Raw genomic sequence first — 72,089 nt, forward strand, 5'->3', positions numbered from 1 at the left:
GTGAGCAGTAGCTTTACTACAGTGATCTAATGCGCAACTAGAGTGCTAACATTCAGAATTTATGGCAACTGTGTGACACATCTGAATGCCTTCTTGATGGAACCAAAGTAAAAAACTGAAAGTATTTCCTACTGAGGAGACTGCAGTAAATGAGGAAATTAGGAAACTTCATAACAAATAAATCTCCCAAGATGGTCACCAGAGACAAAAGAGCCCAAATGTAGCCCAAATATCACCCAGTTGTAACCCAAGTATAGCCCAATGACAGAATGTCCAAGAGTGTTCTTAAGAACAACTAGAGCGCTTACTGTCTTACTTATGACAAAAGTATGGCACACCTGAAGCCATCTTGATTGGAATAAACTGGTAACACTTAAAACATTTAATTTAAAAAGGAACACAATGAGGGGGTTCATTTTGCCATAGAAATTCTGATTAGTGCTGAAGAAAGAAAAATTAAGGCACATTTTGAGTGACTTCTCAAATCCTCTTCTATTTCATTATAAAATTCTGATATGCAGACTGAAACATGCACTTTTAATACCAGCAACAGATTTCCGTGGTGAGCAGTAGCTTTACTACAGTGATCTAATGAGCAACTAGAGTGCTAACATTCAGAATTTATGGCAGATGTGTGACATATCTGAATACCTTCTTGATGGAATCAAAGTAAAAAACTGAAAGCATTTCCTACTGAGGAGACTGCAGTAAATGAGGAAATTAGGAAACTTCATAACAAATAAATCTCCCAAGATGGCCACCAGAGACAAAAGAGCCCAAATGCAGCCCAAATATCACCCAGATGTAGCCCACATGTAGCCCAATGACAGAAGTGTGCAAAACACTTATTTTTTGTGAATTTGCAGTTTTATATAGTGCAGACTTGTCAGGTATTGCAGTGCTTTACATGAGCATTGGTTACATCACACAAGATCAAATTCATTTTGGTTGCAGACATGGGGAGATTAAGTGATTTGACCAGAATCACAGAATGTTGAGCTGAAGCAGAAACTCCAACCTGGTTCCCCAGTTGCAAAGTCTGCAGCTCTGGAAGTAACACAACATCCTCTCCCCTAAGTGCAACATTTAATCAAGTGGTCAACTGGACAAAAAAACATAAAGATTAGAAATAATTTAAAAGTTCTTTGTCGCTATTTGAAAACTCCGAAAATATGTCCTCATTTTAATTTTTTAGAGCACGAACCATAATTTTGATGCAAATAAGACCCTCTCATATATGTAATTTCTAAAGGAAATGCTCTAGGTATTACAGTTTTGATTACATCAAGATGACGTCAGGCGTTCCACACTTTTGTAATAAATATAGAATGTTAGCAATCTAGTTGTTCATTGGGATACTTTTGAGAGGCAGAGGCCAGAGGCATGGACTCTGAAAAATGAAGGCAGGTAGGAGAGTGCAGAGGCAACATCACTGGGCAGGCAGGAAGGGCAGTGGCAGCACAACAGACTATGGAGAGCAGTGGAAAGGGGGGCAGGGGCAACAAACCAACAATACAGAACTGGCAGGAGAGGCTGTGGCAATATAATAGACCATTGTGGGCAGAAGGAAGAGGCAGTGGTAGTACAACCATACATGCCAACAGACCCGTTTCAGCCAGGAAACGTCCAATGTTTTTAAGCTCAAATGGGCTTTATTTGATCTGTCTCCTGTCTACAATCTCCTCTTTTTCAATGTAACTCAAAGGGGAAAATCAATACTCCAGTTTTGTTTCAAAATCTCCCTCTTACCAAGTTCAAAATGTTTGCAAGTATGGTACATTGGATCATGGTAGGCAGGAGGAATTGGTGTAGGGACATGGACTTGGATAACAGAGGACAGGAGGGACATGGAGAGGTGCACCAAACTGACCCTACAGGGCAGGCATCAGGGTTTGCAGCAGCACAATACACCACACAGGGCATGCGGGACGGGAGTGCAGCACAATAATCCATAGAAAGCAATAGGGAGGGGACAGGACCATGCACATGGACAACAGAGAACAGAGGAGAAAGAGGCAATGGTAGCTAGCTGACCATAATGGACAGGCAGGAGAGAAAGCTGCAGCATAACAGCCCATAAAGGGGTCAGCACATGGAAGCAGAGGGCTGGGGGCATGGGGGAAGGGCAGGAGCAGCAAGATGACCATGGAGGTCAGCAGGATGGGTACTAGAAACAAGACACACCATGGAGAGCAACAGTGAGACTATGATGGCATACACACAGACCATGGAGGGAAGGTGGGAGGGGGTCAGGGGCAGCTAGCTGACCATACAGGGAAGGTGGGAGGGGCCATGGCAGCACAGAAGACTATGCACGGCAAGCGGGAGGGTTAGTGGCAGCACAAAGGCTATGATGGGCAAGACGGAGGGCGCAGGGGCATGCACAAAGGACCATGGAGGATAGAAGGGAGGGTCAGGACAAGGGCACAGACAAGAGAGTTCAGGGGAAGGGGCCTCACAACAGACCGCGTGGGGAAGACAGGAGGAGCAGTTGCAGCACAACAGACCAGGGAGGGCAGAAGGGTGTGGCAGTAAAATGGACCATGAAGGACAGGAGGAAGGGGATAGGTGCATGGCATGTGGACAGGCAGGGTGGAGGTGGCAGGGACAGGTTACAGTCATCTGACAATGCTAGGCAGGTGGGAGGGGAGTGGGAGCTCAACAGAACACTCAGAGTAGATAGGAGTGGCAGGTTCATGGAACATGGTGGGCAAAAAGGATGGAGCAGGGGCATGCACAAACACATTGGAGGGCAGGGGGAAGGAGAATAGGGTCAGCAAGCTAAGCACAGAGGCTAAGCAGGAGGTCAATGATGGGGCATAGAATTGGGCAATGGGGGCAGGAGGAGTGGACTGGTACATCATGCTAAATGGAGGGCAGTGGCAGCACATCAGACCATGCATGGGAGGAGGGAGGAGTCTAGTCCATGGATTCAGACAACAGAGGATAGGGAGGAGGTGGATGGGGCAGCAAGCTAACTGGTCAGAGAAGGCGGGTATTAGGAACTTTATTGTTTTTAAAATGTTTGTCTGTGCGAGCTACTTAAAATATGAATGAGTATGCAGCATAATCTCACTTTTATTCAGGAAGAAGAGGACGTTTGTGACTGTGACTCCGGTCTCACTTGGCAGAAACACCCCCTGACCCTCCACCCCCATCGCAAAATGTAATGCCAGTGAAAAGGGTAGGTGGACGCAGTGTTATATAGAACATAGTCCTGAGAGCACGATTGAAAGTGAAAACTAGATATAGTATATGGTATAAACTATGCGCCAAAAAGTGTGATATAAGATGAACCGGGCGTGAAATATAATATGCAATACATTGTGCGAAATGACAGATTCATTGGAGAGCGCGAGATAGCACAGGCACTAGCACGTGCTATGCAATATGCGCCTTGGAATGTAATATGCACAGGGTAGTGTTGTGTAACCTAACTAGTCTCTAAAGTTGTAATGTAAAATATGTGCTGGGGAGTGTAACGTTGCATATGCACTGTGACAAAGATATGGATCCCAGATTGTAATATGTATGGCATAGTGCTGAGCGTTATAGCATAGGCATCGAGGAAGGCACGTTAGATGGAGCAATATAACCTGTGCGAAGGCAAGTGTGGCATGACATATTCACGGGGTGGTGTTACAGTGCACATGGGCTAGAGAGTGTCATAGCATACGCACTAGCTGGTGGAATACAACACAGAGGTGTGTGACTCTCGGCGGGCACTGGTGGGTGTAACACAGCATTGGGCTCAGCCAGGAGCACGCTGTGACTCTCAAGTGAGGTTCGTCTCCTTTCCAGAGAGTAAAATAAAAAGTATTACACATCTGGCGGTGGATGTGTGTTATATTAACCGTGAAGGGGGTTTCTTGCATAGTTTGGTCGAGTTTTTGTCAAATCCCCTTTGAATGGCTTGGTGTACGTGCTTATTAAATGTGCCCGTCAAAAGCTACCCATGTTTGTATAAATAAACGACAACGGTGTCTACTTGGAGAGTACCCACCGGCGGGGGCACCGGGATTAGGCACGGTAGGGCGTCAGACACGTCAGAACTTCACTAGCGGTTTAAATACATTCCACGTGGATTCATTGTATGCATAGTCGCCTTTTAATGAATATCACGCAAATCGTCATGGTGATGGGTACATACGGTTTGTCCAGCATGTCCTAGGTGTTTCTATAAATATATATTTTTTTAACATAATAAAAAAACAAAGGCCGGCCCCGGGGCATGGGGTCCTCGGGGCCATAAGTGGCCTGAGGAGGGGGCAACGCAGCCCCCTCCTAAAGAATAAAAAAAAAAAAGGCCATGACCCGGGGGTTGGGGTCCCCGGGGCCGATTAAGGCCCTGGGAGGAGGGCCACGCGGCCCCCTTCCAAATTAATTTTTTTCAACAAAAAAAATTAGGGTGCAGGCCCTGCGGGATGGGGTCCCCAGGGCCAATAAATTAGAAAAAGAAGGGGGCCACACAGCCCTCCTTCTTAAAAAAATAAAAATAATAAAAGACAAGCATCCCGCCGGAGGCCATGCCCCCTCCTTGCAGCACTCTGCAAATGCGCCCCCTGGCCAGTTGTAAATTGAGGAATTAATTTCCCTTCAATACTGAGGGTCCCTGAGGGCCAACTAGCCCAACAGGTATCTCCAGTATGCGCCAGAGAGCTGCATTGCAGACAGGTGTTCTGAGGCCACGCCCCTTTTTACACCTCTATGCAACGCAGCTCTGTGGCGCTTACTGGAGGTACCTAGTGGGCTAGTTTGACCCTAGGGACCCTCAGGATTCAAGGGGACTTAATCTCCCAACTTAAAACGGCCACAGGGCGTGTTTACACAGTGGGGAAGGGAGGGGACGGGGACTGAGGTGACGTGTGCAAACACGCCCTGTGGCGCGTTTTAAGTTGGGGAAATAATTCCCCTTGAATCCTGAGGGACCCTGGGGGCCAACTAGCCAACCAGGTGCTTCCAGTAAGCGCCACTGCGCTGTGTTGCAGAGAGGTGGTCTAGGCTGTGCCACTTTTTACATCTCTCTGCAACGCAGCTCTGTTGCGCTTACTGGAGGTACCTAGTGGTCTAGTTGGACCCTAGGGACCCTCAGGATTCAAGGGGACTTAATCTCCCAACTTAAAACGGCCAAAGGGCGTGTTTACACTGTGGGGAAGGGAGGGGATGGGGCATGAGGTGACGTGTGCAAACACGCCCTGTGGTGCGTTTTTAGAGGTAGTTTTAATCCCCTGCCCTATTATATACTAGGGGCTTACAGAGGAGGTCATGCTAATCACAGGGGGACCCCAATGCATTGTGTTCCCTAGTGTATGTAGGAGTTTTCACAGTATTCTGAGTGTCTTTTAACATAGCACTGGCTCTAGGACTGGTTAGTCAGACTCAGTTACCACCAGTATCCGTCTGAAAAAGTTGAGGGTACAGGATGATTTTGCAACAAGGCTTCTTTCTGCTCTTCTGTTTGTTCTTTCTGCACGTTATCCTTCTTCCTGCACTTTTCTTCCTCTTTGAGGACTTCTGTTGCTTCTTTCTGCATTTCTTTATTTTCTTTCTGTGTGTTTTTCTTCTTTCTTCACATGTCCTATCTCTGTAGGCATAGTTAGAAATTAGCATTTAAAATTAACTGAAAAAACAATAGGTTTCAGGCACGTTATAGTTAGGAATTAGCATTTAAAAACCTTCGAAATTCACTGAAAAAACCATAGGTTTGAGGGGTGTTATAGTTAGCTGGACTTTTCGCTCATACAAAATCATTGAAATTCCCCGGTTATAGTTAGTTCAGCTAACTATACCTCACGCGCCCGCAATGCACTGCTGATGACGTCACTTATTACATCACTCATGACATGGTCAGTGACATCACTCATGACATCACTGATGACATCTCAAATAAGAGCGTCAGAATTTGTTCTTATTTTTATGAGTAAGTGAACTTGAGTGTGTTTAACTTTATAGGTGAGTAAATTGGACTGTGTTTAATTATTTGCATGACTGACTAGGTGTGTCAGTACTTCAATGGATGATTGGCGGTGTGTGAGTGTCTATAGAGGTGTATAAATGCATATGATAGTCTTGTACGGAGTGACTGTAAGTATGAGTGACTGTACAGGTGAGTGAGTGGAGATGTATGTAGACCTAAGAGTCAATGAGTGGGTATGTAGTTATTGGAATTGGAGTATCTATGGTTTTGAGAATGGCCGTCTGAAATTTTGAGTCGGTGTATCAAAGGCTATATTAGGGTGTGAGAAGATGCACTAATCTATCACGTGGATGATGTCATCAGTGATGTCATCACTGATGTTATTTGAGATGTCATCAGTGATGTCATCAGTGATGTCACTGACCAGGTCATGAGTGATGTAATATGTGACGTCATCAGCAGTGCATTGCGGGGGCGCGAGTTATAGTTAGCTGAACTAACTATACCAGGGGGATTTCTAGGGTTTTGTACGAGGGAAATTTCCAGCTAACTATAATGCCCCTGAAACCTATGTTTTTTTTTTGTGAATTTCTAAGGTTTTTTAAATGCCAATTCCTAACTATAACGCCCCTGAAACCTTTGGTTTTTTCAGTGAATTTCAAAGGTTTTTTGAATGCCAATTCCTAACTATAACGTGCATGAAACCTATGGTTTTTTCAGTGAATTTCAAAGGTTTTTTAAATGCTAATTCCTATCTATAACTTATCTCTAAAGATATCATGTTTAATGATTCTCATTGGATTTCAAATTTTTTTTTATTCAGTGTGTCAATTTCATTAAATATGTTTTTTTGAAATTCTTTTTTATCACCATTTTTTAAAATAATGTTTTTAATTAATTTTTTTTTTTAAATTAAAAAATATTATTTGTTTTTATTGGGTTTTTCAAACATATTTTTTATATTTTAAAAAATATTTCTTTAACTATTTAATTTAATTTTATATGTATTTTTTCCATGTTTTTGGATCCGCGCACCCTATGCGCACCGTTCTCGAACCCTACGCGGGAGCATCCGCACATGGTATGCGTTGGGTACGTGTTTAGTGCGCAATCGCAATGTGACAGGTACGCGACTCCCAGCCTATATGCGACACTTCGATGTACGTAACGCGACGTTTACTCGCTTCCGCGCTGCGTCATCTGCGTCTATGACGCGGTAGGTGCGCGGATCCCGTGAAATATTTAACATTTAAAAACACATATATATATGTATTTCATGTGAATATTAATTGAAGACAAACTCTAATCTAGTCTTAAAACTAATATATTTTTACATCTAATCCTATAATTTTTTTTAATTCAATTTCGCGGATGCGCGCTGGGTGCGTGCTGCGTATGCGCTGGGTGTGCGGATCCCATGTGACCTGCAAAAAAAGAGATTTGATTGGTTCATTACACTTCCTCTTCTAACTATTGGAAGACCCCACCCAATTCAATCATTCTTCTTTCACCTTCTTTGGAGGAGCATCTCTTTGCAGAGAAGAAGATTTTTTTACACTAAGTTTACACTTAGCTCTAACTTTTTTCAACTAAAAATGGCTTCAGGGCAGCAGGCATCACCTGCATCTCCTCATACATCTGAGGATGAATGTTTGGAGGAGGCACCACGCAAAGAATGTTTTTCTTCAGTGGTGTGGACATTTTTTACTTTTCCCGAGGGGCAAACAAAGACCAATGCCACCTTGGTCACGTGCAAGATTTGCAAAAGAGTTCTGTCGCGAGGGGATCCTAACAAGAAATACTCGTACGGCACTGCAAGTATGATGAAACACCTAAGGACCCTTCATCCAAACAATCTTTCACGAGAAGAGTGCAAGCGGATGAGAAACACTCCTGCTCCCGCGCCTGAGTTTCTTTTCTTTTTTTTTCTGGCATGATTTCTCTATTTTTACGTTGAAATACAGTATCTGTAAAAAAGAATCACTAATAAATGTATATTAATAACTTTCAAATTTATACTATTCTATTACTGTACAAACACATTTTATATAAAAACTGACTAAGAAACTATAGCCCTGAACCACAAGTGTGATGATGGTCAAAACACTACATGCATAGTGCATACTACTTTGAAGCAGTTCATGCCCTAAAGCCTACCTCACTAAAAGACTACATGCTAACTGACTGAATGATTACAGTACTATAAGGAGACACACTGGGTGAGTGACAGGGTGTTTGCTAGAAGTGTATGAATACTGATTGGGGAATTGAAGGTGTGAAAGACAACTGTGTAGGTGATTAGAGGACTGCATCCAGAGTGAAGAGGCATTTGAAGCAGTCTATGTGCTAAGGCCTGGCTCACTGCATGAGTACTTGGGTACTGACGGAATGATTAGAGTACAGCAAGGAGAGGGCCTGGGTGAATTTATAAGTGGTTGGCTTTTGACACAGTGAATGGCTTAGTACTTGGTACTGAATGGGTCACTAGAGGAGTGCAAAGGGAGTGACATGATGTTTGCTGGACTGTATCGATACTGACTAGGAAATTGAAGGTGTGAAAGACAAGTGTATAGTATGTTAGAAGACTGCATGCATGCTGCATAGACAATTGAAGCAGTCTATGTGGTAATGTATGGTTCACAACATGAGTACTTGGAAACTGGCTAAATCATCAGACTACTGCTAGGACAGTGCCTGGGTAAAACGTTTACATTTTCAGTTCTGGCACAGTGAAGAGAATAGTACATGGTACTGCACTTTAGTGTCAAACCCTGACTCATTTTATCAATGCATAAGCAAAGAATAGCTTCTAAAGCTACTAAAACTTGACAACATGGACGGTTTTAAAACAGTTATCTGTCAGCAAATATACGATGTTATCAAATGCTTCTATCACAATCCTTACCCAAATGCACACAGACTCACAGTGTGATTTTAGACAAGCAACACTATCCTAGGAGTTTACCAAAACTCATTCACTAGTCTAGAAGAGGTAAGGGTACTGCACACAATCTACATATTTAAGTACAGCACATTAGTGTCAAAGCATGACTCATTTAATCAACGCATAAGCAAAGACTGGCTTCTAATGCTACTAAAACTTGACAACATAACAGGTTTAAAAAAAGTTATCTGTCAGAAAATAGAAGAAAATTGGAGGTGGCACCAGGCATGAAGTCACAACTTCGTGAATACGAGTTAATTCAAAGTAATACTTTATTCTTCTTTGTATGCAACAGAAAAGCAACAGCCAACGCGTTTCGTTCCTTTTTAACGGATCTTCATCAGGGCAGAATGTTGTCAGAAATATTCGTTATGAGTGTTTTCTCTGTTAATATCCAAGGTAAGGGTCATCAAGTATGATATAGTTTATTTCAGAGCAGCGTTACGATTGACGCCTCTCGAGACGAGATTCCAAACCCATCAAATGCTTCTCTCACAGTGGTTCCCAAATGCACACAGACTCACAGTGTGATTCTAGACAAGCACCACTATCCCTAGGAGTTTACCAAAACTCATTCACTACAGTGGAAGTGATAAGGGAACTGCACACAATCTACATATTTCAGGATTGCACTTTTGTGTCAAAGCAAGTCTGACTCATTTAATCAAAGCATAAGCAAAAACTGCCTTCTAATGCTACTAAAACTTGACAACAAGACAGGTTTTAAAACAGTTATCTGTCAGCAAATACACGATGTTACCAAATACTTCTCTCACAGTGGTTCCCAAATGCACACAGACTCACAGTGTGATTCTAGACAAGCAAAACTATCCCTAGCAGCTTACAAAAACTCATTCACTACTGTGCAAGGGGTAAGGAGACTACACACAATCTACATATTAAAGTACAGCACATTAGTGTCAAAGCATGACTTATTTTATCAATGCATAAGCAAAAACTGGCTTCTAATGCTACTAAAACTTGACAACATGACAGGTGTTAAAACAGTTATCTGTCAGCAAATACACGATGTTACCAAATGCTTCTCTCACAGTGGTTCCCAAATGCACACATACTCACTGTGTGATTCTAGACAAACAACACTATCCCTTGCACTTTACCAAAACACATTTCTTCATCTAGAAGGAGTACTACATATTAGTATAGAAACATAACTCATTTCACAAATTCATAAACAATGACTGGTTTCTAATTCTACCAAAATATAAAAACAGCACAGTTAACTGTCTGTAAACACATGAAAAACACAAATGCTTATCACAGAATGGTTTCTACATGCACACACACTGTCAATAAGATTGTAGAGAAAAAAAGGACTCCCTACACTTTAGCAGGAGAAATACATTAGTCAGATTAAAATCAAAATAGTCTACATACATCCCCTCACAATTAAATAACTCACCTTTCGAGTTGTTTTGTAGATTAAGAAGTATATCAGTCACACACCAGATATCAGTCACACACCAGATTTTCTTATACAGAATCTCTGCACTGTGCACCTCTCAGCAAAAACAAAGAATGGCAAAGTTTCCCTTTCATTTTCCACACATATACATGTAAACATCAAATCACAATCCTTCGCACATAAATTCAAAAGCAAACACACATTTCTATTGGTTAAACATTTCAACCCTTTCCAAATGTAATACATTTCAACCCTTTCCCCAATCTGCCTTCTGCCTGTTACCATAGAAACAGGTCATGGAACACTGCACTGAGCACACAGGTCACAAGTTCAGCACACAATGTTGCTAAACAAGACAGCAAGTGTGCTTGACTTTTCAACATATCAGCTTATCATATATAATGTTCCTTACAATCAGTTTTTGTTAACCAATAAGAATCATGCATTTAAAAAACAGAAATATACACCCTACCTTTCAGCGTAGAAAGTTGTCATACAACCAATGATTTCTTGTCTTTTTTCAATTTTTTTTTCCTTGGATCCGCGCACCCAACGCGAGAGGATCCATGCACCAAACGCGATAGGATGCGCGCACCCTGTGCGCATTTCACCGTTTTTATTCTTTTTTAAAAGGGGGGCCCAGGGGGTCCTTCTGGGACCCCCTAAGCACCTCTAGAGGGTCAGAGTATTCCCACTCTGCCCCCTTTATATGTTTTACACACTAATTCCCCTTGCCTCTTCAGCCTCGCTTCTACCGAGGCAGAAAATGGCTGCCAACAGTTCCTGGTTTCGAATGTAGACAGACACTCGACAGCCAATTAGCATTCAGCGCGCGTCGGGAGGGTGTGCGCTCGATTCGGGGAGGGTGCGCTTACAGTGCGGGTAGGGTCCGCGGATCCTCCCTGGCCATAGATATCGCTAACTTTTTTACCCTAATTTTCTCAGGAACTAATGAACAGATTCACACCATTTATGCAAAAGGCACGAGTCTGAACTGAGGACTACCTCTTTGCCAAATTTGGTGTCATTCCGTTCAGCGGTTCGGGCTGTAGCTGCGACAATAGATCCTATGGGAAATTGCATGAGGAAAACGCGTTTTGGGACCCTCCTTTTTCCTCGGCCCCCGCTTTACGAATCACCACAAAACTTTCAGGGTAGAAGCGGAGCAGAGCTGGCCAAAAGTTTGGAAAATTTCGCGAAGATTCATCAACCGGCGCCAGACTTATTGGGAATAGAATGTTGCTGATTTCCTATGTAAAATAGGTCCTAACTATAACTATCTACTGGTGACCGCCAGTAGATAATGTATGTGTATGTGTGTGTGTGTATATATATATATATATTCACTGAAAAAACCATAGGTTTCAGACATGTTATAGTTAGCGGAAATTTTACTGATAAAAAACCAATGAAATTCCCCCGTTATAGTTAGTGCAGGCAACTATAACTCACGCGACCGCAATCCTCTGCTGATGCTAATACTGTATTTAGACACTTATTTGCCCATGTCTTCTTCCATAAATTTTTAGCTATACATATATTACAAATATTTTTTTTCATAAAGACACATATGTCATCAGCAGAAGATTGCGGTCGCGTGAGTTATAGTTGCCTGCACTAACTATAACGGGGGAATTTCATTGGTTTTTTATCAGTAAAATTTCCGCTAACTATAACATGTCTGAAACCTATGGTTTTTTCAGTGAATTTGCAAGGTTTTTTAAATGCTAATTCCTAACTATAACGTGTGTGAAACCTATGGTTTTTTCAGTGAATTTGTACGGTTTTTTAAATGCTAAGTTACTTTACGCCATTCGTGGCGTGCACGCCCACTTAACGCAGTTCGTTCCGTTAGCGCGCACGGTGCGCTTCGCGCACCGTGCGCGCACAGTGAGCACGCGGTGCGCTTCGCGCACCGCTCACCCACTTTACGCAGTTAGTGCCGTACACGCAAGGTGGGCACGCAGTGCGCTACGCGCACCGCGTGCCCACGTTACGCACCGTGCGCACATGGAGGACATATTATGCGCTTCCTTGTGATAGGTAATCTGTTAAATTTAATTTGTAAGTGATGACAATAATATGCCATGCACAGAGTGTTTTTTTTTTTTTATTAAAATTTTTAGCGTAAGCGCACCGTACGCGTACGGTAAGCGTAATCGGCGAAATTTTCAAAAAATAAAAATTTACCGTTTTTGGCCTTGGGGGATCTTTGAGGACTCAACTAACATGGCTATGTGCATGGGCGCTGTCTAAACAGCCCCTTTATATGTTTTTTGCCTTTGTTTACAGCACCCCCCCTCAGAGTGCGAGAGAGAAAATGGCGGCCGCCGCTTCCTGGTTTCGACCGATTCGAATGTTTACTTAGATGTAACAGCCAATCAGAATCGCGCTCGCGCACGCCACCGTACGCGTACGGTAAGTTTACGGTAAGCGTACCGTAAGCTGGCTCAGATATATATATTGATTTAAAGGCTATTTTCTCAGAATCTACTGAACAGATTTACACCAAACCTACAAAAGGCACTTCCTTGACCTGAGGACTACCTCTCTGCCAAATTTCTAGTAATTCTGTTCAGCCGTTCGGGCTGTAGCCCTGTCTAAAGGTCCTATGGAAAAATGCATGGGAAAAACGCGTTTTGGGACCCCCCTTTTATCTCAGCCCCCGCTTGACGAATCCCCCCGAGACTTTCAGGGTAGGAGCGGAGCGTAGCGCCCCACCTATTTTGAGAAATTCGCAAGGATTCGTCGACCGGCGCCAAAGTTATTCAAAATAGAATGTTGCGGATTTCCTATGGAAACAGGGTCCTAACTATAACTACCTACTGGCGACCGCCAGTAGGTAATATATATATATATATATATATATATATATATATATATATATTACCTACTGGCGGTCGCCAGTAGGTAGTTATAGTTAGGACCCCTTTTCCATAGGAAATCCGCAACATTCTATTTTGAATAACTTTGGCGCCGGTCGACGAATCCTCGCAAATGTCTCAAAATAGGTGGGGCGCTACGCTCCGCTCCTACCCTGAAAGTCTCGGGGGGATTCGTCAAGCGGGGGCTGAGATAAAAGTGGGGTCCCAAAACGCGTTTTTCCCATGCATTTTTCCATAGGACCTTTAGACAGGGCTACAGCCCGAACGGCTGAACAGAATTACTAGAAATTTGGCAGAGAGGTAGTCCTCAGGTCAAGGAAGTGCCTTTTGTAGGTTTGGTGTAAATCTGTTCAGTAGATTCTGAGAAAATAGCCTTTAAATCAATATATATATCTGAGCCAGCTTACGGTACGCTTACCGTAAGCTTACCGTACGCGTACGGTGGCGTGCGCGAGCGCGATTCTGATTGGCTCTTAGATCTTAGTAAACATTCCAAACAGCCAAAACCAGGAAGCGGCGGCCGCCATTTTCTCTCTCGCACTGAGACCTAGGTTGTTAAATAAAACCAATAAACATGTAAAGGGGCTGTTTAGACAGCTCCCACACACATAGCCATGTTGAGGGAGTCCCCAAAGACCCCCCAAGGCCAAAAATGCAATTTTTATTTTTTCGCTAATTTCGCCGATTACGCTTACCGTACGCGTACGGTAAAAAATGTAAAAAAAAAACACTATCCACACTCACACCCCCCCCTGTGCTTTTGGTGGCCGCAGGCCACCAAATGTGCAGGGCATATCAATGGTGTGAAAAACCACAATATTTTAAACAAAAATAATAAAAGAAAAAATTAACAACACTCTCTCCACCCCACTTATAAAAATTACGAAAAATTAAAATATTACCTTTCAAAACGAAGTGCATCATATGTCCTCCATGTGCGCACGGTGCGCGAAGCGCATCGTGCGTACATGGCCCATCTAGCGTAACGTGGGCACGCGGTGCGCGTAGCGCACCGCGTGCCCACCGTGCGTGCACTGCACTAACTGCGTAAAGTGGGCGCGCGGTGCGCGAAGCGCACCGCGTGCTTACTGTGCGCGCACGGTGCGCGAAGCGCACCGTGCGCGCACGGAACGAACTGCGTTAAGTGGGCGCGCACGCCACGAATGGCGTAAAGTAACTTAGCATTTAAAAAACCGTACAAATTCACTGAAAAAACCATAGGTTTCACACACGTTATAGTTAGGAATTAGCATTTAAAAAACCTTGCAAATTCACTGAAAAAACCATAGGTTTCACACATGTTATAGTTAGCGGAAATTTTACTGATAAAAAACCAGTGAAATTCCCCCGTTATAGTTAGTGTAGGCAACTATAACTCACGTGACCGCAATCTTCTGCTGATGACATATGTGTCTTTATGAAAAAAAATATTTGAAATATATGTATAGCTAAAAATGTATGGAAGAAGACATGGGCAAATAAGTGTCTAAATACAGTATTAGCATCAGCAGAGGATTGCGGTCGCGTGAGTTATAGTTGCCTACACTAACTATAACGGGGGAATTTCACTGGTTTTTTATCAGTAAAATTTCCGCTAACTATAACATGTGTGAAACCTATGGTTTTTTCAGTGAATATATATATACATATATCTTTTCAAGTTCGTCCAAAAAACGAAAGCGCACTCCAACAACAGATCACTTTCCAGTGCTTTTATTGGTTGCAGGAGCAAAACTGAGCATTTGCTGTCAGGATAATTTCTTTGCCTTACGCATTTCAAGCCTCCTGGCTCTTGTTCACAGGCATCGCAGGTAACGGAAGCACTAACAAACAGCGGCGATATCTTTCCCTCCAGTGGGATTCTCTCAGGTGAGTTCACTTTCACGCCGTGCACATTGGGTCTTGTAGTGCTATTTCAATTATTTCTACCCTCCAGTGGGCGTGCTCCGTTAGCTGCTAAATATGATTATTATGAAAGCCCTCCAGTGGGCCCCCAACATTATAACACAGTCTCTTTACCATCTGTTGTGGCCGCGGTGAGGCAGCGATAAGTTCTGTGCCTCTGCAGCACCACTAATAAAAAAATTTAATACGTAGTTTATTGTAAAATAAATATATAAAAAAAATAATAATACATAAATAAATTAGCATTTAAAAAACCGTACAAATTCACTGAAAAAACCATAGGTTTCACACAAGTTATAGTTAGGAATTAGCATTTAAAAAACCTTGCAAATTCACTTAAAAAATTCACTTAAAAAAACGCGATTTAAAAAAAAAAAAAAAGTTTGTTTTTTGGGGGGGTTTTCACCGTGCGCGCACCCCCGCGATTTAAAAAAATAAAAAAATTAATTTCTGCCTTCGGGGTCCTTCAGGGACCCCCTGACAAAGGCTAGGGGGTCAGGAACTCTCTACCCTGCCCCCTTTTCACGTTCGCCACCTTCCTTTTTCACTCTCGCACTGAAAACAAACAAAATGGCGGCCGACACTTCCTGATTTCGACCGATTCGAACGTTGACTAACATGTAACCACCAATCAGAATTACGCTCGCGCACGTTAGGGTGCTCGCACGGTGCACCCTGCGCGCGTATAGATATTGATATGCTTTTAAATGCTATTTTCTCAGGAAATACTGAACAGATTTACACCAGACCTGCAAAAGGCACTTCCTTGACCTTATGGCTACCTCTCTGCCATCTGCAAATTTCAAGTAATTCTGTTCAGCCGTTCGGGCTGTAGCTGTGTCTAAAGGTCCTATGGAAAAATGCATGGGGAAAACGCGTTTTGGGACCCCCTTTTTATTCTCGGCCCCCGCTTGACGAATCACCCCGAGACTTTCAGGGTAGGAGCTGAACGGAGCGCCCCATTAGTTTTGAAAATTTCGCGAGGATTCGTCAACCGGGGCCAAAGTTATTCAAAATAGAATTTTGAGATTTCCTATGGAAACACGGTCCTAACTATAACTATCTACTGGCGACCGCCAGTAGATAATATATATATATATATATATATATATATATATATATATATATATATATATATATATATATATATATATATATATATATATATATATATATATATATATATATATATATATATATATATATCATCATCGAAGTTGCCCTGCATATAAGCTCGCACTCCAAAGACAGGTAAGTTGCAACAACAACTTTATTTAGAGATGAAGCAGGCGTTTCAGTCTGGTGGAGAATACTGGTATATCAATCATGTAGCAATCCTCAATAAGCACGCTCTCAGAAACACCGACTCCGTATAGTTGAAGATACCGCTGTTTTTTCACAATGCGTTTCACTTTAGAAAAAGCTTGATCACGTGAAATTTGTGCAACAAATGACAGCCAAACTTATAGTAGTCATGGTAATCAGTAACATAAAGGTGAAAAGGGACTACTAGATGACATATGGCAGACATCTTTGAATGGTAATCATGATATACAAATAACAGGTTAAATGCCTATATCTGGGGTTCAACTACGTTATAACTCAAGTCAAAAGTACATACTTGAAACAAAGATCACGCTTCAATACCTCCTGAGAAAATATATATGTGTTAATGATAAACAGTGCCCGCAAATGCGAACTCGTACTAATAATGAATGTAGTACCAAAACTAATATTCTGGGTGGTTACATTTCACACTAAATATTCTATGTGACAGCAAAATCAAACAGTCTGGCATGAGAAGATTTGGAAAAAATTGCTGAAAATCTGTGAGAATGACTCCCCACTTAGTCTCTCACTAGAGATGTCATGTAAGCCAAGCAAAACCACATAATCACAAAAACCACAATTGGCCCAGCGCATGTCTCGTGATGTACTGAGACACTCTCTTAATTCTAGTTAAGTATACCCACAACGAAGTTGTGTGTGTTGCTGCGACTGATGGAGTTGATAAGCTATATAGCTGCCTGATACAGAGGGGCAATACCGCATTAGCGTAGATGCCCGCCTGTGTATGCTGTGTGAGTAATCAAAATATGCCTCTTATTTGCTATCTCGTATTATCATTATACAAGTATATATCTATAATGGACCAAGTGCCCAAGATGATAATAAGTATGTCAATTCTGTCCATGTTATCCCAATATGTACTGCATCTATTTGTACAAGTGGTCATGATTCTGAGTCCCTAGTACCCCCAAAAAGTCTTAGTTCCCTTGGCTGAACAACAATGTGTAATACGAAGGCCAATATCTAATGATCATCGGGATAATCTTCAAAGTTCAACCAACATCTTGATTTACCATGACCCACCGTGGCCAGCCGTCAAACAATCATAGTGACATAAGTGCTCTTGATGAAAGAGAAAAGGGGTAGGTAGCCTGTGTTGGTGAATACTGGTGAGTGGGCCCCTTCCTTTCCTCCTGTGAAGAAAAGAAAACAGAAAAGAAGAAAAAACAATGGTTAAAATCCGGATCACTTGACCATAAGCATATAAATATGCACAGTATAAATTCTTGGAATTCATGGAAGAAGAAGGATAAAGATCAAAAATGGATAAAAATCAAACATCCCATATATAATGGATACATTATTTCTCTCTATAATAAGCGAGAAAAGACGCAAAGTAGGATGTGGAAGCAAAAGCAGAACATCTACACAGGTATATTCTAAGTAACGAGAGTTTAAGAAACTATTCTTTTAAGTGTATCAATAACTCTTCTTCCTGAATGAGTCCTCCTGGATTTTTGGTTTGGAAATCTATGATGTATCTAAACTCCCTCTGTCTCAAATTGAGCACCCTATTGCCACCCCTAGGATGTTTCTCTATCTGTTCCAAAATGAGAAAACTCATGTCTTTGGTGTTGGAGAAATGTTTCTCTCTAAAGTGTCGCGCTACGGGATATTTGGTGTCAAAGTTGGTAATGGCCCTCCCATGTTCTAAAATGTGCTTCTTAGCCATACACGTGGTACTGCCTATATACCACATTTTGCACGTACATTCAATGGCATAGATCATGAACGTAGAACTGCAAGTGAGAAATTAGGTGAGTTCCTTGCTGACGCCATTATATCTAATCTGTTTATGGAATCTGTTGTTGTTACAGGCTTTGCAATGGCCGCAGGGGTAAAAACCCCTGAGACCATGCAGATCCTTGGAAGGGTATGTAGTGATCACTATGGATCAGCATGTCCCTGATGTTTTTACCCCTTCTAAAGGTTATACTGGGTCTGTCCGGAATCATCCCCCCAATGACATTGTCGCTTTTGAGAGTGTCCCAATGTTTGGTAAAAATGCGCTTGATCTTGTTGGCATCAGCGCTGAATGTCATAATCATTCTAGAGTTATTTTCCTCACAGTCCTCATTAGCTGGCTTATCAGCAATAGTTGAAATTCTATCAACCTGCTCTGCTCTGTTGTATGCTCTCTTGAGAACCCATTTGGTATACCCTCTTTCTGTAAAGAGTGTAATGATGTTATTTCTTTCTAGTTGGTAAGCCTCCTCAGTATTACAGTTCCTTTTAGCCCTCAGCAGTTCCCCATATGGAATACTCCATTTGAGGGTTTCAGGATGACTGCTGAGGGCATGTAGGACACTGTTACCTGCAGTAGATTTTCTGAACAGAGAGGTATGTATTCTGTTTTGCTTAACTTCCTGTTTAACATCAAGATATTCAGCTTCAGTGCTGCTGATGTTGCCACTGAGTGTGATATTTTGGTCATTGACATTCCGTTTTTGGATAAACTCCTGTGCTTCCTGTTCCGTCCCCCTCCAAACGATGAACAGGTCATCGATGTAGCGCAGCCACATCGACACATGCCCAAAGCCAGAAGAGAGAGCCGGATGGGATCGTATGTTCTCCTCCCAGCTTCCCATGAACAGATTCACGCAGCTGGGAGCAAAACACGACCCCATGGCAGTACCAGTAACCTGCCGGAACAGGGCACCATTGAAAATGAAGATGTTGTTCAATAAACTTTAATCTGTCATATCAAGAAGCACTTGAGTATGTTCTCGAAATCTGATCCGCCTGTCTCTCATGAAATGCTTGCATGCCTCCAACCCTTGCTGATGGTTAATAATGGTATAGAGGCTGTGCACATCCAGCGTGATCATTAACAGTTCATCATCCCATACGAGATTGTCAATCTTTATGAGGAAATCCTTAGTGTAACGAATGTAACTAGATAAGGTGATGACGTATTCCCTCAAAAAATGATTGATATACTTAGAGATGTGCTCTGCTACGCTGTCTCTGGAAGAGACTCTTGGCCACCCCGGAGGATTCTTGGGGTCTTTGAGTATCTTCGGAAGAAGATAAAGGACTGGAAGGACTGGGTAGTCTCTTTTGAGATATCCATATTCCTCCCAAGTAAGAATGCCTTTGTTCTTCCACATTTCAAGCAAATCCCAAATGACAGTGATGCTGTTGTTAGACCTGTCACTACCAACGGGTTCATAGTTAGTGTTAACTTTCTGGTCTTTGTGTCTGGATTCATTCAGTGATTTACCTACGCATTCATGGAATGTGTCAATATTGTCATGTGCTGAAATAGGCATAAAACTAGATTTAGGTTTAAACTGTGTGATAGTGGAAGCATCAGTAACAATGTCTAACTCTACCAAAAGTTGGGTGGGGGTGATATCCTGGACAGTGATGGTATTCTCTTGACCATGTGCAACCATAGTATTCAGTACCTCTATGTCTCCAATATTCAGGTCATTGTTAGCATTCTCAGAAACCACCCGAGATAGAGTGTTATCAACACTCCCTTTCAATTTATGCCACTTTTTAAGTTTAAGCTTTCGTACATACTTAAACAGGTCAATTCTAGTGTTGGTGTAATTAGAGGGGAAGGAGGGACAGAAAGAAAGTCCAAGGCATAAAGTTCTTTTCTCTACATCACTCATAGGTCTAGTAGAAAGGTTAATTATAGTCTTATATACTTATATATATATTTATTTTTTCAGAGTGGCTGAAGTTATAATTTGGAATCCCAGAGTTAGGGATTTCTTGGATTTTTGTTCGCTAATAACTTTGCCACCTTTTGACAAATCTCCACTAACCCATGCAGACCTATTGGTTGTTCTACATTGGTGGACAATGTAAAGTTGTGTGGGGATTTGTCAAGGAGGTGGAAAGAAAATGCATTGGTGGAAAAAACACATTTTTCCACTGATGCATTTTCAAAGGAATTTATTTTGCTACTTAGAAAGACATAACAGCAAAACGGCTGAACATATTTTCATGAACTTTGTAAGGAGTGTAGATTATGGCATGGAAAGGATCCTTTGTGATATTTCATGAAAATACATTTAGCCATTTTGGACGTATAAGCACTAATTCTTAGTGATATCTGAGGCCGCAAAATACCATGGAATTTTGCGAAATACCACTGTATTTTGTGGTACATTGCCAATGGCAACAAACTATTTGATTATATAATGGCTGCCTTTACAAAAGGAAGAGTCAGCCATGTTTTTCACCCACACTTTGGGTGTGTCTTGTATTAGGACCTTAGATATAGGTAAGAAGTAGGCTTCATATTTTTTCCCTACCTAGTACAATTTATTATAGCCTGATAAAGCCAGATTATGGCTATCAAATATTTCAATCAATACGGCATTTGCTCTTGTCATCACACCATAACTTGCTGCATGTGAGACGAATAATATCATGTAGTGACCTGGTTCATCATATACATGAATCAGGTAGAAAAGATGCTAGCAAACTGTAAAAATCAACTCATACGCCTCTCTTTTATATTAAGAGATTTATTCCACAAGAGTGTACCCAACTCCAAAGTTGTGCCAGGCGCAGCAACAAGCAACCATCAATATCCAAAATTTTGAGGATCTCGAGGCCTCAAGAGCTCAGAGAGCACGTGAGCGTCATGCATGACTCTAGACCAAATAAGAAAATACAACACATTTTCTGCTCTTATAACAATAAACAGATACACAACAATACATCATGCCCCCTCCCCCCTTAGACTCTACCCCCCAAACACGAATGTACAAAGCACCTTTGGATAAAGAGACACAAAAACAAATTAAATGGTTCCCATGGCTTGTGACAAATTGACCACCGCAAAGTGAGCAAGGGACCCACGTCCGGGCATACCCTGCCAACTTAGGGCGAACAAAGCAAACAAAAGGAGATGATGGACGGAGCGCTGAAACTTTTCAGAGACTCACCGCCAGTCACAGACCTGGGTTGAATCCATCATCGTTCTTTAGCTCACTTTGCCACCCCAGTTCAAACGCAGCTATATGCAAATCAATCTTGACCCTGTGCCTCATGGGAACTGTCTAGCCCGAACTACCAAGTCACTTGTACGAGTACAGCTTCAATTCCCAGAACACTAGCGTCCACTGTAACTATAGTCATCAAACCTTGCTGAAACAGGGACAGCACATCAGCATGAGCAATATCATTTCTGATTTCAATAAATGATTTTTGCTGCACTTCACCCCACACAAACTTCTCCCCTTTCTTAGTACCTCCCTTAGTGGTTCGTCTTGTGTGCAAAATCTCTGACAAATTTGGAATAATATTCGACTATTCCCATGAAGGACCTAAGGGAATCTCTATCCTGTGGAATTTGGCAATTAACAATAGCTCTTACAAGATTTGTGTTCGGCTTTACTCCCTCACCCGTAATGAGATGCCCCAAATACTCCACCTTCTTGACCAGAAGCATACCTTTCTCCTTGCGAAGAGTCAGTCAGCACACCCAATGCGTGTTAAAACCTCTTCAAAGAATCTGTTATGCTCACTGACATCATCTGCAAACAATAATTATATGTTTGTCACTCCGATTGTTATAACTTCTCTGTGTTATTCCAGAATGCACATGAGAAATTCTACCCTGTTGTGTGAGGGTCCAAGGCGAACTAAAAAGAGCAGATTCTATTACAAATGACAATTGTCTGTGACAAATAGATAGCTTTCCCTGAATAGCCCATCCAGTGACCAAGCAGGAATATTCCTAACCTCAGAGTCTTTGGATGAGATCTCTACAAGGAGGTCTGCCTAATGTGGCTCATCAGGAACACACTGAACTGCTCCTTTCTCAAAACTCCCACTGTGATCCAAAACAAATATATCAATTAGGATGATGGAGGAGGGGGAGAGGAAGACACTTTCATGTTGTTCATGACAGACACATATTGATGCTCATACCTTCAACGTTCCTGAGTGGAACATACATCCGTTCCTTCACTCATTGAAACCTTCCCTGCCCATGTACAGAAGTTTCAGCTCCAGTGCCACTTGAATTGGCAGGTGTGCACTTCACATCACAACTCAGCAGCCGCAGCTCATCCTTAAGGGCAGAGGGGCCCCATCCCTCAATTGTTTCCAACCGGACGTATGTCTGTCAGGCTGAGCAAAGGTCAGTCTGACAGACAGTCTTCTTGTCAGGTCAGGCAGACAAGTGCTATAAAATCTGCTAAATGCGTAGGCGCTTGGCCACCTGAACCAAAATTTGCAGCCCTGAGAGTGTGACCTCTTCTGTCCAGCAAATCATCTAGTGGACCTCCTCCGCATGACGAGGGAGACACTGATACCCTCGGACCTCGACACTTTAGTTTTAAGCCCTGAAGTGCCAAGGGCAGAGTGTCTATCTTTAACGCCTCATCACAGAGTGGGGTGAGGTCAGAAAGTCTCACTAACCCCGTCCCACTCAGTGATGATTTTGGGACTGCTGCCAAAGGTCAGCCAATGACAAGAGACGGCAGTCCCAACCCCCCATGAACCTCAGAGGCTTCCCGTCCTCCACCTGAGATGCTGCAGCTGGTAAGTTTTGTTTTTTAATGTTTGTTGCGTGCCCGTGTGCGTTTTTCATGCACGTGTGTATGTATGAATGTATGTGTAGATGTGAGTGACCTCTGTGTGTGTGTGTGTGTGTGTGTGTGTGTGTGTGTGTGTGTGTGTGTGTGTGTGCATATGAATACATGAGTGTGAGTGATTGTGCATGTAGGCCGGCTGCCCCTTCATGCTTGAACCACTGCAACTCAGGTTGAATAAAACAAAGAGAGAGGGTATATAATTAGCAGTTGATAAAAATATAATTGACATTACATATATAAAGTAGGGTTGTAATTAAAATGATTTAGAGATTAGTGGGTGGGTTACTCTGTCATAAACATGATGCTATCCTGTCCGTCTTATTACAACTTCATTTTGCCCTATGGCACTTATAATATGACCGATGGGCATCCATCATGTTTCTGATGGAGTAACCCATCAGGCCCATAGTTTTTAAACAGCATCTAAAGGTGCCTCATTCCCACAGGAACTGGCACATTTAAGCAAGAGGGCTCTGATTTCATATGTACCAGTGAATCAGTTGTACAGTCCCAATTTGGCACTGAAGTCCACAAATATAATCCAACATGAGCATGTTGAAAACACTCCCCCCTTTCTTCACGTTAGTGATGCACAGTAGAAGCAATAAAATAGGAAAAATGTACTTGAATAGAAGTGTACTGCCATCAGGTGTAGTAACGTGCAGTGCCTCTTGCCATCTCATAATTCATACTTTTCAAAGTGTTTGCTGGAAATTCATAATGGCCCACTTAACCACTGGGAAATCTAGTAAGTCAAAGACACAGGAGACAGGCAGAAACCGGTAGTGCATGGCTGGCATGAGGAGAAACAGCCAGTATAAGCTAGCAGAGGATATACGTGGTATCAGAAAACTGATCGGCAAGGTAGATTTGTGAATTAGGTGTAAACATTTCCGTCAGCCTAAAAGTTCCAAGGAGACTTTTGATGATGCTAAACAAGTAAGTTGTGGGTTTAAAGTAAGTTTGGCCACTGGTACAGAGGTCACACCCCCCCCCCTCCTAAAAGATCATATTAGCACATCAAACTGGCACCCCATTGGGGGACATACAGCAGTGGCACTTTTACAAATTCGGTATGAATTTGGTACAGTAATGCTGCATGACCAACTACGTGACATACATACCTAAATCGGCACTGAATCATGTAATGAATTGCCTTTTTAGACTGGCATGCAAACTCACGTGTGCATAAAAGATAGATGTTTGAAAACATTACGGGCCCGATTCACAGAACTAACTTAAGACAGAATCCTAAACTTACTACCATTTTGGTATTCACAGAAGGCACTTACTGATTTTGGTATTCACAGAAGGCACTTACTCATTTCGGTATTCACAGAAGTTAGGAGTCCTAACTTTAGGACTCCTAAATGCCTTCTGTGAATACCGAAAGTCTTAAAATTAGGATTTTTCTCAGTTTAGTAGTAGTATAGTTAGGACTCCTAACTTTAGGACTCCTAAATGCCTTCTGTGAATACCGAAAGTCTTAAAATTAGGATTTTTCTCAATTTAGTAGTAGTAAAGATAGGACTCCTAACTTTAGGACCCCTAAATGCCTTCTGTGAATACCGAAAGCCTTAAAATTAGGATTTTTCTCAGTTTAATAGTAGAATAGTTAGGACTCCTAACTTTAGGACTCCTAAATGCCTTCTGTGAATACCGAAAGTCTTAAAATTAGGATTTTTCTCAATTTAGTAGTAGTAAAGTTAGGACTCCTAACTTTAGGACTCCTACATGCCTTCTGTGAATACCGAAAGCCTTAAAATTAGGATTTTTCTCAGTTTAGTAGTAGTAAAGTTAGGAGTCCTAACTTTAGGACTCCTAAACTTAGAAAAATCCTAATTTTAAGACTTTCGGTATTCACAGAAGGCATTTAGGAGTCCTAAAGTTAGGACTCCTAACTTCTGTGAATACCGAAGTGAGTAAGTGTCTTCTGTGAATACCAAAATGAGTAAGTGCCTTCTGTGAATACGAAAATGGTAGTAAGTTTAGGATTTTATCTTAAGTTAGTTCTGTGAATCGGGCCCTACATTTTTAATTTAGGCACATTAAACTTAACGTTTTCCTGTAATCTATTGGAGCGTTCTGTGATAATTTTACATTTGCAATCCACGCAGTATATTTTCAATGAAATGACGGAGCACGGAGCTGCCCTAAATTTGGCAGTGCTGCACTCTGTCATTTCTAAAACGCAGGGATGCGCCACATTTACAACAATATGGTGCCCCCCTGTGCTTTCCCTAGCGCTGGCGCTAAAATAAGCTGCCTAGCGCCAACGCAGGCACCTGTGCACTATAGTGCAAGGATGCCTGCGTTGCAGGGAATAATTGTTTATGTGTCCCTTCCTGCACATAAACAATTATTAATGGTGTTTGGCTCTTTCTATGTGTGCTGCAGAATGCACCACATATAGAAAAAGCAAAATCGAGGAGAAATAAAAGTGTTTCTCCTCGTTTCACCATTCTAATGCCTGCTCTTGCACGGCGATAGTTATTGACGCTGCCTCAGGTTTACACATCCTTGTAAATTTGTGGCATCGTCAAAAAGTAATGGGTGTTATGGTGGAATGCCCACAGCAACACCCACTGCATACCCCTTTCACACTAAGTGATGTCTGTAAAGGGACTGTATTTAGAAGGCAGCGTTAAGTCACAAAAAGTGTCTAAACACCACTTTGTAAATATGAGAATTGCATAGCGCCACCAGAACATCGCTTAAAGTGACTTTCTTATGCGCTATCCCCTTGCAAATATACCACCAAATATCTTATTGAAATCTCAAATAAGATGCTTGACATTAAGCCTTCCTACGACCTACATTTAGGTTGCACGTTTGGCCGTTAAACCTTTGCATATGGTACAGAAGACCTGTAATACACTTCAACTGAGCAGAAGTCACACATGCCAATGCCTACAAGACTAAGAAAGGTCAAAATGGGGTCCAAAAAAGTGAACCACTTGGAAGTATAGTGAAAGCCGATGTCGTCCCTTGCATCTTTCAATACAAGTGCAAGCTTAAAAGAATATTGTCAATTTCCTCATTTTTGATCGATAAATTTACACATTTGACTAAACTATAAATGCCATAAAAATATACTTATTTAAACGTTAGAACTTGCAGAAAGTATGTACCTGCTACTGAGTACGGATGTGAAAAATAATTAGTTGACAAACTTTAAAGCCATGTTACCTTTTTGAGGCAATTTCCTCTGTTAAAGAAGACCTTGGTGAACAAGTCGAAAATATTTGTGTGAAAGGGAATCGGGTTGAATACTTTTATCTGAAAAATAATTAATACCTATGTAAATTACATTGTAGTCTCAAAATGAATATGAGAAAAACTTGTTAAAAAAATACGTGATTTAAAAATGTCTGTTCCGTTCTCTTTTTTTTCACTCTTCTGACGTGCAGTGATGGGGCACAGTCCATCAGCTGCCACACTCTGGGATAAATTTGTCATAGTGTTGCGTCGCCCTTGCACCACGGTGCAAGGGCGACGCAACACTACTAAAGTAAAATTTATCAACCATGCTAGGCTACCTTGCGTAGCCCTGAGTGGCTTGATAAATCTAGAGTAATGCATTGCAGTGCAAATTGCTGTGTTGCATTACTCTGCTCCAGGGAGGCATTACATGGGCGGAGCATGGGTGTTCCCACGTATTCAACCATGGATTTTGGCATATTCCCAGACTTACTATTACTGGTCAACCTGCAAATTTATTAAAATGCTACGTCCCTCCAGGAGAGGCATATCTTTATTTCTCCTTATTTCCTGCAGCATATACAGAAAGAGGAAAATGCCTCAGATGATTGTTTCTGTTTAGAATGGTGCCCCTTCCTGCACAAAAACAATCCTGTCTGCAATGAGGGATGCTTGCAACATGGTGCATGGGTTCCTGCAGTGGTGCAAGGCAGCACATTGGGCGTCAGCACAAGGAAAGGAATGTGCTGTATAATGTTAAATACAACACATACCTGCCCTTCCCCTTCTACACAGAGCATTGCAGCAAGGTGACCTGCTGCGCTGCCCTGTGGGAAAGTTTGATAACTATACCCCTCTATTTCTTGGTGTAGCTCTTCATTTGCATTAAAGTCAGATTTCAAGCACCATAAAGAGTACAGAAATTCATCCTCAGCTTTTTTTAAATATGTTATTTATTTCTGGGTCATTGGTCTTTTGTTTGCCATCGGAACATTCATTTTTCCACACCTTTATTTCTGCTACCATAACCTGGAGCGCGCCAGACTCACAATTACTCCAACCTACTATTCTAACCCTAGTCAGGGTTAATTTGGGTGCTGGGCTGGCACTGATATACGAACTGTGACACTGAGGGTGGTTATACCTTGCTAATGCTAGACAAAGTATGGTTCGGGATTAAAAACTTTAAGACCAGCTAGTTTTATCCCTTTTGACCAAAAAGTGTATTTCTCACAAAATGTTTGTACCGAGAGACATAATAGGGTAAAGGCTGTTGTAGTGTTGAGATTTGGCAAGGTTTAAAAGACCTAAGTGTCAGTCCCCAGCTGTTCTTGATAGTTTGCAAGGTGTCAATGTTGGGGTGCTGAGTGTGCGTGGGAAAGGGTACACGAAGCAGCAGCAAACAAAAAAACAACATTCTGCTATGCTGTCATCCATGACCTGCTTACCTTAGAGGCGAGGAGCAGAGCCAAAGATGGAAATGAATGCTTTAAGAAACATAGGGAAATGTCCTTTTCTGAATCCCAAACACACTGATGAATAGAAATCACCCGACACATCATTCCAATAGTTTTTGATAGTTCTAAAAAATAAAACGAAAAGCAAATGATTACTGGTAATCAGGAAAATGTATAATTTCTCCCATGTCCAGGTTAGAAATTCGATACCATGTGGACCTTTTTACCTACCTCAGTTTTCCTCTACTAAACTTTTCAACCATGGTAGTCATGCAACATGAACTGCCAAGTATGGGGAATTCTTTTTTTTCTTCCAGCAAGCTTTCTTTCAAATGTGTTCATTTTGTGTGCCTGGTTAAGGTGACATTTGCACAGTTCCTATTCACATTGCTACCTTAGTTTGTTTTATTGATACTGTGGAAAATGAAGATCACAGCAGAAGCGCTTGTAAGTCTACATCTTTAAACAACATATTCAGGGGTGTGGCTAAGACGCAACTTATCATCACTTCGTCCCCGCCACTGACACAGCTTTGACTAGCACCATACCTGTCGAACGTTGCTGCAAGCCTGTGCACACTTCAGAGTTACATACGGAGTTAGTACTCTGTGTCATAAATTATCTCAGATGGAACATTCAATATAACAGAAATGTAATAAAATAACGACGAACAATCTGAAGTATTATGTTCTTCTTTTAATCCTGAACGGTTGCCCAGCCAACACGTGTTTCGTCTGGGGAAGTACCCCAAGACTTCTTCAGGGCTGAAAGGATATACAACAGAACAATGTCTAAGTCAATATGAACCCGCAATGGTCATATAATTCTGTACAAGGCGATCGATCAATGTGCGAGTGAACATAATACTTCAGATTGTTCATTATTTTATTACATTTCTTCACATTGAATGTTCCATTTATGACACAGAATACTAACTCCGTATTTAACTCTGAAGTGTGCACAGGCTTGCAGCAACTTTGTGTGACCTTTGGTCTTAGATTCAGGGAGTATAGGGTTTTTTCCCCCTCCTTCCAGCATCGTCTCAGACACACTAAAACTAAAGAACACATACACTCGTTGTAGGCGCCAATTCTGAACCACATAGGTTTAAATCCCTGTCGCTTGTCTTCATCATACCTGCCGAACGTATCAACCCCCCAGAGGCGTTTTTTGTGAGTGGAGGCGGTCTGGCATCCTAAGCCACATTGCTGGCATTACTCACGGTGTTTAAACTGCCTTTTCTCTGCCGATCTACCAGTATCTGAGTCACACACTGATGATCACGGGGGATTAGCATGACATGGTGAACTGCCTTGGCCTTTTACCTTTGAGGGCCACTCCATGGACCCCCAACCCTAAGGGGACATCTGAGACACTCTGGACCCTTCTCTATTCATATGAGGGCCAGGGACCAGCAGCAGATCTCCTTAGAGCTCAAGGTGGTTGCCCCACCCATTGATATTACCCATCCTGCCTTCTTGTTGCGCTGAACTTGAGGTTCACTCGAGAAATTACTCTGTGCAGGGGCATAAAAATATTCTATTGATCTGACCTTCCCAAGTGTCTGGGGCCCCTTCTCAAATTGGGTTTGCATTGGTTACCACTGGGAGATGCTAACTGCAGTTCCTGAACCAGAGTCGTGGCTATGTCTTTGTCTCTTATACCAAGAGGGCCAGCTCCCTCTAGGAATATACTTATGAAGCCTACCGAGGGATCTTCGAGCGACACCACACCCGTGGCACCTGTGGAGAACCCCCCATTCTGAAGACACAGAGAGCCTGGTGACCCACTCTTTCATGTAAGCCTTATTGGCCTACTTTTGCAAAGACTTACAGGCAGTCAAGAAAGATCTCTCCTCCGATCAATTTGAGGTATGCTGGGATCTGATCAAAGTAGGAGAGTGGGTCTCAATGCTAGAAGATAAGTAGACCTGGCGCAACGAGGAGATCGAATGGTTACAGCAGGAGGTATTCCACCTCCAGGACCAACAAATTGACCTACAGACACATACAGAAGATCTGGAAAATCACGCAAGGCAAAACAATATTCATATCTGGGGGGTCCCAACGGCTGTTGAGAGAGCTATCTTGGCAGAGTATGTTGGAGCTCTTGTTCACCATATCTTGGAGTTCTCTGCAGGTGTCGAAATAAAGCTGGACCGACTACATCAGGTGGGCCCACCTAGAGCAGCGAAAGGACCTCCTGTGAACATACCAGTGTGTGTCCATGATTTTCATTTGCATGAATCCAGTCTTCACAAGGCCCGGTGAAGAAATGTAAACTCCTTCTCAGGGGTATCACTGATACTTAGTCCATTCAAACCAATAATAAAGAATTTGGCACAGAAGCTGAAATATAAAATAACATTTTTATTAAACTCAAATGGGTGTGACTACGTCACACAGAGGCCGTAGCAACTGAATGAGGTAGTCCATAGAATGGTCTTACTTCACGTCTTATATACTCTTTATCCTGCTCCAGGCATGTAAGGGAGTTGTACCAATTACATTCCTAAACAAATGGAAAATCTGGAGGGTCAGCAGGTGAGTAGCCTTTGGGGTTTTAGCAGGATATGGGCAAAACATTATAATTACATAGTTCACAAAGGTTAGTCTGATATAGATGGCACTGCAGGGCATGGCATGATTACATGTACAGTATCTTGATTGGCAATCTCAGACAAAGATCGATCAGGGAAATTGGCTTTGCGTGGTCAGTTTCAGGTGAAGAGGTCAGTTTCTTACAGTTCATTCCAGAGTCAGAAAGAAACCTAGTTAATGTATACATGGACTAAGAAGGCCAGGCCACTTTGTTCGCCAGGCTACCTTCACAGGCCTACGTGAGGGCAACACAAAATGGTGGCACAATAAAATGGAGTCACTCTCGAGAATTACAGAACCTCAGACCCTCCTTTTGCCATTACGTAGGCAATAACCTAAGACTCATGTTAATCTGAATCTAGGTCTATATCGATATTCATTAGGTCGTCAAGGTGTTGCTGTAACATCATCTTATTATTCTCTACTTCTCGCGGGCACACTCCTCTGTAATTTCAGGATGTGGCAGCCATCACCCTTCAGAAGCGGTGTGACTTCTGTTCAATCATTGCCCACCTGCGAAATGCTGGCATCTCTTACTCCTGGGGCCATCTTTTATTAATTATCTTCAAACGCGATGGCAAGCTCCATCAGCTATTATCCCTCGCTGAGGCCTGCCGAGTGTTAGGCATCTAAGTTCCTTCTCCAGAGGGGCAATCAACTAGCCCTTGGCCTTAGAAGTCACGACAATGGCCGTGTTAGGTACATTCCAAACATCTATCTAAAAGTCTTCGTCGAGACCCAGAGACTATCGCAATGGAACGGAAATCAGTCCTAGAGATGCTCCCAGTAACACCGACAAAGTTGTCATGCCTTGATGCTAAGGTTGTCATCCTCTAGGTTCTTATTCTGGTGGGTGGGACCGAGGGTGGTGGGGATGGGACATGGGAGCCATGTCGTTTAGTTCTGGCCTAGTAATCTCTATCTGGATGAGTTGTCTCTTTTCCCCAGGGATTCCTTCTGCTCGCCTAGACCACATCTTATTTGCTCTTTCCACGGACATTGGCCTGACACAAATATATGTTATTTGCTTTTCTATTTCATTTACTTAGGGGATTTTAAGGTTGTTTTTACTCCTTCCTTTACCATGGTCAAGCCTTGGTTTTCCTATCTGTTTTGTGTTGGAACTATGGGGGGAGCGACGTATTTCTGCTATATGACCTTTCAAATCTTCATGGGTTGTGCCACAGCATTCCTTCTCCTCACTTACTTCTCATGGAGCTTAAACATTAGCCTCAATGCATGGGCCTTAACAATCCCACTAAAAGATCTCCCATACTTTCCTGACTTGATCACTCTGGCAATGATATCTGTCTCCTACAGGAGATGAACCTGCTCTTTAAAGATGTCCACAGAATGCAATCTTGCTGTTCCCATGCCAACTCCGAACTTCTTGTACCAAAAAGGGTGGGGTGGCTATTCCCTTTTTTTCTGGGGCTTTAAGGGGAAAAGCCTCTCTACAATAGCAGAGGTTAAGGGGCGCCTGCTTGCACTCCATCTGAGGATAAGCATGTTTCACTCTACTCTTGCAAATGTCTATGGACATAATGATAGACAGGAATGCTGCCTAACAAGCTCTCTTTCCTCTGTGATTCAGACCCCTGAGGCAGCTATAATGATAGGTGGGGACATGAATTTAGTTTCTAACTCAGACATGGACTGTTCTGGTCAACTCTCAGCTCAGGAAAGGCCTTTCACTGCATTTGGTCACAACTAGCTTGTGGACTGCACAACGTGTGGCACCCACTGCACCCATCTACTAGGGACTACAAATATGACTCGGCTGCCCATAAGACGTATGCATGCCTTGATCACCTCCTAGCAACTTGCTTGTCTATGTCTCTGATACATCTAGTGCCCCACGCTCGCTCCCTGATCACGCTCCTCTATCCCTGACTTTCGTACTACCTATCTCCCCTGCCCAGTATTCACGTTGGTGTCTATGACATACCTTGCTTTAATCTCAGGCTACAGTTGATTTAATTCAAAAGGTTATTGTGTCTTACCTTCTAGCTAACTATACCATTGAGGTCTCCATTTGGGAAGCTTTGAAACTAGTGGTACGAGGGGAGTTTATTGTCACTTCCGCCACTGAGAACCACTGATGTCGGGATTGGCTGCAAAGTCTTAAATGCACAGTTTCTGACCTAAGCTATTCCTAAAAGGACAGAGGCCCTAGAGCATGGAGGGAGCTTAAGAAGGCCCGGCATCATCTCAAGCATTAACACTTAGACAGGGCGGAAAACACTGTGATCAGCCTCCAACATAAATTTTACTTGGGGAGCAATCGCTGTGTGTGTATGTTGACACATCGCCTGTGTAGTAAAGTCTTTTCCAGGTCGGTTAAGAAGATTCACACCGGATCCGACACGGAGACCAATGCTGATGAGGGAATAGCATTATCCTTTCAAGCTTTTTACAGCTCCCTTTATGACACCTCAAACAGCCCCACTGACGACCCCTTGGGATACCACTGAACTGTTGCTCTCACCTCGCTTCCCGAATCGGAGGCCTCGGCCTTCGAAAATCCTAATCGCATGGAGGAGGTGATTTTAGCCATAGGACGTCTGATGCCACCAAAGTCCCTTGTGCCTGATGGCTTTAGCACACAATTTTATTAAACTTTTTTGTCAGGAACCAGTCCCCTTCCAAACTCTTTTGACAAATCGGACTCCCTCACAGATTCTATGTTGGAGGCTGTCATCTTGGTAATTCTGAAACCGGGTAAGGATCTGGCTCTCTGCGGGATGTACAGGCCAATTTCTTTTATCAATGTTGGCGCAAAATTATTCACAAGCATATTTATCGCATCATCGGGTCCGGGTCAATCAGGCATTAATGCCGTGCCTGATTGACCCGGACCAGGCAGAATTTATTCCTGCTCAACAGTGTAGTGACAACAACCAGCATCTATTAAATCTTATTGATAAGGTACACAGGTCACGCAAGGAGGCTGTTTCATCTATTGATGCTGAAAAGGCCTCCAACCGTGTACACTGGCCTTACCTCTTCAATACGCTGAAGAAATTTGGCATTGGTGACAAGTTCTGCAACTGGGTCCAGTGCGTTTATCGTGCTCCTGCTCTATGGTCAGGGTCAATAGAGTGTCATCCCTCTCATACCCTATCCGGCACAGCATGTGCCAAGGCTGTTTCTTATCACCTCTTCTTTTTGCGCTCTATATGGAGCCCTTGGCTCAACAGTTGAGGGACAACCCAGACATCCCCAGGATCTACTTAGGTGGTGATCAGCATCTGATCAGTTTGTACGCTGATGATGTTATCTTATCCATCACAGAGCCTATGACCTCGGTCCCATTCTTAATCGCTGAGCTTCAGGCCTTCGGGCGGTCTCGGAAGTCAAAGCAAATATACAAAAATCTCAGATCTTAAATCTCTCCACTATGCCCGCTCATAAAGCCGCATTGCGATCTCTGTTCTCTTTTGATTGGTCGACTGATATCATCTCCTATCTGGGCATCTCCTTGGCGTGGACTACCTCTAACCGCTAACTACATGTTTCTCATCTCTCAAACGTGGAAGAACCTATCTACCAGGGGCCGTCTTCGCTGCTCATAGCTAGGGTGCATAGCGGCGGTCAATATGTCTGTTCTTCCTCACATACTTTACTTGTTACAGACCCCGCCTCTGTCCCCACCATCATGTGCACTCAGTTCCCTCCAATTAGACATTAGCAAATTTATATGGGACAGTAAGAAACCCCACCTCCACAAACACATTCTATATCGCCCGAAATGGGACGGCGGTTTGGCGGTACCGCATCTGCTCCGCTACTATCAGGCCAACCAACTTAGATTTTTGGTAGAATGGAAACTCACACTCCCAGAAAATCCATGGGTCTTTTGTGGGCCAGGCAGTGACAGGTACCAATATTTGGAAGGACGTCTGACTCCCTTGTAGACACAGGGCTTGGGGCCTCTATTCTGACCTGCCAACTCACGCTACATTTAAAGTATGAGACTCTACAGAAGTCAGAACAGGCCTGAAGACCTTTCCTTCCCAATTGACCCCCCCTCTTTGCTAACCCTGACTTTGTCCTTAGGCTGCAAATGGAGTCATTCCGTTCCTGGCGAGATGGTGGCTGTAAATTGATGGGCTGTCTTTTCGACACTTAAGTACTTATCCCATTTGATCGACTAAAGTTTGATTACTCCTTGGCCGATGCGGATCGCGTACCACATCTTCAGCTTCGACACAGGATTCTGGTTTAGGGATACGGCAAAATGTGGTGCGACCAATCACCCCATTTGAGAAATGGCTTTTTCCTAAAGCCAGCTATAAGCATCTTATATCAGAAGTTTATGCCTTGCTGAGAGGAGGGGTGCCCTTGTTCCAATTCAGATGGAAAGTGGAACTGGGCAGAATTCTCTATGATAAAGAATGGAAGGATATTTTTATAGAGTCCATCACACAGCACATAATATAGCTAGTACTGAAACAGCTTATAAAATTGTCTCCTATTGACAGCTAACACTACCAAGACTTCAGAAGTGGAAGGCAGGGCATTTGAAGGAGTGTTGGGAAGGATGCGGTGACACAGGGACCTACTCCACCTACTATGGCATTGTCCGAAGCTCTACCGTTACTGAAATAAAATTTTAGATGGCATTGACTCTGCTTTTGGCACTTCCATCCCCAGGTTTCATCACCATATTGGGTCTTCAGAATCCCCTTACTGATCCATTGCTCTCCAATCAGGGGAGGCAAATGACTCTCACTTTGTTGGGCTGCAAACCAGGTCATACTGTTTCTATGGGGCACAGACAATGTCCCAGACCACACCTCTTGGCTTCACAAACTGTGATTTGTTCTGGGAATGGAGAAGCTGTCCCTGTCGACAGTCCTGGAATACACTTCCTTCTCTGATTTATGAGTACCCTTTATCCGAGTCTTATCGTCTGAATTCTGTTAGTTGACATATTGTTAAATAGTAGGTTCCTTCGTGAGTGAAGACGCAGGAGTCTGAATATCTTCTGAACTTGTTTTATTCACAAGTTGAAGGTGTAGAACAGCTCAGCCACCCAACTGACAGCAGGCTCATCTCAATACAGATCAAACATTCTAACTCTCAGCTAGGGCAGCTTTTACATTCCAGAACACTTTCATGTCACTAAAGAATCCTGATAACCACAAAGCACATAAGTATCTTTACAACATATCTCCCTCCTTTATATATAAAAAAAAGTATTAAGACAACAAAAAAAACAAGAACAAAAAATGAAAGAAAAATATCAAGAAAACATTATACAACATAGTCATTCAAATATGAAGGAGTGTGAGCGAGTAACTCTGTTGGACCTTTTTACAATTTCAGGTACAGTTTTATCTCCAACATTTTCTAGAAATGCACACAAAAGATCATTTTTACTACACACAGCAACGCGACCTAAATTCCAAACTCTATGATCGGAAGTTCTTACAGCGTTGTCAAAGACTTTAATAACTCTTATAGGTTTCGAAAATTTAGCACCAGAAACACAGAAACCAGGCCCTTTAATCTTGACTAGATCACCAACAGAAACTTTGGTTGTTTTAACAGCATGCCTCACATCATAATTTTCTTTGCTCTTTAAGCACTTCTGGTCTTCCTTCTCTTGCCATGAGATAAGATCTAAAACCCCATACTTTAGAGATAGAAATTTATTAACCCATGGAGGTTCTAAAAAAGTATCGGGATGCCTCCCACGATACAAGAGAAAAAGAGATTTTCCATTTGTAGTATGGGGAGCAAAACGATATACACAAACCCTCTTTGAAACTTCATCCTTCCAGTTAAGGCCATTCTGCTTCGCTAGCGAGACAGTTTCTTTTAATACTCTGTTAAATCTCTTAACGGTACCGTTGGACTCAGGGTGATATAGGGCACACTTTTTGTGACTTCTTCCACAATTACTAAGAAAAGTTTCCATATCACCAGAGACAAGTTGAACACCATTGTCTGTAAGTAAAGTTTCTGGTATACCTTCCCTAGAGATAAGTGATTTTAGAAAATCAATCACGGTATTGGTATTTACATTCTTTGCAAAAGATATTTCCAGCCACCTTGAGAATAGATCCATCAACACAATGATAAAAGTGTCAGACCCATCACCATGTACAGGTCCCAAAATATCAAGGACAATGTCCTTCCAGGGACCACTGGGACGAGACCTTTTTTCCATGGGTTGAGTCCTGATCTTTAAACTTTTTTCCCTAAGAGAACATTGGACACATTCTCTAACCAGACGTTCTATCTGAACATCAAGGCCAGGCCACCAATAACTAGAGCGAAACCTTTCTTTGGTCTTAGAGATCCCTAGGTGTGCTTCATGAGCTAGATCTAACAAATCTTCCCTAAGAGACAAAGGTGGGACTAATCTGTGACCTCTCAGAAGCATTCCTTCACAGCAGGAGAGCTGATCTCTCACAGACCAAAAATCTCTCACTGATGAACTTCCCTGTTCTTTATGATGCCAACCATCACTAATCAGATTTAAAACATTTTGAATGACCTCATCATCCTTACAGGCATTTAACCAACGTTCACGTGAGATTACTTTATAATCTATCTCACAAACAAAATCATGGGGATTGTCAAAAGCTGGATCAGTGCGATTATCAGATTTCTCAGTCAGAACCAGTCTTGAAAGTGTGTCCGCAACAAAATTCGAGGAACCAGGGACATGTTTGACAGTAAAATTAAAACCTTGTAAACCAACAATCCATTTGGAAATTCTTGGAGAAATGGAATCAATACTTTTGCTTGCCAGCACCTCACACAAAGGTTTGTGGTCCGTTCTTACAACAAAAGATGTACCCCAAAGAAATTTCATAAACTTCTTAATGGCCCAATAGACCGCAAGAGCCTCTCTCTCAATTACTGAATACCTGGACTCAGCACCTTTCAAACTTCTTGAAATAAACATGATGGTGTTATCTGGACATGTGCCACCTTGATATAAAACAGCACCAAGTTCTTTAAGACTGGAATCAGTAGAAATGATGGAAGTTTTAGTGGGATCAAAATTACGAAGATTAGGTGCACTTTGCAATTTGAGTTTTATCTCAATAAATTATTTTTCACACAACTCATCCCACACAAATTTCACACCTTTTTTTAGCAAATTTCTCATATTGAATGTGGCATCTGCAAAATGTTTTACAAACTTATTGTAATATTCTGCCATCCCCAAAAATCGCATGAGTTCCTCTTTGGAAATGGGAGGAGTTAAATCTCGGATGGTGTTAACTAACTCCGCCTTGGGAACTACTCCATCAGTAGTTATGGTGTGACCCAAGTAATCAATTTTATCAAGACCAAATTTTCACTTCTCCCATTTAATAGTGAGATTGTGAGCTGTGAGTCTGTCTAACACTTGACGGACTCTCTTCTCATGTTCCAACTCATCACTCCCATACACCAAAATATCGTCTTGATAAACACAGACTCCAGGTACATTATCTAGTACCTTCTCCATAACTCCCTGAAGACAGAGGCAGCGGAGACTAGGCCAAAAGGAAGTCTTATAAATCTAAAGGTTCCAAAAGGTGTGATGAAAGCAGTTAAATCTCTGGAGGACTGGTCAAGTAAAGTTTCTGGTATACCTTCCCTAGAGATAAGTCATTTTAGAAAATCACTCACGGTATTGGTATTTACATTCTTTGCAAAAGATATTTCCAGCCACCTTGAGAATAGATCCATCAACACAATGATAAAAGTGTCAGACCCATCACCATGTAGAGGCCCCAAAATATCAAGGGCAATGTCCTTCCAGGGACCACTGGGACAAGACCTTTTTTTCCATGGGTTGAGTCCTGATCTTTAAACTTTTTTCACTAAGAGAACATTGGACACATTCTCTAACCTGACGTTCTATCTGAACATCAAGGCCAGGCCACCAATAACTAGAGCGTATCCTTTCTTTGGTCTTAGAGATCCCTAGGTGTGCTTCATGAGCTAGATCTAACAAATCTTTCCTAAGAGACAAAGGTGGGACTAATCTGTGACCTCTCAGAAACATTCCTACACACAGCAGGAGAGCTGATCTCTCACAGACCAAAAATCTCTCACTGATGAACTTCCCTGTTCTTTATGATGCCATCCATCACTAATCAGATTTAAATCATTTTGAATGACCTCATCATCCTTGCAGGTATTTAACCAACGTTCACGTGAGATTACTTTATAATCTATCTCACAAACAAAATCATGGGGATTGTCAAAATCTGGATCAGTGCGATTATCAGATTTCTCAGTCAGAACCAGTCTTGAAAGTGTGTCCGCAACAAAATTATCAGAACCAGGGACATGTTTGACAGTAAAATTAAAACCTTGTAAACCAACAATCCATTTGGAAATTCTTGGAGAAATGGAATCAATATCTTTGCTTGTCAGCACCTTACACAAAGGTTTGTGGTCCGTTCTTACAACAAAAGATGTACCCCAAAGAAATTTCTTAAACTTTTTAATGGCCCAATAGACCGCAAGAGCCTCTCTCTCAATTACTGAATACCTGGACTCAGCACCTTTCAAACTTCTTGAAATAAACATGATGGTGTTATCTGGACATGTGCCACCTTGATATAAAACAGCACCAAGTTCTTTAAGACTGGCATCAGTAGAAATGATGAAAGTTTTAGTGCACTTTGCAATTTGAGTTTTAGCTCAATAAATTATTTTTCACACAACTCATCCCACACAAATTTCACACCTTTTTTTAGCAAATTTCTCATATTGAATGTGGCATCTGCAAAATGTTTTACAAACTTATTGTAATATTCCGCCATCCCCAAAAATCGCATGAGTTCCTCTTTGGAAATGGGAGGAGTTAAATCTCGGATGGTGTTAACTAACTCCGCCTTGGGAACTACTCCATCAGCAGTTATGATGTGACCCAAGTAATCAATTTTATCAAGACCAAATTTGCACTTCTCCCGTTTAATAGTGATATTGTGAGCTGTGAGTCTGTCTAACACTGGACGGACTCTCTTCTCATGTTCCAACTCATCACTCCCATACACCAAAATATCGTCTTGATAAACACAGACTCCAGGTACATTATCTAGTACCTTCTCCATAACTCGCTGGAAGACAGATGCAGCGGAGACTAGGCCAAAAGGAAGTCTTATAAATCTAAAGGTTCCAAAAGGTGTGACGAAAGCAGTTAAGTCTCTGGAGGACTGGTCAAGTAAAATCTGGTGGTACGCGGAAGTCAAATCAATAGTACTAAAAATCTTGGCACCACCTACCATGCTTAAAGGTTCAGAGATGTTGGGGAGTGGATATTTATTTACAAGCACACATTTGTTGAGTAGTCTGAGATCAACACATAATCTCAGGGACCCATCGGCTTTCCTAGCAGCCACCACCGGAGCCAACCATGATGTTCCTTCCACCTCCTCAATGATGCCTTGAGATTTAAGCTTTTCCAACTCTTTTAACATTTCGTCTTTAACAGTGAAGGGAACATTTCGTACTTTGCTAGATACTGGAACAGATCCTGGAGCCAATTTTATCTTATGACAATAACCCTTTAAACACCCCAGCTTGTCCCCAAATACTTGTGGATATCTTTCCATAAGCTGGGTTTGTAAGGAAGAGTGATCAACAGACTTGATAGTACTTTTCACCTTAATAATAATGGGAGGAGTGCTATTGGGGTCTAACATAACACCCAGATCCTTTTATAGCCACCAACTAATTATACTGTCCCCCTTTTTGGAAACTTAAATTTTACCAGAAGTAAAACGACCTTCATACTCTATTAGACCCACAAAATATCCTCTCAATTAAATGGGGTTTCCACCATAGGCAGTGGGGCGGATGTCAGCTTTTAAGAGGTTAACTTTAGAACTTAAGTTATCACTAAAAAATGTACTTGGAATGATAGCAATTTTAGCACCGGAGTCAAGCAACACCTTAGTTTTGTGACCTTCCACAAGTATAAAATCTAAAGGCCCATCACCTCCGACCTGAACTACAATCTGTCCACATTCAAAATCATGTTGATCGTTGAAATCCTCATTAGAAATTTCATTGACACTTCGTTTAGAAGCTTTAATTCTGTAGGCAGTAACAGAATGACCCCTTTTTTTACAATAAGTGCATATAGCATTCAAGATATATCGTTTGCCCAGTGTCCAGCAACGTTGCACCTATAACACTTATTTTCCTTACCAAATTACCAACATGAGACTTGTTAGTTGGTTTGTCTTTAGTTTTGGGTTTTACCTGAGCGTCTTTAGACTTGGAAGTTAAGTTTGTGTTGACCACAGAAACATTTTTATTCAAATCTTTCTTAACACACTCTAAAGAATGCTCAATTCTTTTGGCTATAACTAGGACCTCGTCCAGAGAGGGTTCATCCTTGAGCCATAATTCATCACGCACTTTCTCAGATGCACACCCAAGCATAAATTGATCTCGTATTCTTTCATCAATGAGTGTATTAAATTTACAAGTCGAAGCCAAGCGTCTAAGATCAGTGACATAATTTTCAATACTTTCACCTTCTTTTTGCATACGTCTACCAAAATGGTAACGTTCTACAATAGTACTGACCTTAGGCAAGTAATGTGCATCCAGTTTATAAATGCATAACTCAAATTCATTCATATTTCCTGCATCACTGCCTGGAACATCTGGAAGATGATCGAAAACATCTTCTCCCTCTGTTCCAAGACAGAGGGAGAAGTCTGTCTTAAGTCTGTCTTAAGTTTGTCTTAAGACAAACTTAAGACAAAATCCTAACTTCTGTGAATACCAAAAGTAGTAAGTTTAGGATTTTGTCTTAAGTTAGTTCTGTTAATCGGCCCCTAGGTAGTTGCCTATAAATGTTGAAGATTATTGAATCAGAGCGTATAAGGAGTAAATATCTTGCACAGTAGAAGAAGGAGAAAACTTTGAGGTAAGCTATGCTTGTCGGTATACACAAACTCTCTTTGGATAAATCGTGTCAACACCAGTGCAAAATAAAAAAATAAAAAATAGAAAGACTCACAGTAATTAAAGGTGCAGTGTGTGTCAGCTCTGTGAGCAAATTTACGCGTTGCTAGGAGATAGCTAACGCCGCTAACACACTGTAATTAAAAGTGCTGTGTGTGTCAGCGCTGTGAGAAAATGTACGCGTTGCTAGGAGATAGCTAACGCAACCAGGAAACAAAGCCTTTCAACTTGAAGACAGGAAACATAGAGTGTTGCGTTCCACTCACAGCATGTTAGGCTTACTGTGACGAGTGCTGGGAACATAGGACATTGCGTTTCACACGAACGTCAGACTACGTCGAACTTTCTATTGCATTGAAACACTGCGTCCAATAGGAACGAAGGAATCATTCCTCAGAGACGAAAGAGCTGCATTTAACTGGAATGTCGGACCTTCTGTGACGAGTGAAGACAGAGAATGGAAGATAAGATGAATAGTGTGAGAGCACGTGAGAGCAGCAGGAGTAATTTGAATGAAAATATTGTAACTGCGAAGTCCGTGACAGGGTTAAATGAGAGCTTCAAATCGAAATTCAGTCACATTAAATGACATGAATTTCAGTATACCCATCGATGTAGCAGCAAGGTAAAGAGGAAATGACGCTCTGAGTTAAATGTGCGCCGATAAAGTAACTTTCTCTTTCTTTTCTTCACCGCCTCAAATGTATGCCGAGAAAGTCAATTACTTTGTGAGTAAATTGACCGGATCAACTGCACGCGCTAATAGAAAGGAAAATAATCTTACTTGAGAGTCTTGTTCCCAATTTGAGTAAGAAGTTTCGTAGTAAGGGCTTCTGTAATAGTCCAAGTAACTGATGAGTTGTGTAGCTGGAGTTGAGCTGTTGTTAACCCAGTCGTCGCCAGTGTTAAATAGTAGGTTCCTTAGTGAGTGAAGACGCAGGAGTCTGAATATCTTCTGAACTTGTTTTATTCACAAGTTGAAGGTGTAGAACAGCTCAGCCACCCAACTGACAGCAGGTTCATCTCAATACAGATCAAACATTCTAACTCTCAGCTAGGGCAGCTTTTACATTTCAGAACACTTACATGTCACTAAAGAATCCTGATAACCACAAAGCACATAAGTATCTTTACAACACATGTCCGACCTACCTGCAACTCCTCCACCTGATCCCAGACACAGCCTAGATTGCAAATCAGACTATTTTGTGACACTTCAACTCCTATTAAATCTGCACCTTGACTATACACTATTAACACCTTCTTGACCATTAATATCTATTTAGAAGAGATTTGGGGGGGGTTCTCTTTGGTTGTCTTTTTTAACTGCCTACAGCAGGCTCCTGCCGCAGTCTTCGGGAGTAAACTGGATACATAATTACTTATACATCCTACATTTATTTGCTTCCGGCCCTCAGGATTGTAGGTGACATGCTGTATTTGCATTTTCATGGCAATAATAATGTTAATAAACAGAATTGTTCCATCAATTACTTATTCATTTTGTTGTCCTTCACCACATTTGCATCTGCACTTCACACAGGGGCGGTTCCTCAATAGGATTGTTAGGGCGTTAACCCCCTCCCTTATTTGTTGCACCCTGGCCCAATGTTAAAAATACTAAATTAAATTAATAATGAGAAGGATTTTTTTAGATCCAGCCACATTACTTTTATTTCAGCTGCAGGCTTCTGGGTGATCATGGTGCACACTGCAGGTGGGCTGCGGGTACAAGATTATGAGTGTGTTCTAGCTTGGGTGAGACTTTATTATTGACAGCAGAGTAGGCTGGCTGGGTCTACTCTGCACTTAAGTGAAGTGTGCATGTTGGGTTGGATAGGTGTCTTTTTGTGACCATCCCAACAAGCACACTGGAGGCCTCTCCTAACCGTGCAACTTTGTGCGCTGAGGATCCCAGCAGCCGCCTCCTCGGTCTTCTGAGGAGCTCTGGTTGTCCATCCTGATGCTGCTGTTATGCTGTTCATTAACATAAACAGCAAGGGAGCAGCGTCTGCATTAGCTGAAGAGTAGGCCTAGTCTAGTAGCTTCAGCAGCGTGGGGGTTGGAAGTTTGGGTTTACAGAACATACCCAATGACTGTATGGTTTTAATTGAAGCCATGCAGTGAATGGCTTTTTTCTGTCCCTTGCTGCAGTCTTTAATGTTCCCTCTTCATGCACAACACATTCCGCATGAGACTGAGAGTTACTCTCTCCTTCAATGCAAAGCTGTCCATCTGCACGGAATCCTTCATCGCTACTCGCCAGTCCAAAGTTCAGACCACATACAGCTCACAACACCGGATTATGTATGAATGTCACTCGATGAAATTGAACGTCTTGTGAATTAGAAACTTAAATACTCTGCTTAAATTGACGATTACAGCAACACAAAAAGATGATGGACGGAATGCTGAACATAGTCAAACATTCACCCGCAGTCAAGAGATCTGGGTTAAATCACTCTTTTGTTTGCTCACCATGCCACCCCAGTTTGGACCCAGTCATGTGCAAATCATACTTGAAACTGCTCCTAATGGGAATCGTCCAGCCAGGTCCTCCCGGGACCTAAAAACAAGCATCCTGGGACTGGTTCTGGGGTATCACCCCTCATCAGCCAGGCTAGCTTAAAACCTGTGGCATAGCAAGCACAGGGCCCACATCTGGGCATACCCTTCCCACTTAGGGGGACAAAAGCAAAAAGAACAAATGATGGATGAAATGGTGAACAGTGTCAAACATTCTACGCCAGTCACAGATCTGAGTTAAATCCGCCACTGGATTCAAGCTAGCCTGGCTGATGATGACTGATACCCCTGAAACCAGTCCCAGTATTCTTGTTTCCGGTCCAGGAAGGGCCTGGCTTGGCTGTTCAAGCTGGACTGTTACCATGAGGAGCAGGGTCAAGACTAATTTGCATATAGCAGGGTCCGAACTGGGGTGGCGTGGTGAGCAAGAGTACTGGACTGAAATACTGGATGCAGAGGACTACATGTTTGACACAGCTATCCCCAGTTTTCCTGTTCACACTCTCCTGCATCTACATAATACCCAGACTTTTCTGCTGTACTCTCAATGAGGTAGGCACATTTGCCCAGCTGTATGTGCTGCTAAGCAGTTTATCAGTTCGATATGCGGAAAGACCAAAATCCCTAACATTAGGGACTGCACGCTCCGTTCGTGGGAGCTATGGGGCATGGAAATAATCGCAATGTCCATAGAAGGGAAAGCCGAGGCTTTTGAGTTGGACTCGCTCGTTTGATAAAATATTTGGCTTCAGAATTCAGGGAGCTCACCTGCCCCATGAATCTTAGCCTGCCAAGAATAATTATAACTGCCTTCTCATCACTCCTCGGCAGTATAAAAAATATCCTGGCTATTTACTTAGGACAAACTTCGATCTTCTTGCTTCCCAGAAGTCATTATGAAAGAAATAAAAAATTGTCTTGAAAATCTACTGATGGATGAAGTAGAAGGGTGGGGATGTGTTTTTAAAATTTGCTTTTCATATTGTTTTAATTCTTCCTTCAGGGAATAACCACTTGATATCCCAATCATTGATATGTTGTCCATTTCATTTACTAACAATCGAAAGGATGTTGTTTGGTAATATTTTGTTGCATAACTCAAAAAAGATTGTATTTTAAAAATAATTATTCCAACATCCAAAGACGTCACTGTACAGATAAACGTTGATTGTATGCGGACACCTGCAATGTTTTCCAAATTCCCTCAGACTATTCTCAACAAATCAGTGCACTTTCATTTTTCTAAGCAGTTTGTATGCATCCAAAACAGCTCTAAAAATCTACTTTTGTAAAAGGTACAAAAGTAATTCCTTTGTCCAATATCAAAGCACTTACAGGTGGAATCAGATGATACGTAATATTCATATTTAAAGTGTGGCTTATATGTATTGCTGTCAATGCTGTCCCTTCTGAATCTTAAAGTATTCTTGGATTGCCTCTGAAAGAGATTCGAAGATTTACCTCACCTCATTCCCCTCCAGCGGCCACTTTGAAAAATCACTGCAGTGAGAACCTAGATCATAAGATTTATACCCTCATCAAAACTCCATGAAATGATCCTTCACTACTTCGATTTTCCAATTGGTTTTTATCATCCTAATTTCTTCTCTCGATAGTCTTTTTTCTAACTCATTTATAGCCTGGTAGGCTGCCCGCTGATCAGTGAAGGCCTGCCTCCGCTCTCCTGGTGAAGTACCGCCCACAATATCTAAAGATCGAACTCGTGCCAGTGAGGATCCTTTTGCTGAAAGTGATTCCCTCAGTACAGCAGAAATACGTTTAGCAAAACTCAGTGCAAGGCATGCTGCCATGTTGTTGTGGCATGCCACTTTTTTGCTTTCGAGGAACCAAATCCCAAAATGGGGGAGAGGATGTCCAAAAAACAAAATCACAATGGTTATGATGCACAGCCATCATTAACTTTCAATGCCTCACTGAGCGGAAGAAAGCAGAGAAAATCCACTTTTCAAGGCCAACTTTATATAGTATGGGCCTCCGGATGTTGCAAGCGTGGCAGCCCTGTGCCAATAAATGTGTGCTGGCAGAGCCGGCAGAGGTTCCACCGCCACACATTCAGAGCCACCACGTACAGTAGGAATGGATACTTTAGGTTTAGAAGGGTGGGAGCATCTTCAATTTATAGTATCACTTCCACTCTACCAACGAATTACCAACCCCCATGCCGTCTTCCTCCAGGACAGGGATGATAATGGTCATTTTCAATAACAAGTAACATCCACTTCCTGGAGGTTATATATTCTGTATAGTTTTGTTTATCATGACCATGTTGTTTTCTGTTAACATGGAAGGAGCCATATTAACCCCTTCAGCGCGGCGCGGATTACTGCACTGTGCTGAAGGGTTCGTGCGTGGGCAGGGCCATGACGGAGCGGTTCCGTCATCCGCACAGCGCAACCGATGCGCATGACGGAACTGCTTCATCATGCGCATCGAAAGGGTTAACATTATGCCCCACTTTGTGTGCCCCTGGGGCACAATGATATTACAGAAGGGCCGCAGACACTTGTGTGTCCCCTTCTGTAATACTGATGGCGCTGGTGCACTTGTAGATCCAGTGCTATCATGGCCCCATGCAAATGAGAGAATCTCTTTGCCTCTGCAAACCACCGCATAATGGAGGCGGACGCAGAAGCTAACATGTCCTTAGAAGGCACTCTGAAAGTGCGACACAAAAAGGTGGTGCACTTTTAGTGCGCCTCCTGAAGGCAGTCCTCAGGAGGGAAGAAAGGGGGTCCCGTGAACCCACTAGACATCCTCCGCAAGCGGGTGCAGTCACTCACTGCACCCGTTTTCTAAGGGATCTCTATACCCTCTTCAAAATGCAGGTGGCATTCTCTAAAGTACCGAATCATCTGCAAGAAGAAAGAGTTCTACAAGGAATGCACAGGGGGCCAAATTTACAAAGAGATGACACAACGCAGGGGACCAAATGTAGTTGTTACACTGCATTGCATCTACCGGAGAGAGCAGAACAATGCTATATCTTCTAAGATGTGGTACTGTTCTGCTCTCTCCCTGTGGAGATGGGTCTCCTGTCAGGAAAATAGAAACATTCAATAACGATGATAAAAGTATAAGCTGGTATAAAAGCTCCGAAAAGTACTATCATGAACACCATGCTCCCTATGGTAAAACTGCAGGAATGATGTAGCTGGACGCAAAGCTTGCGGCCCTTGTAAAGAACATCCATTGAAAACATAACACGTGCATTTGTAAAGAACACATGTGCCCTGAAGGGTATTTTGTGCTGAAATAACAGATGTTATCGAACTCAATGTTACTCATTATATTGGCCTCACAAGAATGAAAGGGCGACAGAACCCTGTGGGATTTGAACCTGTGACCATGAAGTAAAACACAGACCCCTGGAATGGATGCATTAGACCACTGGCCAACCAGACCCAGCTTCAAGTGATTAGCCCAGTGAACCACCAGATCCGGAACCATGGCTTGTACCTTTATTGTACTGTTAGTCCAGGGGCTGGATTTATTGCTTTCTGTTTAAACAATCTCCTCTCCCGCACTTCCCAAAGGCTCCCAAAGCATCAACAGGGGTTTATTTCTGCAACACACTCTGGGATTGCCATGGAGATGCTATGTAAAGCAAATATTTATACAGCAAAACATGATCACGGAAAGTGGTGTTACAACGACTACCACATCAGCAGGACCAGGGTTTAAATTACAGATTAAACAGGGTTCACGGGATTCAAATGCAGTTATTCTGTTTAGAATCAATCTCTAAAACTGTCATTCGGTTCACGGCTTCCATTGTCTGACAGACATGAGAAAGCACCACGCGTGCGCGCGCATACCACTGCAAATAGGACTTCCCTTGAAATACAGTATCCATTTGCACTGTAAATATTTCGGCAATTATTTCCATAATTATGATTACTGCTTCCCAGAAAACATATTAAATCAGCAATTACGGAGGGTAGTGTTTGTGTTTTTACAGCATATCTGTCAGGCAGTAATTAAGCAGCTAGAGGGTGCATTGTTATTATGCAATGCGCTTGATAGACCCAGAGGATTTAGTTTGGCGCAGATTTAAAGTAGAACTTGCTGTACCCTATGTTACCCAGCTCACTATCCTTGCATAATTGGGACTTTATATATTTCATAATTAACATTTTCCGGAAATGAATACAATATGCTCATTGAAGGTAAAGTTGGATCACACAGGCAGCTGGGAACTCACTACACGGAATTCTGGGGAATATTTTTCCCGCCAAACGTTACTTGGCATACACAAATAAACTGAGGTTGATTGGATTCTCTCCTGCCACCATTGTGGTTGTATGTCTAATTGCCTAGCCCCAAAATGCCACCCTGCACGTGTACTGTGAGCTGGCTTTAGCACTAGTGGCGCCCTGTGCAACAATGTTTGTTGGCGCCCCCAATGACCACCACTGCCACAGATTCCCTCACTACCACCATTTAACAGTGCCACTCAAGTCTCCATAACCAGTCTTTCAGATGTATTTAGTTTTATAGCGCCACTCATACCAGTGTGAGGTGTCAGAGCACTTTACATCATACACACATTTAACAGAGACAATCATACATGTAAATCAGGGTATAGGAAATGTTACATAAAACAGAGGATTACAAGATGTAGGAGTCACGTGTCATCCATACTGGTAGGCAATATAGTTAAAGAGTCCTTGGTCTGGAAAAGCACAAATTCAGAATTTAAAACACAACAATAATTGTTAGGGGTTCTCTTTAAAAATAATAATTCATTTCTACCCAAATGAACCCTTTTGCAAGATCAGGTTAAGAAAAGACCAGACAAAAAAAACATGTAGGTCTAATATACACCTTGCAGTTTGCATGCAGCTCTTTGATAGCAGTTAATAGCTCATTGTTCCATATTAGGATTTTAACTTAAAAACTGCAAGTAACAAAAAGATCTCTCTGACAAAATCAGTAACCCATTGACCTATTAACATTATATGCTCTTTGTGATCTGCATGGCACACGTTCTTAGCAGCAGGCATATTAACCCTCTGAGCTACCTTAACTGAGGAATCAAACTTCCACTAGACAAAACTCTGTTTCTCTTCAGGGAGATCAATATTTTAGAGTCAATAGTGAGGTCATGATATATGTGAAGGACGCTATTTCAATGTCACGATAATGTGGGACAACATTTCCATTTTCGACTCACTCTAGAAGTTCGCGTCCTTTATCGAGTTCTGAAAATGTAAAATGTGAACTTTTGGCAACACACCCTGAATGAGGTAGGAATTGGACCTGCATGGGCGGTACTGGGACTTCATTATAACAGGTAGCTCAGTGGCTCCTCATCACCTTCTTCCAGTCTCCCTGGCTTACTTTCTGTGTACTGGACCCGCATTAACGTAACTCTGTCTTCATCTCCACTTGTCAGTTTCTGTGACCCTGCAATCCTGCCCTCTCATATTCCAAGGTCAAAACCCCCATGCAGGTGTGCCTGTGTCCCAATGGCAATAGCTGTACCTGTGTTTCCACGACCCCCCCTCTGCCACGACTGAATCCAACTCTGCAGCCAAAGAACTACACCGCCGGATCACCAGCTGAACTTCCACCTCGACAACCGCAGCGACCCTGACTCCACCACCCTCCTGGACAACCTGGACAACATAGGACTAAAGCAGCTCATCACCACCTCCAGCCACAGAGCCGCACACATCCTCAACCCCATCTTTGCAGGAGGGACAAACATCCACTTCAGCCAAACCACGCAGCCCCTCTCGACAGACCACCACTGTGTACACTTCACCTTCATCACCAGCACTGCACCCAAACCCGCCTGCGCCCGCCACTAAGGAACTGGAGTAATATCACAGAGGAACTCCTCAACACCACCCTCCTCCATGACCCCCCTCCGCCATGACCAATGCCAACTCTGCAGCCTAAGAACTTCACCGCTGGATCACAAGTTGCGCAGACAAGCTTGCACCCCTCCGCCACCCATCATAAAACTCCCTCTGAAGGCCCCCTGGTTAAACACTGACTTCAAAGAAGCCAGGCGCTCCTGCAGATGCCTCGATAAACTCTGGAGGAACAGGAAAACCACCAAAGACCAGAACACCTAAAGGAACGCCATGACGGAATACCACCAGCACGTAAGAGCCACCAAGCAGACCTTTATCAAGAACAAAATCCACACCAACGCCAGTAACGCAAAAGAACGCTTAAATGTCATATAGCAGTTCACCTAACCCCCCCCCCCAGCGAAGCCACGGACGTCACACCATCCCAGAACCTCTGCAACAAGCTCAGTTCCTACTTCCACTGGAAAATCAAGGCCCTCTATGACAACTTCAGCGAACAGACTCCAGACGCCACCTCCCTCTCCACGACCGACAACCAGACCAACATTACCACCTGGAAACCAGCTACCACCGAAGACACTGCCACGTCCGAACTATGCCGGACCATTAACGCCTCCTTCGAATCCGGCATCTTCCCCGACGACTGGAAGCGGGCAGAGGTCAAGCCCCTCCTCAAGAAACCCTCGGCTGACCCAATGGACCTGAAAAACTACTGGCAGATCTCTCTACTTCCCTTTGCAGCCAAAGTCACAGAGAGATTCGCCAACGCCCAGCTGACCACCTTCATCGAAGAGAATGCCATCCTCGACTCCTTCCAGTCTGGATTCCGCAGCAACCACAGCCCCGAGACTGCCATCCTCGCCGCCACCGATGACATCCGCATGCTACTCGACCAGGGCAACACTGCGGCCTTCATCCTACTAGACCTCTCCGCAGCCTTCGACACCGTCTCCCACTGCACTCACACAGCCAGACTCCATGATGCCGGCATATGAGGAATCTGCAGAACCAGAGCAGGTGGAAGAGCCTTCTCCTACATCACAGCAAAGACCTGGAGCGAGCTCTCAGTCAACATCAGATGCTCTCCCAATCTGCACACCTTCAGGAAGAGCCTCAAGACCTGGCTCTTCGACTGATCCGGAGCTGCACCCCCATGCCCCCCAGCGCCTTGAGACCCTCATGGGTGAGTAGCGTGTTTTATAAACCCCTGATTGATTGATTGCATGCCACTGTGTTGCACCTAGTTCCCAGTATCAGTCTACCAGTCACATGTTTGTCTTTTCTCATACTCTGGTCCCAATACCAACTTCCCTTGGTCATCTGCAAGTTGCCACTGTCAGAATGTCTAGTCCTCAGTTTGGGTATCCTAGTGCCATATCAGTCAGTGTCAGTGCTGTGGCAGCCTTATAGTAGTACTAGTGTTCTTGTCTTAAGCATTATAAGTGGCAGTATTCAAGCCAGAGAGATAACTCTAGGGGTAATACCACCCTAGGCCAATACAAGTAGACTGATGACTCCAGGCCTCATAGTCCCAGAACCAGCAAAAGTGGGCCACTGCATGGGCTGTGGACACAAAAACAATCAGCCTCCACCCAAACCCTGAAGCACCACGATGGGGGCAGACAACACTCCCCCAACCTAACCTAGCTTATGTGATGTTTGCACATTAGAAAATTAGCATAGGCCAGGGCCAGCATAGCCTGCATTTACACCCCAACCCGCAAAACGCACTGGACCCCATACTTACATCTTCTCAGTGGTGACTGATCAGGGTCTGAAGTGATGGGCGCAGTTGGGGGACGGGGTATGAAAATAAGCACTGACAAAATTTTAAAAAACATGAACTTACCTAATGCTGCGGTCGCCGCATAACTCCTCTCCCAATCCTGATCCGGGTCAAGTCCGGGGCTGGTCACACTGCACTCCCAGATGTCAATTCCTGATGCTTCTCTGTAGTTCTCTCTGCCCAGACACAGGCTCAAGGATCCCGTTGAGGCGTCTGTCGGATGGTAATCCCTACATTGGGGGCGGTGCCTGCGGAGGCACCGCTGTAGGGATTACGATGTCCCTTTCCCTCTGCCTTTACATAGCGGTTCGACTGACATGTAAAGGCCAATGGAAAGGGGTTTTGAGGGCCCCTAGCAGGATTCTGGTCTCCCGTGGGCTTCTGCTATGGGCCAGGGGGCCACATGAGTTGCCCCCAAAACATCCATGCGCCATGTTCCAGACAAACGGTGCATGGAGGTTTGCAAAATGTATTTTTCTATTGCAGCTTGTGCTGCAGTCCTTTTCTGGGCCTCAGCATAAGCCACAATGGAAAAAAGCATTTTTCAGACCGCCTGCACGGCGGTCGCATCATCATTAGATGACTGGAACTGCTGACTACATGTTGGGTGGTTCCATTCCCACGGTGATGTCGGTCAGACGCTCATCCGACCACCATCGTAATCAAACCCTTAGTATCATCTCCCTTGCACCAATGATTTGTGTCCCTGTTTCAGTGTCCACTTGCAATTGCCCAAGTATAAGATCTCGCTTGTCATTGTTCCTGTGCTACTTCTGTGTCACTGTTAATAATCCTGTATCAGCAGAAGGGTACTATTGTCAGTGTGACCATAGGATTTTCTAATGTTAATTGTGAAGTAGCCTTTGTGTGAAGCTGTATCATGCAAAGGCTACTTAAAATGCCTACATGACAGAATAGCAAACACAAGAACACTGTGATACATAAATATTACAGTAAAAATATAAAGGCCAAAAATATGAGTTCAAATACAAATATCTATTAAAACAAAAGGATCGAGCTTACATAAAGATGTATGGAGTTTTTAAAATAGCTTACATTACAATAGCTTAAAAACGTCATTATAAATACATTAATTTATTATAATGCAATGTTATCAAGATAACAAAATATTGAACTATAAAAAAATACAAAATGTTTCACATTTTTCTAAACATATAATACAAATATAATGATTAACTTCACAATTTAAATATTAAACAAAATATATGTGTTTATTTTTCCTTTAAAAATACATATGAAAACTAAGTGACTTAAGCTAATGTTTGTGAATAAATTATAACACCTAAGAAAAATGCAAGTAACAAATTGACATTTCAATAAATGCGTGTTTTTTTATTAAATAACAACACAATTCTAAAATATTTATAAAAACTCCAATAAAAACATTTAAAAAACATAAATATAATACCGCAAAACACTAGTAGGGCCAGGAAACATTTAAAATTTGAATTCTTAAATTACAAAGTAAAAGAGAACACATTTTAAAAGCAACTATGCTAAAACAATCCCACCCCAAAACATTTGAAAAAATATATGCATACTATTCCCTTTAAAATGCATGAAACTGTAGGGAGAGTGTTAGACTTTGAAGGGGTCGGATCTACTATTACCAATTCAACTTGAGCAACAGCTTGGACAGTGCTGGACTTTGCAGATTTAATATTTGCATTGAGTAACACCAGGTGAAGTGTAGAACTTTGGAGGGCTAAGATTTATAATTGCCACACCAATGAGAGCAAATGGAGGGAAAGAGTGGGACTTTGAAGTGGTCTGAATTAGTATTCCCATTTCAACCAAAGAAACATGAACAATAGTGCTGAACCTTTACTTTTACTGTGAGCACTCCAAAGTAAAGATTAGGGCACATTTACTAAACATTCACACAACACAGGGCAGTGAATGGGCGAGAGCTGAACATCGCCACATCTACCATGAGATGGCACACTCCAGCTCTCTACCTACGCTGGTATACTTGAGTCTGCCTAGCACCAACACAGACCCCCTTATGCGATGCTGCAAAAGTTCCAGCTCCTTCCTGCACAAAAACAATCCTAAAAGGCAATTTTCTATATGTGATGCAGAACCCTGTTCTCCTTGTTACACCTCTCTATGTAGGCATTCCAGTTTGGCACAATCCCAGGTTTACTACCTTTGGTAAATCTAGGATTGTGTCAAATACCATGAGTGGATGCATAGAAACACCAATACTCCACCCATGGAATGCCTAGCACAAAGAAATGTGATGCAATGCTGCTGTGTTGCATTACATTTATTTATAAAGTCATGCAAGCCTGCACAAGTAGCCCCTTATGTGGCTTTCAAAATCTCATTAAAGAACTTGCTATATGACAATTTGTGTTACACAAGGACAATGCAAGTCCTTGTGTAACACAATAAATCTGGGCCTTAGAATCCAACTTAATGCATAAAAACAAAAAACCTATTATAATACTTATAAATATATCAAATAAAATAAAAGTTTTATTGCATTTATATGGATGAAAGTAACATAAATAAACATTTACATTCAGATTAGAAAAAGTGTTATGTTAAACAAGTAAATTAATAAATACCAATTAAAAAAGCCTTTCATTTTATTTATGCATAATTATAATTTAATACAGCATATTTTATAATTCATAGGAAACAAAATAATAAGAAAAATATTTTAAAAAATAAAAATAGATTTTAAAATTCAAATAAAATAGTACAATTCTGAATTATCATAATTAATAACTGATTTATAATTATGAACAAAATATACTTTAAGACACTTCCCACCCAAGTTTCCTACAAAACCAATAACCTACCAAAAACTATAATAATTTAAAAAATATATAGTGCACACAAACACATTGCAATTAAATAAACTCTTTAATAATGTAATAAAATATACATTTTTAAAATTATCAAAATAACCAAATATTCAACATTTTCCATAGAGATTAAGATAATTATTTACATAATTAATAAAGAAATTAAGGAATAATAAATAAAATCAAATTAAAAAAATATATTTTAAAACACAATCCTATTTTTCTGCAAACCCATCAACCCTAACAAAATACTAACTACACATAACATATGGCAAAGGTGTGCCCCGATTAAGGAGGGCCAAGCACTATGTGGGGCATGGCGTGAGCAGTTGCCATTTCCAGTGCAGCTGTTCAGAAGGTGCCCTGGGTCAAGCAGTGCGACCCACTGCACTGAGTTATCACGGACTCAGAAGATATTGCGGATCCGTGGCTAGGGACCGGCTCCTTTTAAAGAGGTGTGTAAGATTGGGGCTTGGTCTTTTGCCACAACATCTCGCTCACGGACCACCTGATGCCGCACCACAGATCGAGACCCCACCTTGTTTCTCCATTTTTTCCCATCTACTCTGCCCTATGCCTTATGTATTGTTCTGACTGTCTGTACTAACCTTGTATTTCACTTTCCAGGTTTATTCAATTTTTGCAATCGCCTTTTGTCATATTGTGGCGATGTGAGTTCATGGTTGGTGAGAATTTTCAGGTCACCCTTGCAAATTCCGAAGTAATACATTCATGCAAACTTTGTCTGTGAGACCTCAAGGGGTTTTGCAGCATTCAGTAGAGAAGCTGCCAGTGGAAGAGTTGGGATGGTTGCTTCTGCTGCCCCAGCCTAGCTCAATACACGAGCGGCGTTGCTTTTGGGACACTGGCCCTATGGGCGTTGGAGAGTGCAGCCCATGGCGGAGGATCAAGGCATGGCCCGATTACACAGTCTGCCTCTATGATGGGTGAAGGGGGCGCCCAAGGCCTAAGCGCTCTGGGGGCGAGCGGGCCTCCCACATTTGACTTAAGATCCACTAGCTCACAGGAGCCTCATTTGAGAGAGGCTCATAACATTTTACACATTACAGAAAGAGCCTTGAATGGGTATAGGTGATCTGGGGAGTCAACCATGAGCTCACCTAAAACTAGTTGCTCGGTTGATAGAGGGGTTAGGTGACTTAATGTATAGCTGACTTTACTGAATGTAAACGTATGTAACATTTTGGATTCTGATGTGATTATCTGTATTTTGTTTGTGTAATGAGTATAAATAAATATGGCCTGAAATGTTTTACAATCTCTAACCAAACAAAGTGAGGTCTCAGGACGGGTTATTTTAGGGGCAGCTCCGGGTGGCGACATGGTGTGCCGGGCTTGGGCTTATTGGGCTGGTAGAAGAGACTCAACTTTTTCCCTCGCATATTAGAACAAGCATTTGCAATGCAATAAGTCTCGCCTTTATGCAAGTTTAAGCTATTGATATTGTAAATAACAATGCCTTTTATTTATGGTTCAAAAACCAAAAGATAAATAAAAGCCATCATCATTTACAATGCCAATAGCTGAAACTCGCGTAAATTCGAGACCTGTTGCATTGCAAATGCTTGTTCTTTTCCCCCATGACTGCTTTGGTATTTGTATTTGGTACACTACAACTACTGCCGTGGCCTCTTAGCGCTTTGGGCTCTCCAGTACATGTGGTGCTGCACGGTTTTGATTGCTGGAAAGCGTATGTGGATACACTTAGGAAGGACAGTTAGAGTGTGATGAGTGTGTGTGTCACGGTTACGTTTCGTTTCTTGTATGTGTGCATCTGCGATTAGTGCGATCGAGGTGTGAATGACTGAAATACGTGTATCTCTAGACTTCTCTGCTTCAAACAATTTAACTTGTGCAGTGCACATGAGACTGGTACCTTTTGTGATAGCACAGCCTCCAGCCTGAGCCTGACTTGCAGCAAAGGGTGAGGCCTTTTATTTGTCCAAGACCAGAGCTAAGCTGCTTGCTAGGCAGCCCACTAGTCCTCATCCTACCGGTTCTTTCTTAGGGACGCTTCAGGGAAATTAGATAAAGATACGATGTCTGCGATCACGAGATTTTGATTTACACCTAAGATTTCTCTGTCGTGAAGGCATTGGATAGCACAGTGTTCAAATGAATATAAAATGGCAGTTAATGGACAGCGTCACAAATTGAAACATATGTGAGATGAGCTCCTGCACTTGCAGGCTGTTATTGTAAACTGAGCAACCTTTTAGTGCTTTCAGTGTTAACACAGTGATTATGTGACCCTATTTCTGGAATTGAACATCATTATATGCCAGTATCTTGGTTCCTGAGGAGCCATATTTGTGACTACAGTGGGAATTCAATGCGGCAGAAATCTCTGCAGTGCTTTAAGACCTGGGTATAAGGATCCCCACTCAACAAATAACTAATAAAACTAGCTGGCCGCACCAACACCAAACGAGAAGGCAGAAGCAAGCAGCAGGGAAACGATCGCTTTCACTTTCGCGATCGCTTCAAAAACAAAGAAGCCCGCGAGTGGTGCGTGCGCGCGTCACAGCAAGCCATATGGTTTCAATTATCGCGCCCGTGTCTGGGCATGATAATTGAAACCATATGGCAGGAATGCGCGTAATAGACACCAATAGGCCATGGGCGGAGCAATGCGCCTGCCTTTGGCCTATTGTGTGCTATCTTTAAAACAAACACACAGGCAAAGGCTTTTAGCAGGCCACAAAAGTAAAAACACACGCACAAGCGTGTACAATTCCAGGGTTCTCTGGGTTATTTACTTTTGCCCACAAAATGTAATAATAAAAACTATGTAAAAAGAAAGAATAAATATATATAAATATATATATGTATATATATATATATATATATATATATATATATATATATATAGCATTAGCACATTGATAAGTATCAAGGGAGCACTTAGCACTTTACATTGCACTATCTGTCTGATAAACTAGGATCTTTTACAGTGATAAGAAGTGAGACATAAGCACATTGTATGTCAGTTCAAACATGTAAACCACTAATTGAATTACGAATCAGTCACAGGATTTTGTTGAACTCATTGAAAGTCCATGATGGGTTTTAAGCATTCATGTAGTAATAGGCACAAGGTGCACTTTGTTTGTGTTATTTTAAACACAAATATATTTTAATAAATCTGTTTATATATATATATATATATATATATATATATATATATATTTATATTTATATATATTTATAATATTTAATTCTGGTTTTTAATTAACCATGATTTTATCAAACAGTCTTTATTACTATTTAACCCAAGGATTGATGTATTTATACAAATGAGATTCACTTAAGCAACTTTATGTTTGTGGCAATGAGTTACATTTATGTGCATTCAATTTCATTAACCGTTTAAATATAGCGGTGATATGAACAAGTTATGACAATTTCAACAACATACAATCAGCTTGAGTACTTCTTTAAATAAATGTTGCGACAGATAGTGTTTTTTCAATGTTTATCACAGGTGATTTGCAAGCAATGATATAAAAATAGAAAGCGGACTGCGTTTCCGCATGCGATCAAGGGTACGTTGTATGCCCAAAACGCGTCATATGGCTTAAAAATAAAGAAGTTCCAGCCACGAAACTTTGGGTCCGTGACTCTATATTCTACGTTCAGGAGTCGCTTTGTAAATATATTTATATATATATATATGTGTGTGTGTGTGTGAAAAAGCCCTCCTGTCTCACAACAGCAAGGTAAGAGTCGCACTCAGGTTTGCAGGTAGAGAAAAACGTATTGATTGACGCGTTTCAACCTCACGGTCTTTGTCAAAGTCACTTCAAAGGCAGGAAGTGGATATTAATATATGCATTTACAAACAGGTATGACCAAGCAAATTTGAAAATAGACATAGAAAAAACAGTCATTAAGGTATAAGAAAAAAGACTCTCTCCACATTCAAGCCAGAATTAGTAAAAGGTGATTTTCATACACAAATAAATTTACATGCCCCTCTTATAATTGCTCGATGTGGAAAGTACAATAAATTAAAATAACAAAGGAAAGCACAGCCCATCATTATACTGCCAACTTAACCCGCTATGTGCTGAGAGAAGTCCCACTCAAATGTGTACCAAGATTTAAATTAGGTGCACATCCTATATTAGTGACACTGCCAAGTGGCACTGTGGCAACAGACAGATTATCTTTGATGAGTTTTAACACCCAACCAACGACAGTCAAAATCTGTCAGACCTATCAATATGAATGTTGTACAAGGTACAACACCCCCGAGTGAGCGCTAAACGGCTATGCTTAGGAGATTAAAAGAAAATTTGAAATAAAAACATAAGAGAAAAATTTATAAAAATCTCACACTCAGTGTGTCAAAAGGGTCTGAAAAACAAGCTAGGATCATACTAGGCAAAAAACCCACCCCCGTGTATTATAAAAATCAGTACGTGGTGGCTATGCAAACTAAACAACCAAGCAGCCGCTTGGAAGAGGTTGCGGCCAAAAAATATAGGGAAGAGAGAAGGAGACTTAAACTCTTCTATGCTGAAACTGTATTGCGGTGGAGTGCAAGGAGAAGGAGAAAGGGAAGAGGGAAGGAATACAGGCGGGCCAAAATGGGGACCAGAGTATATATATGCAGTGTCCAAGATGTTGGTGCACCACAGGTATATGATAACTCTTCATCCTAGATGAACATGAAGGTCTTCCTCTCGATTGAGGCCTCCAGGGGCCTTACTCTGTAGGCAAATGATGTATTCGGATTCCAAACGTCGCAGGCGGTGTTCTCGATCACCCCGACGTGGATGCAATGCCACCCTGTCAATTTCAAAAAATGACATTTTAGAGCTGACATCAGTTACCTCTCCATGTTCTAGCGCGCAATGCTTGGCAATAGTATAGGTAAAATCCCTATTTCTGATAGCGTGAAGATGCTCAAGAATACTCTTCTTAACAGGAAACACAGTGCTGCCAACAAAGCGCAAGTCACAACATAAACAACATATTCAGTGTTACAATTGATAAAAGACAGTATTTGTTCATCCCTTCCAATTGGTAACCGGTATCTTTTCACATTGCGGCTACTGGCGCAGACCTTGCACCGACCACATTTATGAAAGCCGGGGAGTTCCTTTAACCACGTGCCTGTCGCTTTGACCTGTTGCGTGAAGTGACTGTGAACCAATGTGTCCTGTAGGGATTTACTTCTATGGTATGTTATATGTGGTTTGGGGCTGACCAACTTGCCTATGGCTGAATCCTGCCTGACCAGATACCAGTGTTTACTTACAATTTGTGTAGTGCCTGGGATGCTTTGGAGAAGGTGGTGATAAGCCTAACTTCCTGTTTGCCCTCACCTCGTGTTTTAGGGATAAGGAGACTGTCCCTGTCCTTGGTGGAAGATTTTTCTTTTCTTTTTTTTATATATATTTTTATTGGGTTCTTGGCAATCCATTAGAACAAAAAATGCAGTTTATCAAACAAAAACAATATGTTGGATCAAAACACAGTACATCCACAAAAAGAAAAGAGAGAGAGACCCCTACAAACCATATATAAGAGGAATTGAGCAATTTAAGTTATAATAGCGGATATCGAAATATATCTACCACATTCAAAAGATAAGTTTAGTCAAAATAAGATTCCCAAATTTTGGTAAATTTACGCAATGCCCTGATCCTTTGTGCAAATATAAATTCGGATTTCCTGACTTTCTTAATTTTTTGATACCATTCATCTACAGTTGGGACTGTTTCTGTCTTCCAATACTGAAGGATCAGTGATCTGGCCACTGCTACCAAAATATACAATAGTTTTGCCATGGAATCAGGCAAATTTAGCTCTAGGTCCAATCCGAATATGATTAAATTTTCATATCTAGTAATCGTAAAATGTAAATGAAGAGAAAGCAAAGAAAACATTCCTTTCCAAAATGACTTAATTTTAGGGCAAAAAGCCATTATATGCGACCAGTTAGCCAGGTCCGGTTGTGTGCATCTGAAACAAATAGGCGACAAAATGCTATACATTTTAGCCAAGATTGCAGGAGTGTAATATAAGAGCCACTTACTAAAGAAAAGCATACGTCGCCAATTGGCACCTCTCAAAACCGTAAAATTAAATTTATTTAAAGTATTCCAAATGTTATCAGGTATTTTAATATTTTCCTGCTTCTGCCACTTTTTTATTGCTTTGGCGCTTATATCCTACACCCTACTTTGTGCTAAACTTTTTTTCCATTTTCCGGGATTTTTAAAAAGTGGGGACCAGAAAAGGTCATTTGTTAAGTGTGATAGTTGATTATTTTGTGCTAAATCGAATTGAGCCAGAGATTTATACAATAAAACATATGAACCCATAAGAAGAAAGTTTCCAGGAATTAAAGTGGACATCTCATCAATAGTCAACCATACTCCATCTTTCACAAAGCTTGATAAAGTTGTAAACCCAGATCTGGCCCAATTTTGTATAATTTCTGACCCGATATTAATCCCGAATCCCAGAACAGCGTCCCTCAGTGGAGTTACTAAGCTCAAAAGAGGAAGAGAATACCTTTTTAGCATAACTTCGCGTTTAAAAAAAAAAAAAACTCAGGACCTTATATCTGACTAATTTGGGTGATTTAAATATCGAAAGAGGAGAAGGAATTTTGGTCTCTTTACAAATTAAATAAAAAAAAAAGTTCATAAACAAAGCGACTCTAGGTATTGAGTGTTTAAATCTTGAAAGATACGGTGCAAAATAAGCATAGTAGTAGTCTTTCAGATTTGGCAGACCAAGACCTCCTTGTTCTTTATCTGCATATAAGACATTAATAGCTATTCGAGGTTTTTTTTAGCCCAGACAAAAACTGAAAATAAAGATTCAACTTTTGAAAAAAAAGAGCCTGGGAGAGAACAAGAAATAGTAGAAAACAGAAAGTTAAATAAAGGAAGTACTGACATTTTAATTAATGCCACCCGGCCCAGAATGGATAAAGGCAATAGATTCCATCGTGAAAGCATATCACGGACTTTTTGAATCAATGGCTCGAAATTCAATGTGTAGAGATCCCCTACTAGAGGTGTGAAAAAAACACCTAAATACTTTTTGGGTCTATTGTTAACACAGCTCTGAATATCTGGGTGCAATTCAGGATTATTCTTACCACAGATTAAGTTTTCAGTTTTCTTCTTATTGATTCGATATCCCCCCAATGCTTCAAATTCAGTAAAAACCGAAAAGGCCTGTATTTGTGTATGTATCTCAGGTTTCAGCAGCAACATAATATCGTCTGCGTATAATTTAATTTTGTCCATGCAGGCAACAGGCGGAAGAATATCCTTACTTTTTCTAATTGCTACTGCTAGAGGCTCAATAAAGAAGGCAAAGAGAACAGGAGATAGTGGACAACCTTGCCTCGTCCCTCTTTGCACTGAAATCGAGCCTACTATGAATGAATTAACAAGGATATGAGCTTTTGCCCCCTGATATAAATTCCTAATTAAGGTAATGATTTGAGAAGGAATACCGAAGTGCTGTAATATAAAAAAAAGTGTATCCCAAACCACCAAATCAAAAGCCTTTTCTGCATCTAAAAGGAGAACTAAGGCCGGAATGTGTATTAGTGATTAATTGACGGCCAGCAATAAAACCATTCTGGTCTGCGTGAATCAATTGCGAAGAAACGTGGTTAAAACGAATAGAGAGCAATTTTGTGATAATTTTATAATCTGAGTTCAGTAATGTTATGGGCCGGTAAGAGTTGGGGTCTAGGGCTTGTTTCCCTTTTTTCAAGAAACTGACCACCGTTCCGTCGTAAAAGGACGCGGGAATTGGGCCACCCTCCAGCATAGAATTAACTAGTAAAAGAAGAAGCGCAGAAAAAGAACTAAAAAACGTAACAAAAAATTCCGCGGGGAGTCCATCTGGGCCACAGGTCTTACCATGAGGAAGGCTTTTAACAACAGACTCAGGGGGCCCGATTCACAGAACAAACTTAAGACAAAATCCTAAACTTAGTACCATTTTGGTATTCACAGAATGCACTTACTACTTCTGGTATTCACAGAATGAACTTACTACTTTTGCGATTCACAGAATAAACTTACTACTTTTGCTATTCACAGAATGGATTTACGACTACTAACTTTACGTCCGCACTCGGGCCGGAAATTCCGGCCCGGAGGTGGAGCTTCCGGCCCGGAAGCGGGGCTTCTGGGCCGGAGGCGGAGCTTCCGGCCCAGAGGTGGGGATTCCGGCCAGTGGCGGAGATTTAGCCATGGCCAAAATCTCCACCTCTGGGCCAGAAGCTCCGCCTCCGGGCCGGAATTTCCGGCCCGAGTGCGGACGTAAAGTTAGTAGTCGTAAATCCATTCTGTGAATAGCAAAAGTAGTAAGTTTATTCTGTGAATCACAAAAGTAGTAAGTTCATTCTGTGAATACCAGAAGTAGTAAGTGCATTCTGTGAATACCAAAATGGTACTAAGTTTAGGATTTTGTCTTAAGTTTGTTCTGTGAATCGGGCCCTAAGTCATCAGATGAAAATGATGATGCCATTACTTCTTGGTCCAGTTGAGAAAGAGTAGGGAGACCATATTTATCTAAAAAATCGTTTAATCTCCCCTGATCCGTAGTGTGATGTGAGGTATAGATGTTCTCATAATGGAACAACATAATTGTTCCAATCTCTCCCTGATCTGAGGTATCCCCACCACTAATTGGAGATTTAAGAGATCGAATTACATTAGCTGCAGCACGTTCTTTAACCTGCCATGCCAGGAATTTGCCCGTAAAATTACTATGTTCGTAAATTTTTTGGCCTTGTCTGCAAAAGATTTCCTCACTTCTAGTGAAATAATGTGCATTCAACTCCCGTTTTGCGGCATTCAATTGATTTTGTATCTTAAGAGAGGGATTGTAGTACATTTGATTTACTAAGACCTGTATGTTTTGCTGCAATTGATTCTTTGTATCCCTATAAATGGCTGATTCCTTTGCATCCCTTCCTATAACTGCCCCCCGAATAAATGCCTTCAGTGAATCCCATACATCATGTATGGGGGCTGTCCCCATATTTCGTTCAATATACTCCCTAATCTCCTTTTTAAGAGAAGAAACCCATATTTCATCAGAGAGATAAGACTTGTTAAAAACCCATCGTTTCTGAGTATTCGTGCTTTCTTCCAGCACAAACTCAGCCACTAACATCGCATGGTCGGAGAAGCCATTATGTAACATCCGATAATGCTGAATTTTAAATTTTGAAGAAACCAGAAAAAAGTCAATACGAGAAAATGACTTATGCCTTCCCGACCAGCAAGTATATTCTCTTTTATAAGGATTTAAAGAGCGCCATGGATCAACAAGATCAAAAATCCTTACGTTGTTCATAATTATCTGAAATAATTTAGGTTTCAACTGCTTTTTCCCGCCAGTGGTGGAATCCAAGTTCGGTTTCATAAGAATATTAAAGTCCCCTCCGATCACAATATCCCCCCCAACCATCAATAAGGACTGAAACATTTCGTCATATATTGCAGGGCAATCATTCAAGGGGGCATAGAAACTTACGAATGTAATATGTAATGGTCTATTCTTTAATTTACACGTGGCCCAGCACCACCTACCCTGGGTATCCGCATCAGTTTGAATCAACTCCACCTCTAATCTCCTACTAAGAAAGAGTGCGACTCCTCTCGCTGACTCAGAGAAAAAGGAAAAGCCCCGATAAGAGGCCCACCCCTTAAACATGGAAAAATTATCAGATTTTGAGATAGGAATATGGGTTTCTTGCAAAAGTATAACTGCTGGATTTTCAGACAAAATCCATGTCTCTATTGCCCGCATCTTCTTTTTATTATTTAGACCGTTCACATTAAAAGAAATCATTTTCAACTTTATTTTAGTCATAATTAGAGCCCAAACTTAGAGCCCACAACCCACATTTTTCCTTTTTATCCAATATAACTTTAGATAATCAATACCATAATCAATATTCACCAGAAAATCCATTACAAAGACCACGTTTATCTCCAACTGTTGTCCAAGCTGCAAAAATATAAGCAACGAAATTTTTTTTTGCCAAGAACTTCATTTTAGCCTTTTTAACCCCACCCACCCCCTCTACAACCTGTGGCACCCTCCTAACACTCCCTAGTTCTTCCCACGCGTACCACAGGAACCTACCCCTTAACAATGAGGTGTCCTGAATTTACACCCCTTAACCCCGAGGCCGTGGACCCCCCCCCCGAGCAAAAAAAAAATCAACACGTAATCTAGAGTGTCGCAAAAAGACATTCAAATACAAAATCATACGGCCAGACTAGCCATTTTGAATTCCATGGAGCAATGCCTGTGCTTCCTCCACATCTGATAGCATATAGAATTTTCCTTTAATGAGTACTCCAAGTTTGGATTGTTGTACAATCATTGCTTGGGCCCCCTTAGCTTTAAATAGATATAAAATTTTAACAAACTCTTTCCTGCGTCTCGCTGCTGCTGCGGACATGTCGGAATAATTCGGCATTTCGTTGTATCAGTTACAGGGAACTGCCTTTGTTGAATTGCCTTGGAAAGAATTCGCTCCTTAACCCTAATATCGGCAAAGTTTAAGAGAATAGTTCACGGGAGAGTTGAATTCGGAAATGGGCGAGCAGGTACCCGGTGAGCTCTAGTAATAGTAAGATCATCTTTATGCTCCGGTATCACCACCTGATGAAGAAACGTGGTCACCCATACAAGCATTTCTGTCCCCTCAATTCCTTCGGGAACACCCACTATGCGTAGATTGGACCTTCTATTATAGTTCTCTTGAGACTCTTGAACCTTCCCCAGTGTGTCCTCCGTCTAAACAATTTCCTCTGTTTATTAAAAAATCACTTCTCCCTTCACCTAATAATGCGACTTCCATGGGGTCTCCAAATCTGGAGTTAGGCCTGATTCCACAGGCTGGCACAAATGGGCCATGCCCTGTGGTAAACACCTCTTTAAGCCCTCCTTCTACATCTGCTTCAAGGGATAAAAAGACAATAACGGATGCTGCAGATGTTAGAAAAGAAGATGTAAGGGGCGCAGTAACACAGCCTTTTGAAGTTCCTGATAGGGGATGTGACAGGGTGGTGACAGACCCCCTGGGCCCCCTGTTAGAGATGGATACACAGATGGAGGGTGAAATGAAGATGTCCGTGAAGGATATGTTGAATCTAATCCTGGATGAGGTGAGAGATATTAAAAGGTCGCAAAACGCCGAACTTTCTGCAATTCATCAGAGACTGGACAAAATGGATAAAATCGAGGAGCTAGTTTCCTCTTTTCCAGCTCGTTTACTTGAGGTGGAGGAGAGGATCTCTTCCTTAGAGGACCAAATTATTGTGGTGAAACAAGAGTCCAAAGATGTCTTCAAAACAACAAAGGCTTTTGAGATCAAATTGGACGATTTGGAGAACTATAATAAAAGGTGGAAGATTTTTCAATGGCAACACTAACAGTTTTACCTGAGTAGCCCCGTGCCTTGAAACGGCCGGCCATATTGATCTGTTCCTTAGACCAAGCCTGCAGGGCACTGCAATTACGCTTTGCTCTAAGGAGCGCCCCATAAGGAATGCTCCGTTTTAGGCCTTCTGGGTGATGACTACGCGTGTGTAGGATGCTGTTCCCGGCAGTAGCCTTTCTGAACAGGCTTGTGTGTACAGTGTCATCAAGAATTTCCACAAGGACATCTAGAAATTCAATAGTGGTGGTGTCAAACTTGCTGGTGAACCTAAGATTAAGGCTATTAGTGGAAAGCCCTGCAATAAAATCCTGTAGAAAATCCTGTGGGCCATCCCAAATCTGAAAAATATCGTCAATGTAGCAGGTCCACAGGATTACATTGTCAGAGTAACACACATTGTCCTGATGCCAGAGATGTTCCGCCTCTCACCATCCCATAAAAATGCAGGCATCACTATGTGCGAAGCAACTACCCATCGCAGTACCTGTGTACTGCTTGTACCATGTGTCCCCAAATAAAAAACAGTTGCTATGCAGGCAAAAGTGTAACATGTCCAACAATAACACAGTGTGATCAAAACTGGAGATGGGTCTGTCACGCATAAAATATATAGAAAGAATAAATATATATAAATATATATATATATATATACATATATTATCTACTGGCGGTCGCCAGTAGATAGTTATAGTTAGGACCTATTTTCCATAGGAAATCCGCAACATTCTATTGGGAATTTCTTTGGCACCGATTGACGAATCTTCGCGAAGTTCTCCAAACTCTTGGCCAGCTCCGCTCCGCTCCTACCCTGAAAGTTTCGTGGTGATTCGTCAAGCGGGGGCAGAGAAAAAAGGGGGGTCCCAAAACGCGTTTTCCCCATGCAATTTCCCATAGGATCTGTTGTCGCAGCTACAGCCCGAACCGCTGAACGGAATGACACCAAATTTGGCAAAGAGGTAGTCCTCAGTTTGGACTCATGCCTTTTGCATATTTGGTGTGAATCTGTTCAGTAGTTCCTGAGAAAATTAGGGTAAAAAAGGTAGTGATATCTATGGCCGCGGAGGATCCGCGCACCCTACCCGCACCGTACGCGAACCCTCCCCGAACCGAGCGCGCACCCTCCCGATTGCGCGCTGAATGCTAATTGGCTGTCGAGCGTCTCTCTACATTCGAAACAGGGAACTGTTGGTGGCCATTTTCTGCCTCGGTAGAAGCGAGGCTGAAGAAGCAAGGGTAATAAGTGCGTAAAACATATAAAGGGGGCAGAGTGGGAATACTCTGACCCTCTAGAGGTGCTTAGGGGGTCCCAGAAGGACCCCCTGGGGCCCCCCTTTTTAAAAAAAGCAAGCGGCAAAATGCGCGCATGGTGCGCGCATCATATCGCGTTGGATGCACGGATTCTCTCGCGGTGGGTGCGGGGATCCATGGCAAAGTTTTTTGAAAAACGACAAGAAATTATTGGTTGTATAACAACTTTCTACACTGAAAGGTAGGGTGTATATTTCTGTTTTTTAAAGGTATGATTGTTATTGGTTAACAAAAACAGATTGTAAGGAACATTATATATGATAAGCTGATATGTTGAAAAGTCAAGCACACTTCCTGTCTTGTGTAGGAACATTGTGTGCTAAACTTGTGACCTGTGAGCTCAGTGCAGTGTTCCAAGACCTGTTTCTATGGTAACAGGCAGAAGGCAGATTGGGGGAAGGGTTGAAATGTATTTCAGTTGGAAAGGGTTGAAATGTTTAACCAATAGAAATGTGTGTTTGCTTTTGAGTTTATGTGCGAAGGATTGTGATTTGATGTTTACATGTATATGTGTGGAAAATGAAAGGGAAACTTTTCCATTCTTTGCTTTTGCTGAGAGCTGTACAGTGCAGAGATTCTGTAAAAGAAAATATGGTGAGGGACTGATATACTTCTTAATCTTCAAAAGAACTTGAAAGATGAGTTAATTTATTGTGAGGGGATGTATGTGGACTATTTTGATTTTAATCAGACTAATGTATTTTTCCTGCTAAAGTTTAGGGAGTACTTTTTTTCTCTACAATGTGTGTGAATGTAGAAACCATTCTGTGATTGGCATTTGTGTTTTTCATGTATTTGTAGAGAGATAACTGTGCAGTTTTTATATTTTGGTAGAATTAGAAACCAGTCATTGTTTATGAATTTGTGAAATGAGTTATGTTATGTTTCTATACTAAAATGTAGTACTACTTCTAGATGAAGAAATGTGTTTTCATATAGTGTAAGGGATAGTGTTGTTTGTCTAGAATCACACAGTGAGTCTGTGTGCATTTGGGAACCACTGTGAGAGAAGCATTTGGTAATATCGTGTATTTGCTGACAGATAAATGTTTTAAAACCAGTCAGGTTGTCAAGTTTTAGTAGCATTAGAAGCCAGTATTTGCTTATGTGTTGATTAAATGAGTCAGGCATTGACACTAAAGAGCAGTCGTGAAATATGTAGATTGTGTGCAGTTCCCTTATCACTTCCCGTGTTGTGAATGAGTTTTGGTAAACTCCTAGGGATACTGGTGCTTGTCTAGAATCACACTATGAGTCTTAGTGCATTTGGGAACCACTGTGAAAGAAGCATTTGGTAACATTGTGTATTTGCTGACAGAAAATTGTTTTAAAACTTGTCATGTTTTCAAGTTTTAGTAGCATTAGAAGCCAGTCATTGCTTATGCGTTGATTATGTGTTGATTAAATGAGTCAGGCATTGACATTAAAGAGCAGTCGTGAAATCTGTAGATTGTGTGCAGTTCCCTTATCACTTCCAGTGTTGTGAATGAGTTTTGGTAAACTCCTAGGGATACTGGTGCTTGTCTAGAATCACACTGTGAGTCTTTGTGCATTTGGGAACCACTGTGAGAGAAGCGTTTGGTAACATCGTGTATTTGCTGAGAGAAAACTGTTTTAAAACCTGTCATGTTGTCAAGTTTTAGTAGCATTAGAAGCCAGTCATTGCTTATGCGTTGATTATCTGTTGATTAAATGAGTCAGGCATTGACACTAAAGTGCAGTCGTGAAATATGTAGATTGCGTGCAGTTCCCTTATCACTTCCAGTGTAGTGAATGAGTTTTGGTAAACTCCTAGGGATACTGGTGCTTGCCTAGAATCAAACTGTGAGTCTTTGTGCATTTGGGAACCACTGTGAGAGAAGCGTTTGGTAACATCGTGTATTTGCTGAGAGAAAACTGTTTTAAAACCTGTCATGTTGTCAAGTTTTAGTAGCATTAGAAGCCAGTCTTTGCTTATGTGTTGATTAAATGAGTCAGGCATTGACACTAAAGAGCAGGCGTGAAATATGAAGATTGTGTGCAGTTCCCTTATCACTTCTAATGTTGTGAATGAGTTTTGGTAAACTCCTAGGGATACTGGTGCTTGTCTAGAATCACACTGTGAGTCTTTGTGCATTAGGGTACCTCTGTGAAAGAAGCGTTTGGTAACATTGTGTATTTAGTGACAGAAAACTGTTTTAAAACTTGTCATGTTGTCAAGTTTTAGTAGCATTAGAAGCCAGTCATTGCTTATGCATTGATTAAATGAGTCAGGCATTGACACTAAAGTGCAGTCGTGAAATATGTAGATTGTGTGCAGTTCCCTTACCACTTCCACTGTAGTGAATGAGTTTTGGTAAGCTGCTAGGGATAGTGTTGTTTGTCTAGAATCACACTGTGAGTCTGTGTGTATTTGGGAACCACTGTGAGAGAAGTGTTTGGTAACATCGTGTATTTGCTGACAGATAAGTGTTGTAAAACATGTCATGTTGTCAAGTTTTAGTAGTATTAGAATACAGTTATGGCTTATGCTTTCATTATATGAGTCAGGCATTGACAGTAAATTGCAGTTGTGAAATATGTAGATTGTGTGCAGTTCCCTTACCACTTGCACTGTAGTGAATGAGTTTTGGTAAGCTCATAATGATAGCGGTGCTTGTCTAGAATCATACTGTGAGTTAGTGTGTATTTGGGATCACTGTGAGAGAATCATTTGGTAACATCATGTATTTGCTGACAGATAACTGTTTTAAAATCTGTCATGTTGAGAAGTTTTAGTAGCATTAGAATCCAGTCTTTGCTTATATGTTGATTAAATGAGTCATGCTTTGACACTGATGTGCTGTACTTAAATATGTAGATTGTGTGCAGTACCATTAACTCTTCCAGACTAGTGAATGAGATTTGGTAAACTCCTAGGATAGTGTTGCTTGTCTAAAATCACACTGTGAGTCTGTGTGCATTTGGATTAGGATTGTGAGAGAAGCATTTGGTAATATTGTGTATTTGCTGACAGATAAGTGTTTTAAAACCAGTCAGGTTGTCAAGTTTTAGTAGCATTAGAAGCCAGTCTTTGCTTATGTGTTGATTAAATGAGTCAGGCATTGACACAAAAGTGCAGTCATGAAATATGAAGATTGTGTGCAGTTCGCTTACCATTTCCACAGTAGTGAATGATTTTTGTTAAACTCCTAGGTATAGTCGTGCTTGTCTAGAATTACACTGTGAGTCTGTGTGCATTTGAGAACCACTGTGAGAGAAGCATTTGGTAACATCGTGTATTTGCTGATAGATAACTAATTTAAAACTTCTCATGTTGTCAAGTTTGAGTAGCATTAGAAGCTAGTCTTTGCTTATGCATTGATAAAACGAGTCAGGATTTGACACTAAGGTGCAGTGCCATGTACTATTCTGTTCACTGTGGCAGAACTGAAAATTTAAAAGTTTTACCTAAGCACTGTCGTAGAAGTAGTCTGATTATTTAGTCAGTTTTTAAGTACCAAATAGATTGCTTCAAATAAAAGTGTTCTGACATACACTTGTCTTTTACACCTTCAATTCCCTAGTCAGTATCCATACACTTCCAGGAAACATCCTGTCACTTCCTTTGCAGTCCTCTAGAGACCCATTCAACAGCATGTACTAATCCATTGACTGTGCCAAAACTCAAACACTTATAAATTCACCTAGACACTCTCTTTCCAGTACTCTAATGATTCAGTCACTGCCTAAGTATTCATGCACTGAGCCAATTCTTAGCACATGGACTACGTCAAACCCATATCCACTATGCATGCAGTCCTCTAACCACCTACACACTTGTCTTTCACACCTTCAATTCCCCAGTCAGTATCCGTTCACTTGCAGCAAACACCCTGTCACTGCCGTTGCACTCCTCTAGTGACCCATTCAGCATCATGTACTAATCCATTCACAGCGCCAAATCCTAATAAATTCACCCAGGCACTCTCCTTGCAGTACTCTAATCATTCAGTCAGTACCCAAGTACTCATCCAGTGACCCAGGCCTTAGTATATGGACTGCTTCAAACCCTTATCCTCTATGTATGCAGTCCTCTAACCACCTACACAATTGTCTTTCACACCTTAAATTCCCTAGTCAGTATCCATACACTTCCAGGAAATTCCCTGTGACTCTCTTTGCAGTCCTCTATTGACCCATTCAGCACTATGTACTAATCCATTCACTGTGCTAAAACCCAAACACTTATAAATTCACCAAGATAATATCTTTGCAGTACTCTAATCATTCAGTCAGTGCCTAAGTATTCATACACTGAGCCAGGCCTTAGCACATGGACTGCTTCAAACCCCTATGCACTATGCATGCAGTCTTCTAACCACCTAGACACTTGTCTTTCACACTTTCAATTTCCTAGTCAGTATCCATACAGTCCAACACTTGTCACTGCCTTTGCACTCCTCTAGTGACCCATTCAGTACCAAGTACTAATCTATTCTCTGTGCGAAAAGCCTAGCACTTATAAATTCACCTAGGCACTCTCCTTGCTGTACGATAATCATTCAGTCAGTACCCAAGTAGTCATGCAGTGAGCCAGGCCTTAGCACATGTACTGCTTAAAATGGCTATGCAGTATGGATGCAGTCCTCTAATCACCTACACAGTTGTGTCTCACACCTTCTAATCCCTAGTTAGTATTCATACTCTTCTAGCAAACACCCTGTGAGTCACCAAGTGTGTCTCCTTATACTACTGTAATCATTTAGTCAGTTAGCATGTAGTATTTTAGTGAGGTAGGCTTTAGGGCATGAACTGCTTCAAAGTAGTATGCACTATGCATGTAGTGTTTTAATGATCGTCACACTTGTGGTTCAGGGCTATAGTTTCATAGTCAGTTTTTATATAAAATGTGTTTGTACAGTAATGGAATAGTATAAATTTGAAAGTTATTAATATACATTTATTTGTGATTCTTTTTTACAGATACTGAACAGGAGTGTTTCTCATCTGTTTGCACTCTTCTCGTGCAAGATTGTTTGGATGAAGGGTCCTTAGGTGTTTCATCATACTTGCTGTGCCGCACAAGTATTTTTTGTTAGGATCTCCTCATAACAGAACTCTTTGGCAAATCTTGTGAGTGACGAAGGTGGCATTGGTCTTTGTTTG

This window comes from Triturus cristatus, chromosome 5_2, assembly GCF_964204655.1.
Source record: "Triturus cristatus chromosome 5_2, aTriCri1.1, whole genome shotgun sequence".
NCBI classification, from domain to species: Eukaryota; Metazoa; Chordata; class Amphibia; order Caudata; family Salamandridae; genus Triturus; species Triturus cristatus.